General features: G+C 31.5%; 3 protein-coding genes across 3 annotated transcripts; 2 read left to right on the plus strand and 1 right to left on the minus strand.

Moving 5' to 3' along the window:
* Positions 1 to 1357: 1357 nt before the first annotated feature.
* On the minus strand, positions 1358 to 27808 carry LOC134706571 (NADH-ubiquinone oxidoreductase 75 kDa subunit, mitochondrial-like). Its single transcript, XM_063565614.1, has 20 exons — positions 27759 to 27808; positions 26102 to 26168; positions 24184 to 24272; positions 21412 to 21519; positions 20823 to 20899; positions 16569 to 16650; positions 15877 to 15941; positions 15136 to 15213; positions 14403 to 14588; positions 13621 to 13720; positions 13166 to 13315; positions 12521 to 12666; positions 11305 to 11433; positions 10039 to 10105; positions 9601 to 9663; positions 8262 to 8423; positions 7264 to 7417; positions 6566 to 6741; positions 4834 to 4968; positions 1358 to 2782 (listed from the first exon to the last, which is right to left on the minus strand). Exons 2-20 carry the CDS (start codon positions 26160 to 26162, stop codon positions 2633 to 2635), a joined length of 2178 nt encoding a protein of 725 aa, XP_063421684.1. The 5' UTR covers positions 26163 to 26168; positions 27759 to 27808; the 3' UTR covers positions 1358 to 2632.
* A 174-nt stretch (positions 27809 to 27982) lies between these two features.
* LOC134706572 (elongation factor 1-beta-like) lies at positions 27983 to 39192 on the plus strand. Its single transcript, XM_063565615.1, has 6 exons — positions 27983 to 28134; positions 29993 to 30118; positions 31687 to 31856; positions 32489 to 32614; positions 38389 to 38456; positions 39008 to 39192. Exons 1-6 carry the CDS (start codon positions 28055 to 28057, stop codon positions 39092 to 39094), a joined length of 657 nt encoding a protein of 218 aa, XP_063421685.1. The 5' UTR covers positions 27983 to 28054; the 3' UTR covers positions 39095 to 39192.
* Positions 39193 to 47369: 8177 nt separating this feature from the next.
* Positions 47370 to 51263, plus strand: LOC134704927 (uncharacterized). The gene is made up of 2 exons (XM_063563707.1): positions 47370 to 47451; positions 49714 to 51263. The coding sequence occupies exon 2, from the start codon at positions 49717 to 49719 to the stop codon at positions 51202 to 51204; it is 1488 nt and encodes a 495-aa protein (XP_063419777.1). The 5' UTR covers positions 47370 to 47451; positions 49714 to 49716; the 3' UTR covers positions 51205 to 51263.
* Positions 51264 to 72089: the final 20826 nt, after the last annotated feature.

Below are 72089 nucleotides of genomic sequence, written 5' to 3' on the forward strand. Positions count from 1 at the left end.
AGTCAGCTATAAAAGGCCTTAAATGACAAATGTAAAACAATTCAAACAAGAAAACTGATGTCCTAATTTATGTGCAAAAAATAAACTAAAAAACATCAACAAACAACAAGTCCTTATAGGAAGTATTGCCATAAAAAGATTTTTACCAAATTTAAGATTGACCTATTGTTAAAGTTTAACAGAAGCAAACCTAACCACAAAGTCTTAACATTAACCAATGAGTCATAAAAATTAGGTCAAAGTCAGATGAATCCTGCTAGAGTGACATGCACACCTTATAATAATTCCAAACACCATATAATTAGATGGCCTATTATTGCTTACAGTGTTTTGTAAATGGACTTTACATTGAAAGCTGAACATGGACTACTAGCCAAATGTGGTCAAGATCTGATTACACCTGCTATACATCTTTCAATCATTCGATGTACTTAATAAAATTAACCTTTTACTTGTAGTTTTTGAGATACTGACTTGACCTCTAATCCATAAAACAAGGTTATACAGGTAAAACTCAGGTTTTCCCTGTCCATGTTGACCTTGAAGTGATTTTATACACTAAATATAACTGTTCTATCACTCATGATAGAGAGAAAAAGAAGTGATAACTAATAATTTTTTCAAGCATTAGCTAAACTCAAGAATAATTGAAATATGCCAGAAAGAACCTCATAACATAAAGTATATGTATACAAGATATGAAGAACTCTGGTCTTCTACTTTCTAAAATGTAAAGATTTGTACAATTAGTGTGAGCTGTCAACAAATTGACATTTCTTTGTGTGGCATTCCATGTCTTTTGTTGAAGGCAAGAAATAAAGTATACGTTGCTATTTCAGCTTTGTTTAAAGGAATTCTCGAGGCAGATAATTCAATATTTTCCCATAAAGTCCCTCAAAAAATTTGTCAACTGAAAGGAACTTCAAACTTGATCTGTAATTTATTATTATTTTATAACATACCAACTATCTAATCAATTGATTCATGCATTTGTTAATGTTGTTCATAAGTGTTTCTCGTTTCTTGTTTTTTGTATAGATTAGAACCTTGGTTTTCCTGTTTGGAAGGTTTTACACAAGTCATTTTTGGGTCTTCAATAGATTGCTGTTCGGTGTGAGCCAAGGCTCTAAGTGGAAGGCCATACTTTGACCTATAATGGTTTACTTTTATAAATTGTGACTTGGATGGAGTGTTGTGTCATTGGAACTCATACCACATCTTCTTATATCCAATTAAAGAAAACAGTAGAAGAAGACAAATGGGGACTACAAAGGGCAAATCTTAGTCCTCTTTGACTTCACTGGTAAATGACTGAAAAGTATCAAAGACAAATTTTTCAAAGGAAATATACGAGTAATTCTCATTATTTCATGTTTTATTAACAAAACTGTGCAAACTGTATGTAAATAAATATTAATACACAGTATTTCATTAACAATATGCTTTTTTTTCTTGGCCCAAAATACTATTAGATCTTGATGACTGAAAAATAATGATTTAGTTGTTTAGCTCTACTGTTTTAAGTTTTGAGGTCAGAAAGTTTTCCCAAATGCCACTAAACAGATAGTGTAATCAGATGGTTAGTGATATTTTCATCTGACATTTTTTTATACAGTTTATACCATAATTCCAAAATATTTTAAAATTGAAATAAACTATGAAAGTTAATGTGTTTAACATCATTTTAAAGGCAAATATTCCTTCCACCTTTAAATTTTATTTTAAAAATAATAAGCAACTTCCAAGCCAACAAACATTGTTATATAGACCTACGAAACATTTAATTTAACATTGTTGGACTAAAACTCATGCATGAAGATCAGTTCTATCTTCAAGTTATTTTCATAACTTACTAAAATATAAACAAAACTAAATTGATTTTTTTTGTTTTTCTGACAAGTTTTTAAAAAATAACAAAAGTTTTTCTCCACAGCACTAGTTGATCACACAGAAGCTTTGTAGCTAGTATTTATGAATTCCAATAATGAGTAGACTAAATATACTCTGTTAAAATACCTTTACAAAAGGTAGAAGATTAAATCTACACCTAGTTTTGCTTTTTAGTGCATACAGCATATCATATTTTAATTTATAGTTTGAATATCCTGTCACTATATGAGTGTCCATATTTCATTGAGATTGATGTCAGAGTTAATTTTATAAATAGAAGTTTAAGTTAAATACCGCAACATAAATGACAGAAATTATGAACACCCTATAGTACAAATGCCTTTACTTAGGAAATATTTTGATTTAGAATCAAACTTGCTCACTATAAACATTTTCTTTCTAGGTTCACAAATTTGGTAGAAAAGCAAACTACTTGTTTGAAATTTCATCAAATTATTCAAATACAAATATTTTTTGAATCAATATGAGAGAATTTAGAAGATTTAGAAAACATCATCCTTAGAGTACACACATATTGTAAATGATAGACAGACAGTAAAATTAAGAAAATATCATCCACAGATAAGCTGAATATCGTTAACATTAAAGATTGAGTTAAGTAACAGCAAGGGGAGACAAATGATGTTCACACTCTGTTGTTTAATAGCACTGAATTAAAACAGACATAAACAAAGTTTTATTCTTCAAAATGTAGTAATTGTTTTTGTATTGTAGTGAGATTTCAGTATTTAGCTGTTTCTGCCTCTGTTGCGGCCTGTACACATTTGGCCATTGTTTGTGAGGCACGACTTATTGAGTCTGTCATATAAAAATCTTTTAATTGAACTTGGTTCACTGTTATAGGTTTGGAATCTAGAGATGCCTTTAAACTCTGAAATATAAAAATAATTTTCACATTAATCCCACTTGTTTGTGCATGCTTGAAATATATTTTCCATGGGTTGAAAAAGTGAAGAGATATTATTTGTATCTGCAGTGTTAAACAAAGTGATGGATATCACTCATGGAAAGATTAGAACAGTAGTTTGAATTATTTCATATTAAGGTATGGTGGGGGAAAATGAACATTTATAAAACACTATTGCCGAAAATTGTATTTACAGCAGGTCTTTAGAAGGAAATAATGTTTTTCCAGTATGAGGATAAAATGAGCTCAAATTAAATAATATAGGTCTCTAAATTTGCACAATTTTATTTACACTGCAGTTTATGTCTAATCGAAATTATGTTGCCGGTTCTGAACATGTTTCAAAAAAACAAAAAAATGCAAAAATTCTTCAAGTAAATGTTACCAAATATCCTTGTAAGACATAAATTTAGACTAGCAGCTAAAAGCTTTAAAGTGTCAACAAAAATAATCTAAAAATGTTGTTTTGGGGCATTTTGTAAGTTGAAACAGAGGCTATATGGCATTGAAAATTAAAAGTTTTAGAGTGCCTTTTGATCAAATTTAAATGTATTTTTCAACACAGGGCATTTTCAATTTTATTTTTCAACGTAAACTAATTAAAAAACTAATTTTATTGAAATGTGGATTCTTTCTTGATTGCAAAAATATATATTTTCTTCTAATAAAAATTCAAATGACTAAAATAGACATAATGATTGGGAAATAAACTAATAAACAATGGTTTGTTATAATCAAAAGTATATAAATTTTAAAACTGTTTCAAGCCAATTCCTGATAAAAAAAAAAGGTGATCTAATCTAAATTGTTGATTAATTACAGATAATTATTTGAAATTTATCAAGTAAATTATAGGCCATACTTGAATACCTTTTATATATTAATATTTCATTTTTTTGAGATCTTGTTAATCCATTAATCATTTATCTTTCAGATATAATTTACAGAATTACTTTATGTAATGTAGATCAAAAGTAATTGGCAATACATAAATCTATCATCCTTATAAATATCAAACAAATAATACACACATTTGTGTAATCAATTATGAGGTCAAATACTTGTGTATTAAATATTAGATGCATATTGGAGTGGTCTGTATAATTATGTAAGACTGAGGTTGATAGATAATGTGGTCAATTTGATTGGCAGTTTAGGAGGTGGGGCATTGTAATTAAAGGTCCACCTCGTCTCTGATTGTTTAGTGATAATGACAGTTGTCAATCATACTAGTTGAATCAATACCCACTTACCTAATCAAAATGTTTTTAAAAAAAAGCCTGCACATCAACACACCTTAATGACATACATTCTTGAATGAACTGCTCCAATAATATACCCAGTTTTTTCAGTTTATTTGTGTATTATGTGCACATACATGAGAACTATAGGGAACTATATTTTAGTGTGAATACATTTAGTAACAGTAGCTAACCTGTCCTGTTGTTAGGGAGGATGGTGTCTAAGTAAAGATTTAGAACAAGTTCTAATCTTTCCAAAAAAAAGAGATTCAAGATGATAGTAAACTGGTTTTCCATTTTGTGAGTGTCATTGTAAGATCAATCAAGGGTCACAACTCTTAAATTAAATTAAATTAAATTAAATTGTGCAATTTTATAATTCAAACTGTCATGCATTTATAATTTTTTTATATGAATATTTAACATAAAAAGAAATTCCTGAGATATTAGCATAAATAAAGAACATCATATTATGATAAAAACACTAGTCTTTAAATGCTACAAAAAGTTGAACTTCAAAATGATTTTTTAGACAAAAATGTAATAAGTTCTATGGTAAATAAAGGCAATTCATTTATTGTTTCAGAAGGAATCAATAAAAAATCCTCTTTTTACCTATTTTTTTTACTAATTTATGATGAAATATATGTGAATGAGAGTTTCTAAACTCTATCACAAAATTCTTAATAAATGTAATGAAGAAATTAATATGATTTATATGGAAACTTGTACGCTAACTTCTTTTCAGTACCGATTGCTTCATTATTAACTTACATTTGCAAGTTGTTGTGATTGGTTGAAATAATTAGCCTCCTCCACCTTCTCATATTGTGTTAAATTAGGTGACACCTCTGTTAGTCTGCCTCTAATTTCTTCTAATTTATCATAAGGAAGTGTAACTCCAATAACCTAAAAATAAAATTCATTATAAAACACCTAATAAAGTACATGAATAAGAGTTAGTTTTGCATTTTTTCATATAGGCCTCAATTTCAATAAAAGTAGTTGAGAGATTCTTATCTATTTTTTTCCTTCTGTTTATTTTCTTTTGATTTACATAGATTGATTGCTAAACATTAATAACTGCTTAACATTATGTGAAGGGATTTGACTTCAATTCTAATAAGATGTATTGCAAGCCATTGCACAATAATTGTACTCCTGCTTTTAGTTTTCCACAATAGGAAGTTGATGAGCAAAGGATGATAAAATGCATCACAAGGTATAGCATGAACCATAATACCAAATTTGAAGAAGTTGTGATTGTTAGTTTCTGAGAAAAATTACAGTAAAAATTTCATAATCTGCATTTTTTTATAAGAATATATATATATATATTGTACAAATGTAATTGGTAAAGGACTGATGAACCAACGCATATAAAGTTTCGTGTAGGTAGAGATCCCCTAAGTGGATACCCATGGTATGCAGAGTTGTCAAAGGAAATAAATTTAAATACCACTAGATTGATAACAACACTAAATGATCTGGAAATTTATTCAGTTCACGTTTTGCTGATTAGATCCATGTTATTGATGGATTTGAAAACCCATAATACCGTACATCATAACATAAAGGTGTAATCAAATTTCTGTAAGCTCTGAATGCAGTTCCTGAGAAATGCAACAAAATATATTTCATATATGGCAATTATGTGTATCAATAGGTAGGAGTTTCCTTAATTGTGAATTCATTAGCCATCTATGCAAAAAAAAACAACATCACAGGGTAAAGCATGCTCAAGTGAAGCTTGATATCAAATTGAAGTTCTAAGGATGAATGTGAACAAAATTAATTGCACAGGCATCCCATTAACCCTTTCCTCCATAATGACGCCTTTTGACGCCACCCCCCTTACTCCATAATGATGCCTTTTGACGCCTGTGTAGTACCTCAGTTGAAACACTTTGACTACAAAGTGTCTGCTGTTGACCTAATAAAATTTGTATCCAATATGAAAAGGAATATCACAGGAATGTCCGACTTAAATTTATTTGATGAAATAGTTGTTTTTCGCAATGCCTTAATACTTTAAAGCATATGTTCAGCATTTTATTAAAAAAATCCTATGCAAATCAAGTATGCAAAAAAAAAAATTCAATGGAGGAAAGGGTTAAGGACAGGGGAGGGGGTATACAAATTCCAATAGTTTTGTGTCAGCATAAAATACATTGATTTTTCAATTTCATATTAATTTGCTATTCCTAAAAATGTCTAATATCAAAACATAAAGGCTTTGTACCTAAAGCATAAATGACGAAAACTAGCTTGAGCAGAATTTTTAGAATTTTGGTATTTGGTATCTTATGCTCTTGAACTTTGCAATTGGTTTTGGCCTTTCATCTTCAAACTACTACTGATGTCTCTTTAATAGGCAAAATGCACAGCTGACATACTTAATAACAAGCCTGGAATTTTCAAGTTTAAACAAAGCAGTATTTTGTGTAGAGGATACAAATTTATAATCCTTAAATTAATGATAAATATATTTCATATTGATATTTACCTCTGATAAAGCTCTAATGATTTTCCAGTCTGACCTTGCTAGGCCAGGAGGAGAAACAGCAAGTCTAGCTTCTTGTGCTCTGCCCTCAGTATTAACATATGTTCCCTCTTTTTCTGTATATGCTGCCCCTGGGAGTATAACATCAGCCATAGCTGCTCCCTTGTCTCCATGGTGACCTAGAATATAGACTTTCTGATTGTAAAATTTATTCAGTATTTTTAAGTGTTGAAAGATATACAAAAATATTAGATATAGGCCGACTTTCTCACAATATTTTTTACAGGACGATCCCAAATGGTTTATGATGCCAATTTTAAGATATAAAAAAAATCATGAAACCTTAACTTTCAATTTCCAAAGACACATTAAATAACTAATATACACAAAAATTGAAACTGAAATTACTTTGAACAAGAATAATAAAGTACTGGCTTCATTGATCTAGCAATTAAGTTGATTTGGTTAAGAAGGTAATTTTAGTATGGCTTTTAAATGCAGTCCTTATTAGAACCATAGATCGAGTTTATCAGGCAAGAAAGTTTTGCATTTTCAAAGGATACATAAGTGCCATGTCTTTAATTCCTTCAAGTTATAAGAAATAAAGATGGATAAACAATTGAACATCGTTTGGCAAGAAGTTTGAGGCAAATCCTGTAAAACAATTATACTGAGGTTGAATTAAAAGCAATAATTCTAACCTTGGTATATAACAAAGCAGTCTTTAGGAATATCCTCTCTGGTTATGGTTCCATTATCAGCACCTAGCAAGTACAAGACTTTAGGAGGATTCTGTTTAATACAATCTACACCTGCCTTGTATCCTATATCTAATGCTGCTACCTGACTGGCAACCTACAATTATACAAATGTTATAGTAACCAGATCAAATCAAATTAGCAGAGAAAGTTAAAATGTTAATAGGTATATTCTTCTACTTTAATTGACAGAATTTGTATGAATAGAATAGAATAGAATAGAATATTTTATTTACCAAATTAGGGCCCCAGGAGGGCATATGATACAGACAAAATTATTATAAACAATAACATATGCAATACACACACAATAAAAGTGTTATAAAAATAATAAAATAAAATAATATACCACAGAAAATACACTCAACAAAATAGTAGCAATGTATTATTATTCAATGAATACTATGTTGAAATTGACTCAAGTGCACCCAGTAAGTGTATCTTCACTTTGAAAAGACAAACATGAGGCATGAGTAGTTTGTGCGGAGAAATGTCAATATAAAAAAAAAAAAAAAAAAAATACAAAATACAAAAGTATGCAAGTACATGTTTTTATCATCAAAGGAAATAAATGGAGAATGTGTCCATATGACACAGATGTGCCCCACTAGGATATTATATAAAGTTTTAAATGGACATAACTGAGGAACGGTAAAAGTGACACTACCCAAATTTGAGCTTGATCTGAATTTTGTGGTAATAACAAGTATGTCCAAGTTTCATTATATTTGGTTGAGGCAAACTAAACTTTGGAACGCACAGACTGATTGGTAAAACATAATGCTCCCTCTGCTACGGAAGAGAAATAAAAAAATCCAGTTTTTATCAGAATTTAGTTTCATGGCAGGGGTAAACACAATGGTCTTATATCAAATGTGAATTAACAAATCAAATTTTGTGAAATTATATTTTGTAAATATTGACCATTTAATAATCCTTACCCTATGTAATACATTTAAGACTTTCCACCCCTCACCACATCCACTCTGCTTACGTGCATTCTGTGCAACTTCTACAGTAGCACTGTGGATGGCACTGCCGTCCTCTCTCTGAAGTATAGAGCTACCAACAACTACCATTGGGTTCTTAGCACTGTTAAGTTTCTAAAAATAATGTTCTAAATAATGAACTTTAGTTTAAAGCATATAAACAGAAAATGATGAATTAAAAATTATAATTGTCTTGATAAACAATCAAAACGTCTTTGTGTAGCAATTTTACCTGACCATATCGTAAAATAGGTATTTAGTCTGATCTTAACACGTACTTGTGATTTGTTTAAACCGGTTTTCGATAAAAAATATACGAAGAAATGTCATAATGTTTAGGACTTAATTAAATCCGTATTTCGGTAATATTGTGCAAGCATAAAATTTTTATTGCGTCTTACACTTTGAGAAGCGAATAATCTGTAACTACTTTATTCAAATATTCTGTAAAAACGTTAATTTTGAGCTATGAAAGTCAAGTGGCTCGAGAATTTTTCTGAGGAAATTTTAAGAAAGTGCAAAATTTTTTTTTACAGTGGGTTAGCTTTCATTAGTCTTCACTATCTATAGACAACTTTTGGTTATATTTATAATTCAGAATCATCATTGAAGGTGGAGCACGATTGCGCAGTTAATTAATTATATGGATGTGCCATTTGTATGATGAGTGACATTCCTTGGTATTATGTGCCAATTCGAAAAAGTTATACGAGAATTGTCTCCCCTTAACGGGTTCATTTTTTTTATAATTATGTTTAGGTTTCTGATATAATTTTGAATAATTACAAAATGAATCAATGCAATATATTTCAGTTTTTGTTATTGATGTATCAAAACAATTGATGTACGAATATAATTTTATAAATCTGAAAAGTTAATAAATTTTACATACCAATATAAAGAATTGGGAAATGAGCCAGAGTTATCTATTAGTGATGACAGAGAGGGACTAGCAAGCAAATTTTAATTGAAGCTAATTCATTGTTAAAACAATGTTCCACTATTAACGAATGTTTTTTTATACAAATGTAAGGACTTAGTTAGCTAAATCTACAAATTTTTATTGCAATAGATTAATATGCTACTTTGTGCATTCTCTGGTCTACTATATGGAAAAAGCACTGCAACTCATGTTAAATATAAATACTTTCAAAACAGACTGTTTTAAACTTGTTTATGTGAAAATAATAATGTTATTATAAAACAGAAATGTGACTGTTTTACACCCATATTTTATTACTTATAATAAGTGTGTATGTTTATGTTCTTTCACACTAGATCATCACTTTACCTTACAGAATGGATGTGTACCATTAGCTATTTCCTGTAATACTTGAGTACTGTCACCAAGATTCTGAAATTATATAAAAGTCACTTCTTGGTTTTGGATGAAGAAAGATCATATGCTTTATATTTAAGTAGAGGAAATATCAATGACATCAAAATCATTAAATAAAAAGGTTGTTTTGACAGGCAATTTCATTTCTGGAATTTCTACACAAATATATATCAGATTGTTAATGAAACATCATATACACCCTTTGACAGACTGACAGAAATGTCTAAGGAATAGTGAAATCAAATGTTTACTTCCTCAATAATATAGATTTAAGTTTGCCAATTGAATGTGTTCCTATTAAATATTCAGAGTTGAAGACTTCCTTAATTCATTTTTTTAAATCTGATCTTGAAAGTTAAGATCCAGTGTATCCTTATAAACAACACAAACCGCATGGTCAAAAGTAAGGTCAACTTGGGGTCCAACCATGGCCACTTCTAAGTCATTATGAATCCAGCTGTAAAAAATACATTCAACATTAAACTATATAAATATGTACTTGGGCCTAAAAAGTTTGTAAATGCCTAACAATATTTCAAAGAAATGAATATTGTATTTTATATAAATTCATTCTGTGCAAAAAACAATATATAATCATGAAATACATGAAAGACTGAATAATACCCTTTAACTTTTTTTCTTTATTTCATAGCCTGTTAATTGTATACCATATTAATGTTTAAGGTAGATATACAATACAAAGGAAATATTAAAGTTTTTCTTTCTTTTTGATCTGTCCACCATTATGTATAAAAGTTTCATTAAGGGGGCTGGCGGGTCCAAATAATTTTTTTTATTCAATAAAGGATTTCGCTATATTTTTCTATAAAAGAACTTTATCTTATACTTAATAGAAAAATGAAATAAAAAAGGGGTCACCATTTATGCTCACAATCTGCCTTTGAAAGAAGGATACATTTTTTGTTAAAGTCCTTTTTTTCTGTGGAACAAATAGGAGAAATAAAGGTAATATCAAAAGAACTAAATTACAGAAATTTCTTAAATTTTCAATTATTTAGTATATGTACAGCTTATTCGAAAACAACAATAAAAAATAAAGATCACGGATGAGTTCAAAATGATATTTCAATTTTAATGCCAAAAAATGCCATTTTTGCACCAAAGGGAGATAATTTGGAGCTTTTTCAATGACATCTACATTTTAAAAGTCACCGGGGGCCAAAACAAATTGATTTTTTGGAAAGATTTTTGTACCATATGATAAAGTAACAACTTCTTAAGGTAATAAATAAAATTTGTAATAAAAAATAAATGTTTAATTTTTTTCTGAAAATTTCATATCTTAAAGTATAAAATAAAATTGAGAAAGGAAATGGGGAATGTGTCAAAGTGACAACAACTCGAGCATAGAGCAGACAACAGCGGAAGGCCACAAATGGGTCTTCAATGTAGTATATATCAAAATGTAATATCTATTTAGTGCTTTTCCAAAATCAATTGTAAGGGGGAAGGAAGGCACTTTTATTAAAATTTGATTGGTGGTGGTTATTTAAGAAAGATTGCTGGAACATTTAAACAAAATGTCCAATTTAAAATGTATGCATGGTTGGGTCAAATAAAAAGTGCCTTCCTCTCCTAACATCCATATTTTAATTTTGAAACAGCCCTTAATATGCTCATTGAATACAAACTTACCTTTTTCTCATTCTAGCATTAAACAATGGAGCTTCAAATCTGGGATTAGTACCAACCAGCAAAATCAAATCAGCTTCTTCCACACCAGATATTGTTGTATTCAGCAAGTAATTAGATCTTAAATCAGTTCTAAAATAAAAAGAATATATATTTCAGACATTAACACAGTTAGAATTAATTATGCAAAAAGGCACTTTACTATTAATATTTTTCATATCTGTTAATTTCAAAATTGCACAAGTTGAAGGTTTTTCTTGGTTTGTTTTAATATTAAAATAACAAATATTCTTAGATCTATCCAGTAATAATTTATCAACCTTTTCATGGAGACAGATATCAAATCCTATCAAACTAAATCAAACTCATTGTAATGGTCAACTAGTTCAAAAGATTTTTTTAATTTGAAAGTTTGTAAAATTCAGAATACCAATATCAAACTCATTTAAGAAATCATGGTGCCAAAGAGTAGGTTATAGAAGTGATAAAATTGTCCCTCAGATTATAATCTAAATACCAAAAACATGATAAAAATCATATAGAAATACTTGTAATATAAACATTATATTTTCAGGCACCACATAATAAAATAGGCAGTTTAGGTCCAATTTTGCCATGTTATGAGTTTTAGCATAACTTAATTTGACCAAAATCCCTAATCCAAAAAATATTTGTTTCAAGGGATTTAAATTAAAATATGTCCTTGACAATCCTGTATCTATTGTGTCAATTTATATGGTTGAACTTTTGAATATATGTATGTAGACCATCAATACTTAACTTGTTGGTATCTCTAACTCTAATACATAAATGACTGCAATATAGATTCAACAACTGCAACAAGTGTATTACGATATTTCTCCACTACAGACAGTTAAATTTTAATGATTTTATTGATTAAAATTTAACTGTTGAGAGTGGAGTATTATCGTAATACACAAGTTACAGTGGTGGAATCTGTTTCTCTCATGATTTTTAATCTTCCTTTTCAAAGATTTGAGGAAAGTTGTGTACTTTTGATGTTATGTCATCAGGCATGGTTGCCTTTTTTCATGAAGTCAAAAAAAGAAAATTCAGAAGAAAACAAAAAAATTTAACGTCACAATTAAATTTCAGTCAATCATTTGCCAAGAACAGATTTTTCACTTGTGATTGAGAAATATTTTTCTCACACAGGTCAGGAAATGTTATAATAGCACAACAATTAGAGAATACTTACCCTGCCCCATCCATTGGGAAAATCTCCTCTGTGCATAGTCCTTCACTTCCTAGCTTGTTGAGAAAATCTTTGAGGCAGACTAAAGATTCAGCATCTACAAACCCACCAACGACTGCTGCAATCTCATCACCTTTTGTTGTTCCTAACTGAAAATAATACAAAATTATTTGTTTAAGATCAATGTGTATGATTGAACTGGATAAAATCGAAATACATTTTTTTCACGCAATATGAAAATGGTATCAATGCGACAGATTTATAGATGGTGTTTTATTACAGTAGTATAACCTGATGCCAGTCTGCTGTGACAGGGGGACAACTAGCATTTTTGGGGAAACCATATGATGTTTAATGTACTGGAAAGGTACATGTAAATGTCTAGCCAAAACACCATTTGGTCATTGAATCTTCTCAAAGCTGTGTGATGTTCTTATTGGTTATTGGGTCTTACATGTATAAATGTGTTTTTTTTTAGTTTTTTTTTATTAATTTCATGTTTAGTTTTACATTTTCTTTCACAACAACATATTTTTCAAAAGGAAGGAAACAAAATAAATAAGAAATTGATTTTTTTCTAATGTAAACATTTTCCTAAAAAGCTCACTATAAAAGGTAAAAAGAAGACCCATGATTGTTAAATATAACCTTTTCAGCAGCTGCTACAAAAGCTGATTCCCAGTCTGCTTGTTTAAGGACCCCAGTACTATCTCTGACAAATGGTGTTGTCAGTCTTTGTCTCTTTAAACCATCATAAGCAAATCTGGTTTTATCTGAAATCCATTCTTCGTTGATATCCTAAAATAAAAAAAAACACTTTTATATAGATTTATGTGTTGTCTATAATTTCACAAAACTGCTCTTTATACTTTTCTTTAAAATTCTCATAAAATCATATGGGGGAGATTTTAACTTATAGACAATATGAGTAAACATCATTTGTTTACATTGTGTAATTCTTTAATTCTGAAATAATATAACATCTTCAAACCATCAAATTTAAAGACAAGAAAATAACAACTTGTAGATGACCAATTTTTTTATTCCACTAAAAAATAGAGAACATGAAATCCACATTACAATGATACCAACAGTATATATACCTCGTTCATTCTTGGTAGAATTCTCATGACTTCATTTGTTCTTGTACTGACTACAATGTTACTACCTATAGCATCCATAACATCTATACTTTCTGTTTTCCTGTTAATAACAAACTTAGAATTGTAGACAGTTTTATCTTTCCCAAAGATTATCACTCTTTTATATAAAATAAGTCTAGAACTGACTTATTTCATTTATAAACTGTAAGTTTGAACTCACACAATTATGAAGTTACGATCACAATTGGATATTAATTTATGAATGCTCATGTCTTTGCACAATCATTGGTATTGTCACAATGCTATTTTGTCTGTTCTGGATTTATTATTAGATTCCACCATAAAGAACCCAATGGATGCTGCAAGTGGAACTAAAGCTGATTTTTTAAAGCCAACCATAGGTTAATGCTTATGTCAAGTATAAAGTATGAAATCATTAACGGTTCTCTAGGAATAGAGCTGACACAATATGTTACGAAGGGACAGTCAATGGACAAACAAACTGATCACTTTAGGGACCTGGCCTAATTTATTGAGACTCAAGTCTGTTATAGAATATCAGTCTCACTAATGTCCAAGAACAAGTTTTTCTCCTTGTCATAGGTACAATTATGTACAATTATGTGCCCTTACCCTCATTTCTTTTTCTGATATATATTTTTTTTTGGTTGGTTTAGTGGTGTTCAATCTAAGTTTGGTGGAGTTTCCTCATCTTCCAAAACGAAAGCCAAAAATCAAAAATGGACAAATAGTTCAACTCTAAAATAAGATGTTTAAATTACCTAGTCTCCCAAGGTCTTGCTGTAAAAGCATATGGCTTTGATGTCAAAGCTCCAACTGGACACAGATCAATTACATTTCCTGATAGTTCTGACTTTATCATTTTCTCTACATAAGTACCAACTTGCATGTCTCCACCTCTCCCAGTAGTTCCTAAATCTTCTACACCAGCAACTTCACTAGCAAATCTGTAAATATAAATATATTTAAACGAGTTATATCTATGTATTTGCATATTTTGTGATACATAATTTCAGTCATTTAATTGAATTTTACAATAAGGTATATGGAATGATATCAAGAACTGTGTGTTCACCTTAATCAGTACAAGTATTACAATGTTATAAAGATCACTAAGTAATCATTTCTAACATGTTTTGATTTTGACTGTGATTGCAAGTAGTCACTATGTAGACATGCTTAATAACTTTCTTTCAACACAGATTATATTTGTACATCCTGCTATTCATATATATCATTCCATCTACTGATAAAATATATAAATGGATGAGGAAACAGTTTTTTGATTTGCCCCTAAACTGGGTCTCATCTGAAGACTTCCTATTTTCAATGAGAGGATAGTTGTTAATGACAGTAGTAGTGAAGTATTGAAAATCAGGCAATATAAATACTGGCAAATATTACACACTAAATCTGTATTAATAAAAAGAAAACATATCGTACAGAATTGAGAATGGAAACAGATCAACTTGATCATTTCTAAGTCATCATTACCTTATACATCTAGTACAGTGTATACATCTTGTCATTATTGTTTTAACTAATGGACCAACATTCTTGTCTTCCACTGCCCTGAAAAATAACATCAATACATTAATGAAAGTGAGCTTTATAAAATATCATCATAACATACTACATTACTGAATTCCAGAATAAGAGAGAAATGAATAATACTATATGACCATTGCATGAACATAAAGCATATTGTCTAAAGAATAGAATGTTATAGGCATTTGGCATTACAATTAGGAAGATCATATCATAATGCACATGTGTACTAAGTTTTTTGAATTACAACTTCATCAAAAACTACCTTGACCAAAAACTTTAACCTGAAGCGGGACAGACAGATGAATTAACACACACAGAAAAACATAATGTCCCTTAGTGGGTATTAAAAACATATACAAATTAATTACAAATTGTTACATCGAAAGCTGTGTTTTACATGGAAATCATTTCCAACATATTTATAATTTTGTAACATCATTGCTGCACATCATATAAGCAACAGTCCACATTTTGCATGGACTGAACTTGAAACTGCATTATAAGGAACCTAGGGTTGTTGGGCAATTAATTTAAGGACAATTTTCTGTTTTTTACATTATTCTAATCTAGAAGGCTAAACTATTTGACATGAATTACTTTCTGTTAGATAAGAAAATGTCCAAAGTAAATGACAAATTAGAATCTGATAGAGATGATATTTTCCCCATACTGAACGGTCTATACCTTTTGCCACTGAATTCAATGTCTGTAAATCTACTTCTGTCACTTCCAAATGCCATTGACTGATCCTGTCAAAACATAAGTTACAGTAAGATTAACTTATGTTCATAAGAGTATGTTTAGATCAAAATGAATTTTCAACAGTTCCTTAATCTATCAAATAAAGTTGCTTATGAATAGTTTGCTTATATGATTAGTGAGTATTTGCCTGGGTATTTCAGGATATTTCATCTGTTCATACTAAATCAAACTTTATAAGATGCAAACTTCCATACAAAATGTTTACTCTACAAATAAGAAAATCTTATGATTACTTTGTCACTAAGTACACAACAAGACCTTACACCACTGTGTTATCAGCAAAGGGGATTTTTTTGCTATTTTTAAACGTAGGAATTTTTCATCATAATTTGTTTTTAAACTAAAACTCATAATATAAAACCATATCATTACTCCTATTGTCTCAATGTTTTTTCCGGATTTACACTTCTAACGGTTACTTAGAGATGAAAAACAGCAAAAAAAGTACTGTTCTTGATCTTTTTGTTTCATTAAGTAGATGTAGAAATTTTGTGCCATGAACTAATACAACATAACCTTTCTTTCCCTTTAATGATAATAGAAAATAACAAATATTTTTATATTTAAGATAAATTACACTTCTTTAAGTCTATAATTGTCATAAGTATGCTTACCTGTAGATCACATTCTCCACCCTGATCACAGATGGGACAATCCAGTGGATGATTCATTAGTAAAAACTCCATTACACCCTCCCTGCAACAACACAATATATGTATACTATGAATGATAAACTAGAACAGTCCTTATATCAGTGTTCTCCCCAGGATTTTTAGATAGCACCAGGGTAACGCGTGACGAAATCAATTTTACAGTATTTTGTGTCGCGTTGCGTCGCTTATTTTTTTCTTGTTACTTTTTGTCATTACCTGTTTGCCTTTGTTTTGTTTACTGTGGTACTGTGTTGTAGGACTTTGGGTCAGAAAATTATTGGTAGAAAAGTAAATCAATAAACAGTTTGTATACTTTAATATCTTTGTCTTTGAAGAATAAATAAAAGAAAGCACAGTTAGTCTTTAAGCTAAAAGTCACTTCTTATATTTTGATCAAGCCATTTTGTCCCGATACTTGTAGTTACACTACACATTCCCCATGTTAGATTTCACCATAACAATGAACTTTGAACAAGATTTTGATGCGGAACCTTCAGTAAATTAAAAACTATTTTCCATAGTTTTAGACCTGATTCTTTTAAACAGCAACAAATTTATTTATATGGTTAATACTTTGTTACAGACATGAAGAGTAATTTATAAGAGTTATTTATTTACAAGGCTCAGCCCTGGCTATAGTATTGCATGGGAATGTATTAGAGTTATGGCAGTAGGCTTTTAAGACCTGTTGCACACAGATAATTTGTATTATCAAAAAAATACCCATATATTATAATATGTCTGTGCATCAATACTGGTATGATTCTCAAAAATAATTTGCAAAACATTTTTGTTGGTATGTTCTAAGAATGTTTTTATCCTTAATGTAACATTCTAATATAATTTTGCATTCAATTTGTATTTTTTTTTTATTTGCAATGGGTGCTATAAACAGTTTCGTATAAAAAACTAGGGGTTATTCCCCAACTAAAAATAACTATGGAGGGAAACCCCTGTTAATTAACTCAATTGGTGCAAAAGTATCATGTTTTTTGTGTTTGATTGTAAAAATTAGTTAATTAGCTTTCAATTAAAACAGGTTGAATGATTGAAATAATTTTAAAAATTATATTAACTTTACATGTTTTGAGGGGAGACAACTTTGTAAACATCCTGTTTTTTTGGCAGTGAAAATTGAAAACTTATTTGCAGCCACTGTAGCTCTTTTCGGAGCAGGAAACCGTACCCTGAAACAAGATTTTTTTGAAAGGCCAGGTAAAAACCTACAAATTTCATACAGTTTTGATTATGAAAAATGTGCATGGATCATGTCTTCATGGCTGTGCACATGACCTGGTTTCCAGTTTTTTCTGTCAAAATTAGACCTTTTTGCCTCCATGTTCATTGGATGGAGTGTTTTTAATATATAAAAAGCACACATTATTTTTATTTCATTATAAACTAGAGAACATTCTGATTCCAGTGATATCTAGTTTTATACAAGTATCTTTATTAATCAGTCCACCACTAAGGGTCACTTATGCATGGTCCCTCAAAATGTGACGTCATAGAAAAAAACTGTTGATTGCACCCTTAAAGGGACAAATATATATTATAGTGATGTTTAAGCATAGAAATGTGCATGCGAATGGAGTAAAATAATTCTGAAAAATATTGTACGGCATGTATACTTTAATTTAAAAGGCATCAGTTTGGTATATTTAATGCAAATATTACAGATTTGTACATAGCAACCAGAAATAAGAAAATCAGACTCTGCGCGAATATTGAAGTTTTTTGCATCTTTTTGCGACGTCATGATATTTCATTTAATCTCTCATATATTTGGAACCAAAGGTTGCACATGTAAAGTGTAGATTTTTTCTACTTTGACCTTCACTACTGATCAGTGTGAAATACATTTTAATTCATTATATTATATATTTGGTACTTTTCATAGTCATAAAGGTACATGTGCCATTCCTAAGAAAAACACTATTTCCATATTTTTCTCAACTCAGCTATAACTTAGTTCACATAATACTAGGGACAAAATATATTTCAAGTAACTTTATTCATGCTTATTTCATAGTTTTTATTCTATTTATTCAAAAGAAACCCTATTTTATGAATTATTTTCTTTGTAAAACTGATGAAAACGAGATACAGGAAATGTTTGGAATTTGCTGGTTAAACTGTTTGCCACTGGCCAATATGCCAGTTCTACGCGACATGAGAAAAGAGCTGTATTTTCACTATTCGTGGTCACAATCCTTAAAGTAAGACATCATTTTAATCGGTAAAGTGTACAGATTCAGAAAAGCTAAGAAATTTTAATATATTGAATATAAAGTTTTGCCTTAAGGGTGCTATAAACAGTTTCGTATAAAAAACTAGGGGTTATTCCCCAACTAAAAATAACTATGGAGGGAAACCCCTGTTAATTAACTCAATTGGTGCAAAAGTATCATGTTTTTTGTGTTTGATTGTAAAAATTAGTTAATTAGCTTTCAATTAAAACAGGTTGAATGATTGAAATAATTTTAAAAATTATATTAACTTTACATGTTTTGAGGGGAGACAACTTTGTAAACATCCTGTTTTTTTGGCAGTGAAAATTGAAAACTTATTTGCAGCCACTGTAGCTCTTTTCGGAGCAGGAAACCGTACCCTGAAACAAGATTTTTTTGAAAGGCCAGGTAAAAACCTACAAATTTCATACAGTTTTGATTATGAAAAATGTGCATGGATCATGTCTTCATGGCTGTGCACATGACCTGGTTTCCAGTTTTTTTCTGTCAAAATTAGACCTTTTTGCCTCCATGTTCATTGGATGGAGTGTTTTTAATATATAAAAAGCACACATTATTTTTATTTCATTATAAACTAGAGAACATTCTGATTCCAGTGATATCTAGTTTTATACAAGTATCTTTATTAATCAGTCCACCACTAAGGGTCACTTATGCATGGTCCCTCAAAATGTGACGTCATAGAAAAAAACTGTTGATTGCACCCAATGCGAAATTATTTGTGAGGAGCATTTATTTGTAATTAGCAAAATCAGGGGAAGTAACTCCACAATTAATTCCTCAAAGGCAAATTATTTTGACTTGAGACTGGCGTTATAGGGTTCATTAACAAATGTCTGCTTGTTCCTCACAAGTCTGTTATTAAAATTATGATCTCTTAATTAATTAAAATGCAAAAGAATCATGTACATCGATTAAATCCAATCATCAAGGTTAACCTCAACAGGTAAATCGATCACGTGGTGTAAACAATCTACTTGTCAATACTGGATTAAACTGGTTAGAACTGGTCAATTTTGATGTAAAGTTGAAGTGATCTGAAACTTTACCGATTTCAATACGATTTATTTACCCAAAACTTTAGCACCACGGAGAAAAATTATACATCGCGGCAAGAACGATACCACCGCGGTAGAAAATTATACATCGCGGGCCCGTGGTCCTTTAAGGGCCTGGGGAGAACACTGACTTATATTAAACTTATGTATAGCTTATGATCATAAATCACTTTTCTGCAACTGTCTAATTTTAGCAGCAGCTCAAATACTTAAAATAAACAAGATGATTGCTGAACACAGGGACTCAGATAAAGTGTTGTTTTCAAATGCAAATTGAATAAAAATCATACACATTTTTTAGCACCTGTCCTGAGTTCGGACTCTATGTCCTTTTTTAGTCTTGTATGATTTTTAATTTTAGTTTCTTGTGAATATTTTGGAGTATATTATGACGTCCATAGTCACTGAACTAGTATACATTTTTGTTTAGGGACAAGCTTAAGCTTGCCTCAGGATGCAGGAGTTTCTAGCTGCAATGAAGACCCATTGGTGACCTTCATCTGTTGTCTGCTCTTTGGTTGCTTTGTTGTCTCTATGACACATTCCCATTTCCATTCTCAATTTTACATCATAAGGATTATTATAAACTTTACTTTTATCATTATTCAGGGTGAATGCCCTCTCAGTCTCATCTGAATCCGCATCTGGAAGACATTTATTTCTAATTCAGGTTTGATTCTTTTATTTTCTAACTTCTTTTCAAGAACTCCAACTGACAAGCATTGATGCAATATATAGCAATCCACATTCAATTTGTATATATTTTTAACAAATAAAACAATAATAATATTGAGAATGGAAACAGGGAATGTGTCAAAGAGACAACAACCCAAAAACTTTATGATGTAAAGCACTGTCTGTGAGTAATGGTTTAAACAAGCCATTTACAAGAAATATTTAATTACCTGGCCTTTCTTGTAGCAGGAGAATCTGTTTTAACTCTCATCCCTTTCATCACAGGCATAGCACATGAGGCAACAGGCTGAGGAATGAAAAATATATATGTATATTGCACAACAATAAATCATCAATAGAGATTTCTGACCCACTCTTTTTTAATACAAACATTGAGTTACTTTTATGTAATGAAAGAAAATAAATGCAAACTTCTATAATAAGAAATACATAAGTATTTCCTGCATTCTTTTTACCGGATTAACAGTAATCAACAGTAATTAAAAGTGACCTTCTGCTGATGGTCCGATTGTTGTCTCGTTGACACATTCCTAATTTCCATTCTCAATTTTATGCTGATGTATTAAATATATCACATCTCTTATTCCATTTGTATAAAATTATGTGTCATCTTATAATTCTGAACCAATGTCAGCATACTGTTTGATACAAGTTCGCCTCGCTAAGGGCAGAACACTTTAGAGATTTAGGGATCCTACCAATAAATTCAAATTATTAAGCACTAAAAAAAGTGGTGTCGATGACAGATTTTATTTTGCAGAGAAAACCAATAAAACAAAACATACAGAAAGATCTTACCTTAGCCGACTTTTCTACCTCGACCAGACACATTCTACAGTTACCGGCAATTGACAATCTGTCATGATAGCAAAATCTAGGAATCTCCACTCCTGCTTCTGCACAAGCCTGCATAACAAAAGTACAGAGAATTCATGAGGAAATAAAATGTGTATCAACTATACATACAGATATTTTCAAAAGCAAGAATTTAAAGTTAAAATATCTTTTACTATATAGAATGTCAGTATAGAAGAAGATGACATCAAGTCAGATGTTTTTTTACATGCTTAGTTTAAAATAAAACTAACAAATTAAATGCCTCGTTTTTTTATATAGATTAGACAGTTGGTTTTCCCTTTTGAATGGTTTTACACTAGTAATTTTGGGGCCCTTTATAGCTTGTTGTTTGGTGTGAGCCAAGGCTCAGTGTTGAAGGCCGTACATTGACCTATAATGGTTTACTTTTTTTAAATTGTTATTTGGATGGAGAGTTGTCTCATTGGCACTCACACCACATCTTCCTATATCTACTCCCCTTCCTCAAAGGTATATATATGCAAATTCATTATTTATAAACACAGAAGGGACCATTAATTTGAGTCATTTTTGGTATAGATCGCCTACTAATATCACACACCATTCAGTGTGATACTAAAAAGATATCTTCCTGTGACAAATAAATAACAGGCCACAATCAGAAGAGAATGCCACTACCTACATTTAATTGCAATCAACCATGTTGTAATGTACCCTAAATATTTTGTATTTGGATACAAACAAAAAAACAGATGCTCCGCAGAGCGTAGCTTTATACGACCGCAGAGGTTGAACCCTGAACAGTTGGGGCAAGTATGGACACAACATTCAAGCTGGATTCAGCTCTAAATTTGGATTGTGATTAAATAGTTGACACAGCATAGGTTTCTGACACAGAATGAATGTGTTCTAATGAACTTAAAATTTTTGTATTCTCTTAGAGCAATTCACTATATATGCTGTTGAATATTAATCCTCTCAAAAAAATGTTTGAAGAAATTTTCTTTTTATTTATGAAATTTCAAATGAGAAAATTGAACCCAATTTTTTTAATCACATCCCCCTTTCCCTTATTCCAAAACTAATCTCAATTAAAATTTCTAATGGAGTTTGCAACAATAACTACTCATTTAAATACATCATAAAATATTAAGATGTAAAAAAAACTGCTTGTTATCACTGAATGGTAAAGATTATTTTAATTTATCAGTTGGTAGTAAAAAGTGAATATACATTGTATATTGTATATATAACAAAGATTTAAGTTGATTCTGGACAAAGAAAGATAACTCCAAATAAAAAAATAAATTACAATTAGATATTTCTTGCTTACTATTCTGGACAAAGAAAGATAACTCGAATTAAAAACAAAATTGCTGTTGCACAATATTTTGCAATAAGATATTTCTTGCCATTGCGCAATACTGTGCAATTGAAAAGACTTGCTATTGCACAATACTTAATATAATAATTTTAGATCCTGATTTGGACCAACTTGAAAACTGGGCCCATAATCAAAAATCTAAGTACATGTTTGGATTCAGCATATCAAAGAACCCCAAGATTTCAATTTTTGTTAAAATCAAACTAAGTTTAATTTTGGACCCTCTGGACTTTAATGTAGACCAATTTGAAAACAAGACCAAAAATGAGGAATCTACATACACAGTTAGATTTGGCATATCAAAGAACCCCATTTATTCAATTTTTGATGAAATCAAACAAAGTTTAATTTTGGACCCCGATTTGGACCAACTTGAAAACTGGGCCGATAATCAAGAATCTAAGTACATTGTTAGATTCAGTATATCAAAGAACCCAAACGATTAATTTTTTGTCAAAATCAAACGAAGTTTAATTTTGGACCCTTTGGACCTTAATGTAGACCAATTTGAAAAAGGGACAAAAGTTAAAAATCTACATACACAGTTAGATTCGGCATATCAAAGAACCCCAATTATTCAATTTTGATGAAATCAAACAAAGTTTAATTTTGGACCCTTTGGGCCCCTTATTCCTAAACTGTTGGGACCAAAACTCCCAAAATCATTACCAACCTTCCTTTTATGGTCATAAACCTTGTGTTTAAATTTCAAAAACTTTTTATTTACTTATACTAAAGTTATGGTGCGAAAACCAAGAAAAATGCTTATTTGGGTCCCTTTTTGGCCCCTAATTCCTAAACTGTTGGGACCTAAACTCCCAAAATCAATACCAACCTTCCTTTTGTGGTCATAAACATTGTGTTTAAATTTCATTATTTTCTATTTACTTAAACTAAAGTTATTGTCTGAAAACCAAGAATAATGCGTATTTGGGCTTTTTTGTGGCCCCTAATTCCTACACTGTTGAAACCATAACTCCCAAAATCAATCCCAACCTTTCTTTTGTGGTCATAAACCTTGTGTCAAAATTTCATAGATTTCTATTAACTTAAACTAAAGTTATAGTGCGAAAACCAAGAAAATGCTTATTTGGGCCATTTTTGGCCCCTAATTCCTAAAATGTTGGGACCAAAACTCCCAAAATCAATACCAACCTTTCTTTTGTGGTCATAAACCTTGTGTTAAAATTTTATAGATTTATATTCACTTTTACTTAAGTTAGAGTGCGAAAACTAAAAGTATTCGGACGACGACGACGATGACGATGACGACGCCAACGTGATAGCAATATACGACGAAAATTTTTTCAAAATTTGCGTCGTATAATTAGAAATACACATAAATGGTCATATTGTAATAATACACAAACCTGCAATACTGTAGTTCCTGGAGCCACAAATACTTGTTTATCATCAACAAACACTTCTACTTTATCTTGAGCTGTTGTGTTAGTACGTGCTAAAATTAGAAATAATTAAAGTGTCAAAAACAAATCAACGATTAACTAGAGGCTCTCAAGAGCCTGTATCGCTCACCTGATTCTACTTGTTTTTTTTTAAATAATATAAAAAAATATAAAATTTGGCTAAAAGTAACAACAAAACCTCAAAAGGAAAGGAACATTCAGGCTATGTTTGATTTCATTCAATTCAGTGGTTCTCTAGAAGAAGACTTTTGTATGCATTTCCCATAGGGTCCTATGTTAAACTAAGTCCCCCCCCCCACTAGTGGCCACCTTGGATGATGGGTCAGCTACAAAGTAACAACACTTAGTCAGCACCTCATAAGGAACATTCGTGCCATGTTTGGTTTCATTCCATTCAGTTGTTCTCTGAAAGAAGTCATTTGTATGCATTTCCCGAAGGGTCCAATGTTAAACTAAGTCTCCCGCTGGTGGCCATCTTGGATGATGGATCGGCTACAAAGTAACAACACTTGGTCAACACCTCATAAAAAACATTCATGCCATGTTTGGTTTCATTCCATTCAGTGGTTCTCTAAAAGAAGTCTTTTGTATGCATTTCCCATAGGGTCCTATGTTAAACTAAGTCCCCCACTGGCGGCCATCTTGGATAATGGATCGGCTACAAAGTAACAACACTTCGTCAGCACCTCATAAGGAACATTCGTGCCATGTTTGGTTTCATTCCATTCAGTTGTTCTCTAAAAGAAGTCATTTGTATGCATTTCCCATAGGGTCCTATGTTAAACTAAGTCCCCTGCTGGCGGCCATCTTGGATGATGGATTGGCTACAAAGTAACAAAACTTGGTCAGCACCTAATAAGGAACATTCATACCATGTTTGGTTTCATTCCATTCAGTGGTTCTCTAAAAGAAGTCTTTTGTATGCATTTCCCATAGGATCCTATGTTAAACTAAGTCCCCTGCTGGCGGCCATCTTGGATGATGGATCGGCTACAAAGTAACAACACTTGGTCAGCACCTCATAAGGAACATTCTTGTCATGTTTGGTTTCATTCCATTCAGTGGTTCTCTAAAAGAAGTCTTTTGTATGCATTTCCCATAGGGTCCTATGTTAAACTAAGTCCCCCGCTGGGGGCCATCTTGGATGATGGATCGGCTACAAAGTAACAACACTTGGTCAGCACCTCATAAGGAACATTCATGCCATGTTTGGTTTCCTTCCATTCAGTTGTTCTCTAAAAGAAGTAATTTGTATGCATTTTCCATAGGGTCCTATTTTAAACTAAGTCCCCCGCTGGCGGCCATCTTGGATGATGGAATCGGCTACAAAGTAACAACACTTGGTCAGCACCTCATAAGGAACATTCATGCAATGTTTTGTTTCATTCCATTCAGTGGTTCTCTAGAAGAAGTTCAAAATGCAAAAAGTTAACAATGACGACGACGGACGCCAAGTGGTGAGAAAAGCTCACTTGGACCTTCGGGCCAGGTGAGCTAAAACTGGAAAAAATATTGAACAGTTGTATATTTTTGTGATTTTTATTGCTTTCTTATTGATGTGTACCCAGAAAATAAAAAAAGCTTTAAGGCTCATATTCTTTAATACAGAAGTTTTTAAATCACTCTTTCCATTACTTTTTTCTCTTTTTGGGATATGTTACTTAGACAAATATTTTTTCTGAGAATGGTATACATATCCATTTAACTTTTTAAACAAGACATGTATACACTGTGTAGACAGTATGAAATTAATATAGTCCTAGCTATAGTAAAATAATAAAGTGTGCACTAGGCTTACACATAAATATGATATCAATTCAAGCCTATATCTTCTGATTCTTTCAAAACATAAAATACGTACCAAAAATGGCTCCAGATGTTCTTGTCACCAAGACCCTACTAAGGGGCCAGAGCTTCAACATGTTTACCTGCAAAAAAAAAAAAATTAAAAAAAATTAATTTATTATCAATGAAGAGGACATTTAGAAAACCAAAAAATGTTTGAAGCATGTACTGTTGACTTAAAAATGTAGCTGCACTTTTTACTGTGTAATGTATAGTCTAAGGCTGTGTTCTCATTGACCTAAACTCAATGTTGTGTTTGTGTTATTCACACGTAAACTAAACACAATTACGCTCCCATTGATAAAACTCAATGTTTACATGTAGTTTAAATTATGGTTAATCTACATGCAGTCGATAGTCAATGTAGAACATGTGTGTTCAGTGTACACAAAACAAGGTATTTAGAACATGCATTTTACCATGTATATTATAAATAGAAGAAACGCTTTTTTTTAATAAAATTTGTATCTATAACAATTATTTATTTAGTTTTTTTTCTGAATTAATGGATTTGCATCAAGAAGCGACAACAAGCGTCAACAAGAATTATTTTAGCGACAACAAGCGACAAGAAGACTATTTGGCGACAAGAAAACATGTTTTTTTTATTAGATATAAAGAAATTTGTTTTTTATTAGATATAAAGAAATTTGTATGTAATGGTTTTTTTTAAATATACGAGCAGATATGTCTAATTAAAATGTTTTATTATATAGATAGACGAAGAAATGAAACATTGGTGAGGAAGAAAGAGACTGTGAAGCGCCAGAATATACAATCATTGTAAATAGTGAACACCTGTTGAAAACTTAAGATTGTCATTAATTTCCTTTCATCTTCAATCAATATGCATAAACATATTAAATATCGTTAAATGAAACAATAAACAAATAAAAAGAAGAAAACATTTCTTTTCCTTGTTTGATTTCAGTTCTTTGTATTCCAAATATGTGTCAATATTTTCAGGACAATGATGCAAAAATAATTCATTTTGCGAGCTTAATATATATTGCACGAAAAGAGTTTTAAAAAACAAATTATAAGATAAATAATATGTTCTAAAACACAAGGAAAAGTAATCTCATAATACAATAATTAAACTTAATACTGGCTGTTATACATAATAGATGAAAAAATGTTTCATTTTTTTTCTATCAATTTTAACTTTCTTGTCGCTAAAATTATTTTCTTTTGCATATTCTTTCAATATTTATTGCAATAATTAATTTTAATAAAAAAAATATGTTTTCTTGTCGCTAAATAGTTTCCTGTCGCTTGTTGTCGCTAAAATAATTCTTGTCTCTAATTAGTGAGACCGGTTGTCACAATTGGTAATTGTTGACTGGAAGCTGTGGTATGATGCCTTGCTTCTAAAAAATTTCCAACCTCAGAGGACAAGTGTTACTTGTGACATCCTCCTGAATCCATCTCCTCTGATCATTGAAACAAATGTTTACATTTAGTTTAACGATTCAAAATTATTTTATGTTTATATAAATTTTAGAATAAAAATATGTAATGTTATTTTAAATAGCTACAAATATTGATATCGTCCTCTTTCACAGGTAGCACCTGCCTAAAAAGAATACAATCAAGCAAATAAAATATATTGTTTTGCACTCGATTTGATACATTTTAGCTTTGTTTTGGAAATTAAAACAAGCAGAATTCACCTTGGACAAGTTTACAAGAAATTCAAATCGCTTGGGATTCTGGGTAATCTTTCAATGATATTCAGTACAAATTTTAATAAACATGGTTTTGAGTAATAAAAAAAATTAAAACTATCTTAATCTCAACGAAAAATTAATTTTTTACCCTTTACAATGTCATTTTATATTTTAAATTGTTGCTAATTACTTTAATTAATTTTATTTTTTTGAAGTGCATGAAAATTTTGATATTTCCGGTCTTTTCGGCAAGACAAACCGGCGACCACGTTGTGAAAAATATTCGTGGAAAAAAAGACATGGGTTTTGGAGATTTGAAGGCCAAAGCCGGCCAACAGGCTTTAAACGCTTACTTAGCAGACAAAAGTTACATTGAAGGGTTAGTGTATTTCAAGGAAATAAAACGTTTTTTTATGTGGAGAAAACAAACAATGCAACTGTCACAGTGTCAGTCTGATTCAGTGAGTCAGAGAGACAGCAACCCAATAGACCGGTTGCTGAACAAGTGATTCGGATTTCTACTGATCCATTGTATGAGGGCCAAATAAAATCCTGAATAACTGTATTCAGACTCGGACTTCTCTTGAACTGAATTTTAATGTGCGTATTGTTATGCTTTTACTTTTCTACACTGGTTAGAGGTATAGGGGCAGGGTTGAGATCTCACAAACATGTTTAACCCCGCCGCATTTTTGCGCCTGTCCCAAGTCAGGAGCCTCTGGCCTTTGTTAGTCTTGTATTATTTAAATTTTAGTTTCTTGTGTACAATTTGGAAATTAGTATGGCGTTCATTATCACTGAACTAGTATATATTTGTTTAGGGGCCAGCTGAAGGACGCCTCCGGGTGCGGGAATTTCTCGCTACATTGAAGACCTGTTGATGACCTTCTGCTGTTGTGTTTTTTTTTGGTTTTTTTTGTTTGTTTTTTTGGTCGGGTTGTTGTCTCTTTGACACATTCCCCATTTCCATTCTCAATTTTATTTGAACTTTTGAAAATAAAATATTGTTTTAACTAAAGATCAGCCAATTTTCATGGGGGTTCTAATCCCAGATTCCGCTTACTGTTTTGTCAGATTCAGGTATCCCGTTTACCCTATATATGTAAGCGATTCTCATTTTTTTGGTAATTTCCTGTGTCCTGCTAGACTTCATTTCCCATTTTCACGGCACAATAATTTTAACTTTCACGTGTCACGCATACGAATATTTAGCAATCCTGTATCACGCTTAGACCCCAATGAGACCGACTTTCATGTGACAATTTTTTTCTAAATATTTGGTTTCATCAGACAGTAAATATAGGCCTAACTTTGACATATTTAACCATGTAAATTCGTACATAGTGTTTGAAAAGTTTTGAAACACACGTCTTAATGACGATATTAACTCGGATTGTTCGATGATATCCTTTACACCGATTTACCTAGGTTAACCAGTGTAAATCAGTCTTTAGGTTTATGACCCCTTCTGTAGCCATTTTTGTATTAACTTTTCAAACTTCATTTGTATCAAAACTTCAGATATAATGAGTAATAGAGATAGACCATTTTGTACATATACCAAGGGGAAACTTGATGCAAAGCATTATTATTTACTATTTCATTACATTTCACAGAAAAAGGGGACTTTGTGGCAAATAAAACCTTGATTTTTATAGAAAATCCACAGACTTTAATACAGACATTTTAGTTTTAAAATTTTAAACATAGATTACTCACTTGCTTTTCTATGATGTGCTAGTGTTTATTTTTTTACAAAAAGTCCTAAACAACCTTTAAATTCCAAAAAAACTCGTGCTGAGACACTAGAGTGACATTCATAATATCCAAACTAATAAAATTATGGCCTTTAAAAATTCAATTTCTTCTTCAATAGATATAGGAGTTAAAAGAAGCATGTTTACATTAATTTTTTGATAGCGGAGGTATAATTCTGATGATAGTAGGACTCAAGACACTAACTTCAAACACAAATGTTCAAGTAACGGTGCTTCCACATATGCCCTCAACAAGTACCCTGGGATAAAATTTTGCAATTATAAACATAAATTGATCATTTGTTTATTAAACAAATATACATTAACAAATTCATCAAAAGCTTGTTCGATGATATACAATGTGCATACATTTTAAGTCTCGGTGACTTTCCCTATACAACATGTATTGAACAAAATATGTATTGAGAGAAAAAAGCTAAATCAATGTCAACTTACACAGCTGTATATTTATATTTTTAGCTACCAGGCATCACAAGCTGATGCTGTTGTCTTCGCCGGTCTTACAGGAGCTCCTTCAAAAGATCTTGTAAATGCTCTGAGATGGTACAACCAAATCAACTCCTACAATAACCAAGAAAAATCAAGGTAAAGTATTAATTGAAATTACGGTACAAGTGCGAGGTACATACTGTCTGTCACTTAAAACTTTTATAAGGCAGATATAGCTTAAAAAAAGTTTTGACAAGTATTATTACTATATTTCATTTTGTGTCTTTAGTTAGTTTTTATAATACATACTTCTGTTGACTTTTCTTATATAATTATTTGTTTTGGAGAGCCATCAAACCCATGTACATGAACTCTTCTGTAAACATGTACTTACCAGTACTCATACATGCCAACTGTCATGACACTATTTGCGGGGGATTTCGCCCATGTAGGCTCCCAAATTGAAATTTTGAACGAGCAATTTTGTCCACAACTTCAAACAAAACAATGAATTTTACAGTGGCTATAGGCTTATTAAGGTATAAAGAAGCAAAAAAACAACATAAGAATACATTTGAAGGCCCCCTTGAAGGTTGTAGGACTTTAAGAGCAATCTTGCACGTAACAACCCCCATGGGCATTTTGAAAAGTTGGCAGGTATGAGTACTACATCTATACTTTTATCATAAAACAGTAAAGTTTTGTAATAACAGCAAAAGTACAATATTAAGAAGATAAAACATGTCAGATCTAGTACAATCGATAGCTATGATTCTATAATAATGTTAACGTTTAATTTATGATGCTTTACTTGAGTAGGCACTGTTTCTTCCTTCAACAGATTCATAATAAAGTTTTTAATCGTGGCAATTTTCAAGCCTTTTACTAGGACATCTTCCAATATACAGTGGAACATAAAAGTCTTTGCCAAACGTCATTGGTTTAAGGGTCAGGACACAATATTGATGTCAGACCACAAAATCATATGCTTGATTTGGTTTCGATTTTTTGGTGACATTTTACTAAGCAGTCATACAAACATTGTTTATACAAGAAGGTCTTATGAAGAATGAATTGGTATAAGTTATTGCTTATTTCATTAAAAGACTTTCTAAGATAAAGAAAGGAATTCTGGGATATTGGCTGAGGTATAGCTTATATCTTCGTTCCTCCTATGACAAATCCTTTTTTAAGTCTGTATGAAGGTAGTAAAATATAAGCAATCCAAATGTAAGGATGTTTTGAATAATATTTAGGGACTTTAGTGGTGAAATAGAGATAAATATACAATTCAATGAGTTATAGGTTCTGATCTGTCACACACACCATACTTTGATTTCAAAGTTTATATATGTCAACTTTACGGGGTGATATTTTTTTAGATTCATCACTTGACATTTTCCTGTTTACCAAACACTTTCATATTTTTACAATAATTAACATTATCCAATTGCAGCAGGGGTATAATCAGTGAGCAGTAGCTCACAGTTGCACTTGTTGTCCTGGTAGGTCCTTGAAAAAAATATAGTGACAGTAATACTGATGCTTACTTAGCAAAATTGTGTCTATCCTTTGCAAAAATGTTCAAAGCTCTGAATAAATACTGTAGTGAATAGAATGTGACATTAACTTTCTTAAAACAGTAGGTCATGCCATTGGTACAATGAAATGTAAACATTTACATGTGGTTAGGTTTTACTACATAGGGATTTTCTTTGCTTTAGTTTCCCTGGTACAAAGAAAGACATAAATTCCTATGGATCTGCAGCCCCAGCCGCATCTAATGGAGATGCTGATGAGGATGATTTTGATCTGTTTGGATCAGACGATGAAGAAGAAGTAGAAAAAGAAAAACAGAAAAGACTCCAACAATACGCAGAAAAGAAAGCTAAAAGTAGGAATATAAGTTGACTTGTCAAATGTACAATGTAGCTGGTTTAAAACACTTCAGCAGTAACACCAACTGTTTGTCAGATACAATATAGTATTTTCCAACTTTATAAATACTGTAAATTCATATTTTTTTATTCTTTAATAAATGCTCCTAACAATTTCTGAATTTATAGAATATATACTGGTTAACTTATATCAATTCCTTGATGTGGTCCTTCCATTATACATTTCTACTATTTCTTGTTATCTTTGCAACACATAAGTGTGAAATGCTTTTGATTGAACTTAGAACCTCTCACACTGGAGTATGTCATTAGAAATAAGTTATGATGCATCACATGCATTTTATCAATGTTGTCATGTATTTATTGAAATTTTAAAAGGAATTTTATGCTGTAAGATATTTTTCTTGAAAGCTTCAATTTGCTGATTTCTCTTTATAAAAAAAAAAAAATATTATATAGGATTATTTGCCATTGAAAAACAAATGAATCATAATTTTGCCATACATCTTATATTTGTACATGTATAAATGTGCGTGGAAGTAATGCCTTGTATTCTGTTTTCATTCAATATTTTAAACAATAACATATTGTATTTCTAAACTAATATGTTGTGATATTTCTTTTGTAGAACCTGCACTTATAGCCAAAAGTAGTATTGTACTAGATGTGAAACCATGGGATGATGAAACTGATATGGCAGCCATGGAAAAATTAGTACGAACTGTTGAAACTGATGGTCTTATATGGGGAGTATGTAAGTAGACATAGTATGGACTGTTGAAACAGATGGTCTTATATGGGGTACATGTAAGTAAATTAGTAAGGATGTTGAAACTGATGGTCTTATATGGGGTACATGTAAGTAGACATAGTATGGACTGTTGAAACAGATGGTCTTATATTGGGTACATGTAAGTAGACATAGTATGGACTGTTGAAACAGATGGTCTTATATGGGGTACATGTAAGTAGACATAGTACGGACTGTTGAAACAGATGGTCTTATATGGGGTACATGTAAGTAGACATAGTACGGACTGTTGAAACAGATGGTCTTATATGGGGTACATGTAAGTAGACATAGTATGGAAAAATATACAGTGACAGTAATACTGATGCTTACTTAGCAAAATTGTGTCTATCCTTTGCAAAAATGTTCAAAGCTCTGAATAAATACTGTAGTGAATAGAATGTGACATTAACTTTCTTAAAACAGTAGGTCATGCCATTGGTACAATGAAATGTAAACATTTACATGTGGTTAGGTTTTACTACATAGGGATTTTCTTTGCTTTAGTTTCCCTGGTACAAAGAAAGACATAAATTCCTATGGATCTGCAGCCCCAGCCGCATCTAATGTACAATGTAGCTGGTTTAAAACACTTCAGCAGTAACACCAACTGTTTGTCAGATACAATATAGTATTTTCCAACTTTATAAATACTGTAAATTCATATTTTTTTATTCTTTAATTAATGCTCCTAACAATTTCTGAATTTATAGAATATATACTGGTTAACTTATATCAATTCCTTGATGTGGTCCTTCCATTATACATTTCTACTATTTCTTGTTATCTTTGCAACACATTAGTGTGAAATGCTTTTGATTGAACTTAGAACCTCTCAATATGAACTGTTGAAACAGATGGTCTTATATGGGGTACATGTAAGTAGACATAGTACGAACTGTTGAAACAGATGGTCCTATATGGGGTACATGTAAGTAGACATAGTACGGACTGTTGAAACAGATGGTCCTATATCATGTATATAGGGTACATGTAAGTAAATCAGTAAGGACTGTTGAAACAGATGGTCTTATATGAGGTACATGTAAGTAGACATAGTACGAACTGTTGAAACAGATGGTCTTATATGGGGTACATGTAAGTAGACATAGTACGAACTGTTGAAACAGATGGTCTTATATTGGGTACATGTAAGTAGACATAGTATGGACTGTTGAAACAGATGGTCTTATATGGGGTACATGTAAGTAGACATAATATGAACTGTTGAAACAGATGGTCTTATATGGGGTACATGTACAGTACGGGTAGGGACTTATTTTTATGGATGTCTTAATCCGACTAGTCGGATATCAATAATCGGACATTTTTATGGTAGGTAGTATGGCCATCAATCAACAAATCCAGGTGTGATTGGCAATATATTTGTCCTTTCATCTTAATCCGTGCTGCTAGAATTACGGTTCACTGATTTCAGAATCAGGTTACCTGTAATTTTAACCTCTCAGTCACTTTATTGATTACATCGTTTTTGACATAAAATATTTTTACAGGTGAAGTACCGGAGAACACTTTGTTTTAATAAAAATAGCCTATTTTTTTAATTATGGTTTTTATATTTCAACTGCTATTTATTTTCTAATTTGTTCCTCAAAATTATTTTTGTTCTATGTTCTTTGTTGTTTATTTTTTTTTTTTGTGTATCTGTTTCTTATATGTTTGCATAAAATTTCAAACATTAATATTTTTACATGTATTCTATTTCTGGAAGCTTACGGTTATTTTTGTTTTACTCGTAATTCCATTAGCAGAATGCTGTCTCCAGGGTTAGTTTGACGCGGCCACATGCAAAATATTTCTATAATATGTATTTAATATTCAATTCAGTCTGTGTTGGGTCAGTTCCGAGATATAAAAAAATAATTACAGTAAGCAATACTTGTATATTATTTAGTAGATTGCTGATTCTTTGTAGTTTTTACTTTTTACTGTAAACAATTTATTGTCCGAAACTTCAAAGTTGGAGATGTATCAATAAAATATAACGCAAATAATAACACTAGAAGAAGATATTGATTCTTCCCGGACATAAGTTTATTTTAAGATTTCCGTGTTTGTTCATTATGTTAAATTTATATAATTGATCTGCATTTGGGGGTAGGGGGTAAATAGGGTCCGGATCTCGAAATCCTGGGCTTAAAAACACGAAGTCCCAAGGTCCCGAATTTAAATAAATCAAAATCCCGACATCGCGAAAAAAAGAATTCCCAGATCCCGAAGTGTTAATCCCGAAATCTCGAACTTAAATTAATTGCGTAATATTAATATTTACGCACAATCCATGTAAAAAGGAAACTTGTATGTTATATATTTTAAACAGCAATTTGTTAAGAAAAATTTGCCGTGAAAAGATAATTGCATGATACACATATTTGTGATCAACAGCGTGTGCACGTGGTTGAACTTTAACTTGACTCCACTCACAATATTATTGAATGCTATTAAAAGATGTTAAAGATCGATTTTGTCCACTGCACGAGATTCTTATATGGCGGGAAATGTCGTAACAGTAAACTCAGGTGACCTTACTGAACGACCGTGGGAAAATCCATTCATGATTAAATTTGATGTGGAATGATTGACAGTATTGTGCGTTAGTTTTGAGGCTCTTGATCGATTGACCAGAATAGAAATTTAATCGATTTACATACATGTAAAATCAAAACAAGATTTAGTCTTCTTTAACTATTTTTATTTTATTTTTATCAGTCATTTCCCGGATTCCCATTTAAATATTCTACTTTGGAGAACTCCTTAAAACTTCGGACAACATCGATTTAAAAATTCTTACGGACTGCGCGAGCTATAGAATGACTAGAAGTACGACGAAAAAGTAAAGACAGCTGATCATGAATAGTACGATTAACCTTTGGGGTATAAATGTGCATTTATTCAATAAACTATATAAGGTTAAATTTTGATTTTCGTGTATCGATTCGTAAAATATATTTATAATAAAAACACCGGCGATTTTCATAAAAGAGTCGACTGAGACATGAAAATAGAAAGGCAATATTTCGATTGTCAACAATTTTTTGTTAAATTAAAAATAGGAATCGAAATATGATCACGGCGTTATAAATATTGTATTTAAAGAAACCAATTGTTTGACTTTCAAAGAGATTAACGGGAAATATGTCAAAATAGAAAGCACGAGTGATCTGTCTGACCAAAATGTTTTACTTGCGAGAAATGATTGACAGGTGTGAATTGATGTAGAGGCTCCGACGGGGAAAGTTGTATCAAAAGGAAAATAACTTTATACATATTTTATAAATACGATATGTTGGCCTTATACTTAAAATTGTGTTTCTAATAATAACATATAAAGGAACAGGACCTTAAAAGGGGGAAATAATATAACCATCAATGAAAACTCGTATAATTTACGGGATTGATGTCTCAACAATTTGAGTTCAACTTCGATTGAAAACAGTCTTGGTTGTTATTAGGCTTATTATTTTGAATTAGATGAAATATTTTCGGTTTACAAATACAAATGCAAATACAAAATAGTTTATTGGCACAAAACTATTATAATAATTGGCAACACAATATATTGTTAAAAATCGTATTTATTTCATTTTCAAATTATAAAAAAAAATCCCACATTCATGATATTCAATTTTAATTTTAATTCTAAATATTCAATTTTTAATTTAAATTCTTATATTTAATTTTAATTTCAATTCTTTCTCTTTGAATACAAAACAATATTTTACATTTATCTCTTCTCCATAAATACAAATATATATGTACAGGTAAAATTTAATTCTAATCAAGCTGGTACAGATTGATTTACGACCTTCCACTTGGATATTGCACAGCAGGTGTTTATTACTCTGGGACAACTGTCCGACCAGTCTGACATCTAGACGGATTAAGGCTTCCATAAAAATAAGTCCCTACCTGTACTGTAAGTAGACATAGTACGAACTGTTGAAACTGATGGTCTTATATGGGGTACATGTAAGTAGACATAGTACGGACTGTTGAAACAGATGGTCTTATATGGGGTTCATGTAAGTAGGCATAGTACGGACTGTTGAAACTGATGGTCTTATATGGGGTACATGTAAGTGCACCTGTCCTAAGTCAGGAATCTGATGTACAGTAGTTGTCGTTTGTTTATGTAATATATACGTGTTTCTCGTTTTGTTTATATAGATTAGACCGTTGGTTTTCCCGTTTGAATGGTTTTACACTAGTAATTTTGGGGCCCTTTATAGCTTGTTGTTCGGTGTGAGCCAAGGCTCCGTGTTGAAGGCCGTACTTTAACCTATAATGGTTTAATTTTTAAATTGTTATTTGGATGGAGAGTTGTCTCATTGGCACACACACCACATCTTCCTATATCTATATAGTATGGACTGTTGAAACAGATGGTCTTATATGGGGTACATGTAAGTAGACATAGTACGGACTGTTGAAACAGATGGTCTTATATGGGGTACATGTAAGTAGACATAGTATGAACTGTTGAAACTGATGGTCTTATATGGGGTACATGTAAGTAGACATAGTATGGACTGTTGAAACAGATGGTCTTATATGGGGGTACATGTAAGTAGACATAGTATGGACTGTTGAAACAGATGGTCTTATATGGGGTACATGTAAGTAGACATAGTACGGACTGTTGAAACAGATGGTCTTATATGGGGTACATGTAAGTAGACATAGTACCGACTGTTGAAACAGATGGTCTTATATAGGGTACATGTAAGTAGACATAGTATGAACTGTTGAAACTGATGGTCTTATATGGGGTACATGTAAGTAGACATAATATGAACTGTTGAAACAGATGGTCTTATATTGGAAACTTGTAAGTAAACATAGTACGGACTGTTGAAACAGATGGTCTTATATATCATGTATATTGGGTATATGTAAGTAAATTAGTATGCACTGTTGAAACAGATGGTCTTATATGGGGTACATGTAAGTAGACATTTTACTCAGGTGTATTGTTAACATTGTTTATACAAGAAGGTCTTATGAAGAATGAATCAGTATTAGTTATTGCTTATTTCATTAAAAGACTTTCTAAGATAAAGAAAGGAATTCTGGGATATATGCTGAGGTATAGCTTATATCTTCGTTCCTCCTATAACAAATCATATAGCTAAAAACCCTGAAGAAATACTCACATATGACATCTAAATTCTGATGGGAGACGTGATAGTCCTTTATTTGTCAAGTTTAAATCTTGTTTCAGTAACACATACACAGCATCTTCTTCTATTCATATCTTTTCAATGAGATGGTTTACAGTGTTCTCCCCAAATGTTTTGCTTAGCATCTTGGTAAATAGAAATACCATCTTGTTTCTAAAATTATAGCATCACATCCATAACATAATCTATAGAAAAACCACTTCAGATAGCATCACATTACCATGATGCTAAAAGGCCCTTGGGAGAACACTGGGTTTGCAAACTTGAAACAAAATCCTTTACATAAGAACCAGATAAATTTTATGTATCTGAAATAGGAAAATTAAATAGATTTAAAACCTTTTTTTAGGAAAGTTTTCGATATAAATGATTTTGTGAAGGTCAAATACCATTGCATGATTGTGTTTTACTGTAATTATTCAGTAGGCTTTTGGGGTATTACAATAGCAGTGAACAGTGCGTTGTATTTCAGATCAAAGACATAGCTGTTGTATCTTTATATGATAATATTGGATGATGTTTTATTTTCTGTTTCAGCTAAACTGGTTCCTGTAGGATATGGAATAAAAAAATTACAGATAGGATGTGTGGTTGAAGATGACAAAGTAAGTCTCTGAGCTAAATCAGACTCTTACTTGCATTTGAAAATTATAATTTTTATCCCATGCAACCAAGTTGTGAAGATAGTTGTCAGTTAGAATGCATATGTAAAAGTCTATGAATCTACTATTATTTTGGCCCACTTATCCTGTAGAAACTTGAAATATAAAAATAAGAAGATATGATATAATTGCCAATAAGACAATTAACCTCTGAATTGCAGACATAAACACTGCTCTGCAAGAATAAAAGTTGATTTTTTTAAGGTGTTAAAATTTGGAAAAAAAACTATGTATGAAGAGAAACACAATCACCTCTAAGGAATATGATAATAGATAATTTTTCACCCTTTAAGTTTTATTTGACAAATTTTGAACACCTCAAACTGCTTGTCAACAATAACTATAGAATGTTTGGAAATGGTGGATTATGTAGCTATTGTATCAAAAGAAGTCAGTTATGACTCTTATTTATTGTCTCGAAAGAAGTCAGTTGGCTGTTTTACTTATTGTTTCACTTGATTGAGGCTCTGTAATAGTATATGTTTATTTTACAGGTTGGTACAGATTTCCTTGAAGAAGCAATAACAGCTTTTGAAGACTATGTACAATCTGTTGACATTGCAGCATTTAATAAGATTTAAACTTAATGTGAAAGGACATAACTTCATAAATTATTACCACCAGTCAGTGCTAGATCAATGTGAGGAGTGAGAAATTAAAAAAATTGTAAACACCAAAATGTTTTTATGTTTATTTTATGATTGTAAGTGTGATTTAATGTTACAACACAGCAAATCGTCTTGAAATACACCATAATGTCTCTTGTTATATCTCTTAAGTCAGTTTTATTTTAAGCATATTTACATCCCACTGTAGCCAAGAGGGCATTAAGTCTTACCCTTGTCTGTCTGAAGGTACATCTGCACATCCCAAATTTGTTTCTATTCTCTAACTTATATTTGCCTCAACCAAATAATATGAATCTTATACACAATAATGGTTTCCACAAAGTACATATCAAGTTTGAATATGGACGGCTGCACTTTTACCTTTCTAGAGGTATGCCCTTTTACATATTGAAAAATTCCTCATTTTTTTCTTTTCTGTTGGCTTACTTATGTTTGCCTCAACCAAATGTTATGAAACTTAAACAGAATGCTAATTACCACAAAACTCAGATCAAATGTGAATTTGGGAAGCTTAACTTTTATTGTTCTTGTTCTCAGCTTTGCTCCATGGACACATTTCCATTTATTTATTGTTCAAAACGGACAAACAATATCAAGTTGTTTTTTACCTCAGTAAGGTCTTATCCAAAGGGCAGTAACTACAAGACAAATTAAAGGGAAATAAATGGAAAATACCTCAAATTCTAAATAAATGATTAATTTGGTCAAAATACACAGGAAGGAATGTCCTAACATTTCTTCAAAATACATAGGAAGGCAGGTCCTAACATTTAAACAGTATACACAGAAAGGTCCTAACATTCGGTCAAAATACACAGAAAGTCAAAATACACAGAAAGGTCTTAACATTTGGTCAAAATACACAGTCAGGAAGGTCCTAACATTTGGTAAAAATACACGGGAAGGAAGGCCCTAATATTTGATAAAAATACACGGGAAGGAAGGTTCTAACATTCGGTCAAAATACACAGAAAGGTCCTAACATTAAGTCAAAATACACAGAAAGGTCCTACCATTTAGTCAAAATACACAGAAAGGTCTTAACATTTGGTCAAAATACACAGTCAGGAAGGTCCTAACATTTGGTAAAAATACACGGGAAGGAAGGCCCTAATATTTGATAAAAATACACGGGAAGGAAGGTTCTAACATTCGGTCAAAATACACAGAAAGGTCCTAACTCAAGTCAAAATACACAGAAAGGTCCTAATATTTGGTCAAAATACACAAGTTAGGAAGGTCCTAACATGTTATCAGGTTGATTTATTTTGAATATCCAAAGATTGTACATTCAAACTTTATAACCAAAGGAAATGAGATAAAGAAAAGTCAAAGTGTGTAAGGTTGCCTTTACCCTTTTTGTTAAAATTTGTGAAGTTAGAATTGAAGAAATGTAATCTGCTAGGACAGATGTATTGTGTTATCGAAAGGTCCGAAATATCATGAGCATAAATCCATCAATTGGAAATACAACTTTTAAATTTTGATGGATTCAGTCGATGATTATTCCAGGCAATGGGCTAAGCGCGAGAAGGAAGATGTAGACACTTTATCCGAATAGATTAAGGCAGTGAGGACGTTTATACAAATAGAATTAATAAACTGAATGGGTCCATCAATGCCCACCCTACGTCAATCTTTAAAGACCATAATGTTACTAAACACCTATCCGACCGCCATGATAAATATGTTTTTGTCCCCGCAGACAAAGCCCCAAATAACATCGTTCTTGTCTTTAAAAGTCATTACATTAATTGCTTGATAAACGAATTAGGTATAGACAATTCACTTGGAAACTCAACATATGCCCTCAAGACACTTACCAAAGAGGAAATCCTGGATAATCATAGGTCTGTTCTTTGTTCCTTTTGTATTTCAACCAAAGATGAAGAACTGGATCTTCCATCATTGTATTGGATACCTAAACTACATAAGTGTCCTTACACAGAACGGTATATTGCTGGGTCTTCCAAGTGCTCCACGAAACCTCTTTCTAAATTATTAACATCTATTTTATCAGCAATCAAAGACTGGCGTCAAATTTATTGTGAAACTACCTATTCTAGAGGTGGCGTGAATCGGATGTGGATACTTGAAAATTCCAAAGATCTTTTCAGAGTACATACAATCTAACTCTCTCTCATCTTGTAACAGTATTAAAACATTTGACTTATCTACTCTTTACACAAGTATTCCACATTCCAAACTAACTAAAAGACAAATTGAAAGAGTTGGTATTACTTTGCTTGATAAAAAAGAATGGCCAACGTAGATACAAGTATCTTGTCTTAGGGAGGGATAAATCCAACTCTGTAAAGAATCACTCTGATTCAAACAAAAAATTCTCTGAAACCGATATTATCAAGATGTTTGATTTCTTGATTGACAACATATTTGTTACGTTTGGAGGACGTGTTTTTCAACAGACTGTCGGCATCCCAATGGGAACAAACTGTGCCCCTCTACTTGCCGACTTGTTTCTTTATTATGAGGCTGACTTCATGCAGGAACTTCTTATGAAGAAAGATAAGAAGTTAGCAATATCCTTTAACTCTATAATTATCCCATCGAATTGGAGATAAAGGTTACTACAGATACAGTTAAGTCGGCTTCATATCTTGACTTACATCTAGAAATTGACAATGAGGGTCGGTTTAAAAACAAAACTTTACGACAAAAGAGATGATTTCAGCTTTCCAATTGTGAACTTTCCATTTCTAAGTAGCAACAGTCCAGCAGCACCTGCATACGGGTAATATATCTCCCAATTGATACGATATTCCTGTGCTTGCATTTCCTATCATGATTTTCTTGATAGAGGGTTACTGCTCACAAGGAAGCTATTAAACCAAGAGTTTCAGAAGGTGAAGTTGAAATCATCCCTTCGTAAATTTTACGGACGCCATCACGAGTTGGTTGACCGTTATGGAATAACCGTTTCACAAATGATATGTTCCTTACGTCGTAACTACAATCCCCTTCCCTTTCTTGAATGTGACCTACCGAATTAGACTATTTACCGGATTTGTAATCACATAAGGTAGCACTCCACAGTTAGGTGTGTAGTTTCGCATTTTGGCCCCTGTGGATTTTTATACGACCACAAATTTTGAAAAAAAATTCGTCGTATATTGCTATCACGTTGGCGTCGTCGTCTGCGTCGTCGTCGTCGTCCGAATACTTTTAGTTTTCGCACTCTAACTTTAGTAAAAGTGAATATAAATCTATAAAATTTTATCACAAGGTTTATGACCACAAAAGGAAGGTTGGTATTGATTTTGGGAGTTTTGGTCCCAACATTTTAGGAATTAGGGGCCAAAAATGGCCCAAATAAGCATTTTCTTGGTTTTCGCACTATAACTTTAGTTTAAGTTAATAGAAATCTATGAAATTTTGACACAAGGTTTATGACCACAAAAGAAAGGTTGGGATTGATTTTGGGAGTTTTGGTTTCAACAGTGTAGGAATAAGGGGCCAAAAAAGGGCCCAAATAAGCATTATTCTTGGTTTTCGCACAATAACTTTAGTTTCAGTAAATAGAAAATAATGAAATTTAAACACAATGTTTATGACCACAAAAGGAAGGTTGGTATTGATTTTGGGAGTTGAGGTCCCAACAGTTTAGGAATTAGGGGCCAAAAAAGGGACCCAAATCAGCATTTTTCTTGGTTTTCGCACCATAACTTTAGTATAAGTAAATAGAAATCTATGAAATTTAAACATAAGGTTTATGACCATAAAAGGAAGGTTGGTAATGATTTTGGGAGTTTTGGTCCGACCAGTTTAGGAATAAGGGGCCCAAAGGGTCCAAAATTAAACTTTGTTTGATTTCATCAAAATTGAATAATTGGGGTTCTTTGATATGCCGAATCTAACTGGGTATGTAGATTTTTAACTTTTGGTCCCGTTTTCAAATTGGTCTACATTAAAGTCCAAAGGGTCCAATATTAAACTTAGTTTGATTTTAACAAAAATTGAAATCTTGGGGTTCTTTGATATGCTGAATCCAAACATGTACTTAGATTTTTGATTATGGGCCCAGTTTTCAAGTTGGTCCAAATCAGGATCTAAAATTATATTAAGTTTTGTGCAATAGCAAGTCTTTTCAATTGCACAGTATTGCGCAATGGCAAAAAATATCTTATTGCAAAATATTGTGAAATAGCAATTTTGTTTTTAATTAGAGTTATCTTTCTTTGTCCAGAATAGTAAGCAAGAAATATCTAATTGTAAGAATTTTTTTATTTGGAGTTATCTTTCTTTGTCCAGAATCAACTTAAATCTTTGTTATATATACATTCACTTTTTACTACCAACTGATAAATTAAAATAATCTTTACCATTCAGTGATAACAAGCAGTTTTTTTACATCTTAACATTTTATGATGTATTTAAATGAGTAGTAATTGTTGCAAACTCCATTAGAAATTTTAATTGAGATTAGTTTTGAAATAAGGGAAAGGGGGATGTGATTAAAAAAATTGGGTTCAATTTTCTCATTTGAAATTTCATAAATAAAAAGAAAATTTCTTCAAACATTTTTTTGAGAGGAATAATATTCAACAGCATAGTGAATTGTTCTAAGAGAAAACAGAAATTTTAATTTCATTAGAACACATTCAATCTGTGTCAGAAACCTATGCTGTGTCAACTATTTAATCACAATCCAAATTTAGAGCTGAATCCAGCTTGAATGTTGTGTCCATACTTGCCCCAACCGTTCAGGGTTCAACCTCTGCGGTCGTATAAAGCTACGCCCTGCGGAGCATCTGGTTAAAATATGAGAGCTAGTGTGAAATAAAATTCATTTTTGGATAGCTGAGTACTAAAATAGCCTTCGTATTGGGTTTATATGAACACCAAGATTATGTAATGCATGCAATATAGGCTGTTTTCTGTATGACAGTACGTATTTGCATGCCCATACCATACATTGGTCCGGCAATTATTGTAATGTTTTTTTTAACTTTTTTACGCACGAACTTTGTGATTAGATTTTACGAAAAAATGAGGCGAAAGACACCCATTTTTTATTTGATCATTAGGAAGATCTATGCAAACAGTTTCTAAAAAGGTATCACTCAAAGGCATTGAAATTCTAGTTTGATCCAAATTTTGGGGGGATATGTGACATGTTTGCCCCTCTTTTTGTAATATTTTATTGTAAATTAATGCAGAATGTTGCCATGGATACACATAAAAGGAATTATTTTTCACCCTTTTAACTTTGAAAAATCAAATCTATGGAAGATACTGATAACATACATATGCACATGTACAACACAATCAGTACGGTCAATGTTTTAGAAATCCAGGAATAGGAGATGATAAAAGATTTTGTGGCTCATTTTTAATTTTATTTTCTAAACTGGTGTGCTACCTAAGCAACACGACGGGTGCCACATGTGGAGCAGGATCTGCTTACCCTTCCGGAGCACCTGAGATCACCCCTAGTTTTTGGTGGGGTTCGTGTTGTTTATTCTTTAGTTTTCTATGTTGTGTCATGTGTACTATTGTTTTTCTGTTTGTCTTTTTCATTTTTAGTCATGGCGTTGTCAGTTTGTTTTAGATTTATGAGTTTGACTGTCCTTTTGGTATCTTTCGTCCCTCTCTTTGACTACATGGCTGATGGTATCTTGTACTGTTAATAATGACAAATTATAATTCAAACATACAGACCTTGTGGCTTGGCATTGACTTTCATTTGGATTATACCTCTAGAAATCCAGAGGCATTTTAAAAACCAGAAGGAAAGAAGAATAGAAAAAGTCAATAACAAAGGTCTAAATGTCAATTTTCCTATATACTTCTTTAAAATCCAGTAGTTTTTGAGAAGTTACAAATTCATGTAATGTGCATTTACTAGAATGTTTATAATAGAAAATGCTCTTGTCTTACACTGTAACTCCCTGGTTGGTGAAATCTTTTAAAGTTTTCGATAGAACAACCATCTGAAATAGATATTAGAATTACTGATGCTTTATCAATTGACCGTACTGATTTATTACAACAAAACAAATCAAAAGAAAAAAAACCCAAGATGTTTTGTTAGTTTTAATAACTAAATATAATCCATAAAAGGTAAGATAAAGAAACGTATCATGAAAACATTTATTACAGTTTGACGAAGATTGTGCACAATTATTCAATGCAGCATCAATAATTACGTATAGCAAACAATAGTATTAGATATATCATTAGTTATCAAAGGTACCAGGCTTATAATTTGCTACACTTGACATGCATAGATCTACAGAAGACTCATCAGTGACGTTCAGATCAAAATAGTAAGAAAGCCAAACAAGTATTAAGTTGATGAGCATTGAGGACCCAGCATTCCAAAAAGTTGTGCCGAATTTGGCCATGTTAATTTATGCCTGTGATAATAAAAATCCTTAGTATTTCGAATAATTCATACTTTTGTAAACAGTCACTTATTATATAATACCGGGTAATAAAAATGACCATACAATTTAATTGCTATCCATGTCAACACGGAAATTCTAATTGAAAATACTTTTAGTTTAATTCACCACTTTCTACATAAGGGCCTGTACCAAGTCAGGAATATGACAGTTGTTTCCCATTCGTTAGACGTGCTTGATCTTTTGATTTTATCCTTTTATGAAGGTTTTCCCGTTTGAATTTACCTTGCAGTTATTTATTTTTTACAACACTGTGCTCTGGTCTGTGTTTGTTCAAAGCGATTGGGACGATTTTTTTAACACATGCAATTGGAATTAAAAACTGGTCAACACATACATTTGAGATGGAATAAAAGATAACCACTTTTTACATCTAACACTCCAAAATAAGTTCTCTCCTCTCAAATCCAAAAGCTATGGCTTCTCAAATTATCTTTGCCTTTTTGTGTTAATGTGGTTTTGCTCTAAACCATACGATACAACAGTAACAGTACTTTATTAGTGATTCAATTTTCCGCATTGAGGGCAGCATATATTAACTACTGATATTGCAATATGGTATGGATAGGAACAAGAAAACATTTAATAAATGAATATAAATTTAAAACAGTAAAAAAAATGTCAAAAGAATAAACATAAAAAGGGAAAAGAAAATGGGTAAGCGATAGAAATTTATGTATTACTGGAAAATTATTACACAAGGGTTTTCGATATCACAAACTGGTCAAAACATTTTCTAAATTTTATCACCGGTATACAGTAAGGAAATAATTTGTAAATATAACTCAACATGCAGACATCTTATACGTTCAGGTATTTCACATCCAATTTTTTGAGGTAATATTCTCTACAAAGCAAAAAATGTCAGTATTCACCTCAAAAGCTTACAAAACCTTTAAACAGACTTATTACAGTGCTTATCCAGTGACCTTTGGGGTATCACATTAGCAAAGACTAAAACAGTTTACCAAATTGCAGTTAGATTTCTATTCCAACTAACTCATCAACTGGTAAAATATTTTAGCAGATTGCTCAAGTGAAATGTTGTTAGTATGAAGTGAGTGCTGTAAAATATAAAGTAATACTTACCATCCCGAGCCAGTTAGTTGATACTGTTATAAACATTTTTAACAAAAAATATATCTTACTATAATATGAGTCACTGAACTAGAGGCTCTAAAGAGCCTGTGTCGCTCACCTTGGTATATGTGAATATTCAACAAAGGACACAGATGGAAGTCTCAGCTTATGAGCATCATGCAGTTAATGACCGTGTCTGCATTGAGTCAACTTTAAACTATGGTCTAATCGGTTGTCAGGTAGAATATTCGAAAATTCATAAACATTTAAAAAAACAATCTAATTGAATATTTCGTGGAAGGGCAGACTATATTTTTTAGTGGTTGAAGACTATTAACTCTTGTTATCACACACAATTATTTTTTTCTCTCACAGATATCATTTTCATCATCCAACTTAAAAGTCTTACTATCTGTCGTTAACACTTCGTAATTGAGAAGAAAGTTGTCATTTTATTTGTTTCTATTAACTTTTAAAATGTTTGTTACTGTAGTAAACATTACAGTAAGCATTTATCGCCGTCTCTAACAAAGATTCTTTTGTTCTATTTCAACTGTGTTTCCGCCTGAGTATATACTAGAATAAAGATCTAATGTTTGCTGTTATTAAGATATCTTTATAATTCAAGTACGTGAGATCCATGCCATGGCCCATTGTAGTTATCATTCGTTGACTGTCCCTCTATCTCGGCATTCAGGACTTTAACCCGAAATAATATACAATATTATCTAACCCTTGATAGTCTGCCATCGTGACAGCTTATTACCACAGCTGTACTACATTGTAGTTATAAAGTGACGTAAGGTAAGTATTTGTTTTTCAAATCAATTAAATATAAATTTTGTTTTGTTTTAAATATTTTCAATCATTGAACATACACATATATGAATATATCGCACACATAAGCCATTTTGCTAGATTCGTTGGATTAGAATATCATATTTAAAGCTTTAACAAAACTCTCCTGGTAATACACTCATCAAATAAAGGTGACAGACCACCAATTCAAAACCCCTATTTAACCATTTATTTCAATTTTCATATCTTTCTAAATATTGATATATATAAATATTTCATAACTTCATAGAAACCAGGTATACCTTGAATTGGCTTGTACATGTGTCACCTTTTATGTGCCAATTTTCAACCAGTTATAAAATCTTGAAATAAAACACGACCGTTCGGAAGTCATGGCTGACATAACTAAAAATAGAATATGGTGATAAAATGCAAGTTTTGTATATCATTTTGAAAAAATATCTTGATAAAAAGAGAATTTATAATTAGATCAGAAATTTTAGAATGTTGAGATCTACCAACTGTCCTTCAACAACAAAAATATTAGACAGCTTGTGATAGGAGTTATCGCGCCTAAATGACACAATTTAAATTTCTTTTTTCTTTTGACATTTCTTTTGAAAATATTATAGATGAAGAGAATTAGAGAATTTTCAAATAGCAAAAATGATCATCAAGTCAAGATCTAATAATAGTACAGATGTCTGAAATCCTCATTCGACTCCTTATTGAAGTTACATGAGATAAATGTTTTACCCCTTAACGACGAGTTTAAATAACTTTTAGTACATTTATCTATTATCTATAAAACCAAGAGTCTACAAATAATTTATAAATTTTGCCAATATCGTTTGTAGACACTATACTACAGGAGTGATTGCTCACACATGACGATTGTGTTTATAGGTTTTGTTTGTGCTTTTGAAAAAAACTAGGGAAGACAGATAGAGATGAATGAACATAAAAAAATATCTGCAATTCAAGATAAAAAAAAATGTATTACTGTTATATATTCCATATTAGTCTACAAAGTTTTTGAACAAGGAGGGTGGAGGTGATGGTTGTGACTTGAATATTGTATACAAATCACCTGTAACTGCAGAGACCGATTTCTATTACCAATAAAATGGTTGTTAATAATTTGGATAAAAAGGTTTTTAAGAAGTATTTGACCGACCCAGCAAAGAAAGGACAGTTTTGTGATTTGAATGTTTAGTAGAATGAAGGCAGACCTACCTTTTGAATAGGGGAACATAGGAACATAAAGCAGACATAAAAGCACTTTGTAAAGTTACTTAAAAATCTGAAATTCAGCCATTTGTTGGTGTTCTTGAATTCACTTCTACTCTATAACGATTTTGACTATTTTATCTTATTAGATGGTTTGTATATGAGTTATCTCTATCTTGTTTTGTTGTTCTATTGTTGTATAAGTTTGAACACCTCTTATCTATGAGTTTGGCTGTCCCTTTGGTATCTGTCGCCCTCTTTTATCTATCTTAGGTTGTCTTGGCTGGATGATAATCACATGTGTAGTTGACCGAATTCAACAAGATGACCTTCATATATTTCTTTTTGTTTTACATATTTATGATTCATGATTGTTAAAAATCAAATTAGAATAAAAACGTGATTACATAATTGAACTACATAATCGAACAACAAATTGAGTCATAAATGTCGTTTCTACATGACTCTTGTTTTTTTTTATTTATTACAAGCATCATGCATTTACTTTCAATTTTGTCAGAGTCTAGTTTTATTTACATATTTGAATACAGTTATTTTGTCGTTACTTCTATACAATTTATAAAGAATAATAACCAAAACCAGACAATTGCCTTTAATGACTCATTTCTGAAATATTTTTCCCAAAAGATACTTGCTTTAAAAATTTTGTTTTTCTGTACAACTTGTTAACATTTATTTTCAAATTTTAAAGATGTCATATTTAAGAATATATTTTTATAAAAAAAAGTCGAGTTTAATATCTCCCTGCCGATTTGGACAAAAATATACGAACAAATGCACACCACGCGATGTTTTTTTTTAGGCGATTGAATCATGCTTTGAATTATAAGAAATGTCAATTAACGTCAACTTATCAACAATAAAAAAGTAAACGGTAACCATCCTTGTTTTTCCAGTAGCAAGTTATACATTTTATGTACTTCCTTACGTAGGAAGTGCTGATTTTACAAAATCATTGAAAATTAACGAAATAGAATCTCCTAATGTGTTCTTTAGTTGCAAATATTTTTGTTACAGGTCATGACTATTGTAAAAATGATACTGGTATTAGTCGTCTTCGTGGGACTGGTCCAAAAGGCTTCTATGTTTTTGGTACAACCGAATACTAAAACGTCTCCACCATCATCAATTAAAGATTTCACCAGAGTTATTGGTTCCATAGACAGTAATGAAACAGTTGTGACGTATTTAAATGGAAGTATATACGGCAGATTGAACACAGGGCCGCTACAGATGTTGTTTTTATTTGAGGGATATAACATAAACAGAAAGGTACCATTACCAGACGGAAGTTATCAGTCATTATCGCGTGAATTTGTAGTATATCGTGATATACATACCAGAAAAATAAAAACAGTGTTCGAAAACCCATTCAATAACCTAACAAATGAGGTTTTTCCTGTCGCTAATGATCCCGTTAATGCAAAATTGACTAAAAATGGCGATTACTCATCTTTTTTCATTCCAAATGAATTAGCAGTGTATGATAATAATTACATCTTAGAGTATCCAAATGTACTAGATCCTAAAATATATCCAGAATATTCAGCCGGAAAGATTTATGATGCCGCAGAGCTGTTTACATATTTCGCTAACATGACCGATATCAACAATGCTTCAAAACCAAACGTTCCAAACACCGTAACATGGTCACGTCATTGTCAATTTCTTCCATGGATGGAAATGGGTCCAACAAAAGGGTCTTTATTTTATAGCGCATTATCATGGAAATGTCTGAATGGACTTTCCTGTGTGCCAAAAGACATAATTAATATTGTTTCTACAAAGTACAAAACTTTTTTAAAGGCTCCGAAAACGTTTGATGACCCTAACGAGACGTCGTGGTCCGTCTTTAAAAAGATAATTGACAATCGTCGACATAACAAATTACCGGATATAATTATACCACAAGTAAATGTTTCGGTCAATGTCTCAATTGTTGAACCATATGTAGATAACAGAATTTTAAGATGTCTATATCGGTCTAACTTTCGAGTAAATTTCAATGCCTCTATACTAACACAAATCTATGGACAACAATCAATAAATCTGCTTAATTTAAAAGGTCAGGCAAATATTACTACCAGCAGAGTAACATCCAACAGTGAAGCACAAATGCAGGTTTCCACCAACGGACTATTCATTGACAGCAAAACAAAAATGCCAATCAGTATATGGTACAATCCTTTTACAAACAAAACTGTTGATGTTCCAATCTTAAATCTGACGGAAACATGGAACTTAACAAAGGATACATCATACAGTATCAACATGAAAGACATCGATTCTATTGGCCTTTCAGTAGTGTCTGAACAATATAGCAACGCGAAAACTAACCAAAATTGGTGTGTCTCAGTGACAAATTTTATTTTTCGAGAAGTGGAATTACAGAAAACAAAATCTAAATTATTTGGATCATTTCATCGTTATTCTAATTGGTTTAAGTGGATGGAAATGGGTGAACAAGAGGGTACACTTGTTGTCAAGGCTATTTTTTCAACAGAGTGACTGAAATAGTCAAATTTATCAATTACATATAATTGAATGCATTATTTTTTTATAATTGAATCAAAAGTCATCAGGTACATGTGTTATCTTGAATTGAAGTTATCAATGTATTTGAGTCAGTACAAAGTCAATTTTCAATATGTGACTGTCACTCGGCCTGTTTATATAGATCAATTGTATGTTTTACTGCGAAAAGAGCTGTTCCAAAGTTTCTGATTTTGAACGGACTGACAGAAAAATAAGGGGTGGTTTAATGTGAAGAAATCATTGTTTACTGATTTAACAGTCATCTAAAGAAAATCGAAAATTAATTTTAACAATTTGAAAATACCTGTCGATAAGAAGAAAACGGATACACAGAATTACAATCAAAACGATAAAGATACCAAGTCGGTCATCAAAATCGACATTTAAGAAAACAAAGGATTAACCAACGCGAACCCAATCAAAAACTGGTGTTTAACGTACGATGCCCGAAAAAGGTTTGCATTCCCTGTTTTTAAATATTCAATCAACTTATTTCCTTTGCAAAGAAAAAAATCGATCAAACAGAATTTAAAAAAAAATATGAACTGAGGTGTTGAATATGACATATCATACCTAAAAAAACGCAAAAAATAATTGAACGCGAAGAATGAAATAGAAGGTACAAAATAACATTATATCGTTAAGTTTCTTTGAAAGAGTTAAACAATGCTGTCAAGTGGTACATGATGAACCGAAGAAACAAATTAAAGGAAGTAAGGTCGAACGAATATCTTATGTCAACTACTTTTACAAGAATTTGTGTATTCCTTAAACCAAAAACTTTAACATGATATAGGATATAGGACAAACGGACAGATACACATACCAGAAATCATTATGTCCTTCCTACCATAAGCGGAGCATGCACCTTTTAACCTCTCAGACATCTTATTTCATCGAATTTGCCATATACAATGGTATCTGACTGATGGATTTAATTTGATATTCAGTGTCAAAATGTTCATGCATCTTTAGGACAAAAACAAATAAACAATAATTAGTGTAAAGCTTAGCGCTTCAACGTGAGTCACCAGGCGAAAAGTAAAAAAGAATGAACTTCTATTTAAAATAGATGTAAGAAAAGGACAAACTTTTAAAGTTGCATCTTGTTACTAACAGACTCTCTCAGATTTGATGTAATAGTTCTTTTCGGCATGAGGCATCCCATTCCGAAACGGGAGTAGTCCAGGTGGACATATTTCTATACCTTACTCAATCCTTGATTTTATACAAGATATACATTACTGAATATTTCAAACCAAAACGAATTGCATTTTGAATAACATTTTAGAGTGTATCATAAGTCATTCTAGCAAATTCAATTCCATGTTTGGCAATTCTTCGTACAACTGAGGAGTACTTTGAATAACATTTTAATCGACATATTTCAATGATTGTAATTAATAAGTCTCGTGATTTTTCGACTTCACTGCTTTTTTATTTCACAGGAACTAATTTATTGGAAGTATGTCAGAGACTCTCCTATTTTAATACCCTCAGTCATGTAAATTTCGACAGAACTGTGTTTTATTATCACCAGTCCGAAGAATGATTGCAGACGAAATTATGTTTTTCTCAATCTATTTTATTTGTATTCATAAAAAGCATTGGTAAGGAAAATGACGTGTACAGCAATAGTAAAGTAATCCAAACTGTAATGCCTTAACCCGCGACAAAGCATAAATAAACCTGTGCAGCGATGGGATAATTTGCCTTGCGAACTTCATGTTCTTTTAATTTTGTCACTGATAGCTTATATGTCAGTTTGATGTCACAGTATACTACCAAAGATCTTTAAATCTTGTATTCAAACAATGACGTAGCTATGCTGTAAATAAATATAAGAGACATGAAGTTACAAGTTGTCATGGGATGGAAGCATACACAAATAAAGTAGTAGTTTAAAGGATGACCACGGAAAGTTTAAAAAGTTCTCATTACTCTATGAACAGGCAACTATATGATAAATGCATGGTCATGTTATCATTTAAACCTTAGAATTATGACTTTTTCTTTACTATATATATATATATATATATATACATTTTTTGTTGTTGTTCTTTTGTATTTCGCAGAGATATTCTTAGTAAATGTTTCATATTAACCATACAATACTAACACTACTTAATCATTTACAAGATACTACTTTGTATTTTTTTCAATTTTCCGCTAACAAATTTTAAACAGCTTGCTTGCTACCATGAAATTCTGTAAGGCCAAGTTCGGATTAAACTCGAGTTCTGACTAGAGTTCCATATGAACGGTAAATAATTTTGAAGAGTAAGGTCTCTAGATTACCGGAAGTACAAGGCCTCTACTCTCTAAATGTGAACATTCAAATTTGATTGGATTGACGTCATAACTTCCGGGATATCGTGTCGATCTCTAAGAACCCTGCCACAACCCAGGGCTCCTCGAGTGTAAATGGCGGGAAAGATATATCCAATCATAAAAGGTGTTATATATGACTATGTCAATCAAATCTACTATAGATATCCATCCGAACTTGACCCAAGGACTAAATTACGTCACAAAATATAACGTCACTCATTTGAGGTAAATTTAAAACATGAAACCCAATCCGTCACTGGCCCCAGCGATAACTGAATTTAAGTATAACAACTTAAATTCCATTATATAAAAAGCTCGGCAAGCCTCGCGCTATATGAAAATTAAACTGTCCCAAATGTAGAAATAACGTAACACACTTGTTGCAGTGGTAGAATCAACACACCCATATTTCATTTTTCAAACTTATCGTATATTTTATTGAAAATTCTAATTTGCTTTTTATTATTTACTTTAAAATATGTTAAAATCGACTTCTCCAGCGCACGTACAAAGTACAAGTCACTTCGGCCAACATTTTTTATTCATTATGCCTTATAATTTTTCAAATCAACATTTTTATTTATATCAATTGTGCTTAAATCATTTCTTTGATTCATTATGAAATCATCAATTAAGTTTCTTATCTCAAATTCGAATTACGACTAGACATCGAAATCACTGATCTGATGTCTAAGCTGAAGTACAATCAGCCAACAGTTATCACAAGAAGATGTAACGATGGATCCTAGTTATCGCAGTACACGCAAGTCTTTATACAAATGTCATTTTGCAAAACAAAAGTTTAATTTGTTTAACCGAGTTTGACTATTTGTTTAATATTCTACTCGTTCAATTTAACTGGAACTGAATGTCATTAAAAAGTACTTCTGATTTATAATAATGTCACACCACTATCAACGGAATACTCGAATGATTATGGATTTAAAAAAACGTGGTATACACTCCAATACAACAATAACCAGACAAAACCAATGAATTAACCATACAATCCCTGCATAGACAAATCTTAAACAAATGTTATACACATATAGATACAATCAATGAACAACTTTTGTCCAATATCCTGATACTTATGTGGTTTTCATTGTAAAAATAAAGGCAACAGTAGTATACCACTGTTCGAAATTCATCAATTGATTAAGAAAAAAAAACAAATCCGGATTACAAACTAAACTGAGGAAATCACATCAAATATAAGAGAAAAATGACTACAACACAACAGAAACATAACATTAAAATGTAACACACGCACAGAAACGAACTATAATATACCAATGGCCATTTTCCTGACTTGGTACAGGACATTTTAATAAAAAAAAAAAATATGGTGGGTTGAACCTGGTTTTGTGGCGTGCCAAACCTCCAGCTTTTATGGCAATGTTAAATATAACATTAAAATGACAACATTACATGATAGGACCACAATATAGATAAACGGGAGAACATATAGGACAGAGAAAAACACGAATATAAGCTAACAAAAGGTGCCAGGTTTAAAATTCAAATCGCCAGACGAGCGTTTCGTCCACAAAAGATTAACCAGTGACGCTATGATGAGACAAATTTGAAAGCCAAAACAAAAGGTAGAAAGTTGAAGAGCATTGAGGACCAAAAGTTCCAAAAAATTGTGCTCAATACGGCTAGGGTTTTCTGCCTTGGATATGAACATCCTTTTTATTTAGAATAATTCATACATTTTATAAAAAAAAATACTGTTTGTAAAGACTCGGTCGCACCTTACCGAATAGCTCGATCGGACGCCTAATGGATAACTTTTTTTCAATCCGTTAATGTCCATTAGACGTTCGTTCTTATCCGTAAGACGTCCGTCCATATCCGTTGCATGTCCGTTGAGCGTACGTTTTATCCGTCGACGTTCGTTCTGTCCGATGGAAAATTTTGAATATATTCAAAACTTTGAACGAACGTCCAACGGATAAAATGTCCGTTAGGGGTCCGTTTTGTACGGTACTTGTCCGTTTTGTTTCCATTTTGTATCCGTTACGTGTCCGTTTTGTACGGTACTTGTCCGTTTTGTTTCCAGTTTGTATCCGTTACGTTTCCGTTATACATACGTGGAGGGCTGGAAGATAAATTCACCAACGGATTTCTACCGGACGTATAACGGATAGAACGGATGAGAAACGGACTTTTACTGGACGTATAACGGATAAAACGGATGATGAACGGATCTGAAACGGATAAATGCCAATTGAAAATTTCGCGTCAGAAATGCCAATTATTGGTATGTCAGATTTCTTAAGGTTCATGAATTCTTATTATTCATAATCGATCTTAGAGTATAGGCACGTTTTCACAATCAAGCAGTTCTTTTTCAGGCCAGGCACTGCCCTTTAGCGGAATTTTGAAGAACAAACCAAAACCAGTTACACAGAAACATTTTGAATATTTATATGATTTACATGTATTATTATTGTCGCCTTTAATTTTTCGTATATCTTGTTCGTTCGTTTTATCCGGTACGTTTCGGTTAGGTGTCCGTTTTATGCGTTACTCGTCTGTTGTATGTACGTTCGACATTCGTTCTGTCCGGTACGTATCCGTTTCTTGTACGTTGCATATCCGGTGTGTGTCCGTTATGCATCCGTTACACGTCCGTTTTATTCGGTCAGTACATCAACGGACTCCAAACGGATAACAATTTTGTCAACGGACAACTTTTATTTTCATCCGTTAGTCGTCCGTTCGTGCTATCCGGTAAGGTGTGACCGAGGCGTAAAGGTATGAATTATTCTAAATAAAAAGGATAAAACCGGCGACTAACTTTAACATAAAGACGGATAGATAAATAATCTAACACAGCATATAAAAATTCACAGCCGCGTTAACCACATCGATAAACGCACAAATTTTAGTGACGTCACATTTGATTTTTTTTGAAATTTCCCAAAACTAGGATATACTTAGGATAGAATTAAAATTAGGTTTGTAATGTTGATATAACATTTATTAATAACAGTGAAATTTACCATTCTAATTAATATCAAATTGGGGTAGTAATTAGATAATTAATTTATTATCTAGCTATGTGGGTATTTCTTCTAAATCAAAACATGCTTTTTCAGACTTTTTCAGACGTCTTCTATATACATAAAATCCATTGCACCAGTACAGTTTTTGATTTATTCGTCTAAGAAAAATGATTTATAATTTGACTTGAATTGGTTTTGTACTTAATTTCAGTTACGAATCTAACTCATAAAAAAGGTACTATGTCTTTTTGTGTGTTTTGTCAGTGTTTTGAGTGTTTAGTGCCAATTTGATTATTCAAGCCTTTCCCAAGTGGTTGATAAACTGTTACACTACTATCCCAGGTTTTGGAGAGCAAATCGCGTCCACAAACATGCTTTATCCCGCCTCATTGTTTGTGTACATTGCCAAATTCTGAGCCGGTAGTTCATAGGTTTTCATTTGTTGCTGTCTGTCTTATTTTTTTATTCGTTTGTTGTTTGAAATATAAATCCTCCGGCCTGTTGTTTTTCTTGATTTTGTAATGTTTTTCCATTTTGTCATGCCGGTGCATTTTATAGCTCACTATACGATATGAAATTGACTAATCGTCGAAGGTCGTGCAATGCCCTTAAGCATTTATACTATCATGCTGTCGTCACTGGTAGATCGATGTCTCATTCCATCACCATATCTCCTTATTATATATAGAACATGGCATGATAGAAATATTTCGATTATTATTGAAAAATTAAAACTTCTGTATACTTCGAAATGTAAAAGTTCAAAATATATTTTTTTAAGCAAGAGTTTATTTGGCATCTATGCCTTGGATGTAATAAACACATACTTGTAGCTATTATGGTTAGAAAAATAATAGATACACTTTTTTCATTTACTATTCAATCTTAACTTTATCAATCAAAGTAACAGCGATATCAGTTGTATCAATATAACTAGTTATGTGCATGAATTTGATGTAAATTTACAGGAAACAAGGCAGACACATTTCAGCATATACATTTATACGGAAATTAGTTAAGATTAATCATAATTACATAAGGCTGAAGTAACTAACCCAAGGACAAACGGAAAATATAAATGATAAATGTTTGTTTTGGAAATAAGTCCACGTATCCTTATATACATTACGATGATGAAATCGAAACCTTACATCGGATTTACATAGGATTTAATTAGGACTGCAATGTATTGACATTTTATAGTTCTTATGTTGTTTTTTGTCACTAATTTAGTTTCACATAAAATTTACTAATAAATGTAAGCATATACCCAGGTATTAGTAAGCTGAAGGCAAAAACGAGAATACATACGCCAAGTTGATAAATATGTCCGCTTAATCGAGGCACATATTTCTATTGAAGTTAATACCTCCAAGATAAAGTTCACAGCTGCTGACGATAACGGAAGAACATAACTTTAAGTTGAAATCCAAATTTAGGAATTAGTGAATATTGTGTGCAACAAAGTTACAAACAGATGAATTTAGTATATTTTAAAAGTATACTGCTGTTAAAATTTATAGCGGTAAATTGAACAGGGAAATATTACTGTTGCCTTTATCGAAGAAACCTATTGAGACAACTAGACTATTGTATTTTTCATCGTAAACTGGGACTACTGTTACTATAATCGTGTAAATAAGTTTCAGTCAGAACTTCACAAAATAAAAACTTTTAACAGATAAGGGTCGCGCATAACATCTCATCTTTTTTACTGTTTTAATTGTTTTACCGATTTTCATTTACCAAGATCATTGCAGTCGGAATTATCAGTTCTTGCGAACAGAGTATACTAAGACTACTACATACTCGCCGACTATGGCATATGGTTCTTTCATTTACACTATATACCTTTTTGATCGGTTTTAGAGTAAAAAGACTGATTCTTGTGGGAGCCGTTTCAATTTGCCCAAATGTAATTGAACATTTTTCTTAAGTTAAACAAATCAGAATTAGCAAGGGTAATACTTATACATGGAGGAGACAATGTAAAGAGTATATTTGTCTCGTTTGTTAGACCATTGATATATTGAATTTTTCATTAAACTTCATTACTTTAGGAACAAAATGCGATTCTCATATGTTCTCAATTCAAATTCGACCTTCGCTGGTTGTAATTTTATCCGTATCAGAGTAACAACACGTAGTCCTGTGAGTTTAAATTATTGCGATTATATCTCTGTCGCATTTTTTTGCAATAATAAAAACATCGCAATAATTTCTGAATTTACAGTATTAAATGTCAATGTCTATGAAGATTTTTACTTAGAGGAAGCATCGAACAGCAAGCTGTTGACCTTCAAGTTTAACGCCGTACAAAACCTTCCACTTCTGTAACAGTCAGTTTCTATTCTATTATATTATTTCCATTACTCTTACACGAGTTCATTATTAATTATTCTATGTCCATTGTATGTCAACGTACCATTAGAAAGATACATAGATGGTAGCGTCAATGTCCTGTCAATGTTAATTTCGAAAATTATAGCTTTATATTGATATCATTTCATAAAAGATAATAAGTTCTCAATCCTTTACTTTTTGAAGATAATTATTTAATCACCAATGTCAACTATTGTATAAAAATGATATAATTGTAAAGAATAAATCGCCCACATTCGTGTGTAAACCTCTCAAAGCTAAAGATTGAAAGTACTTTTTATGAAACTTTCACGTATAATTACAAAAGAAGGTAAGCAGATAACCTTCTTTCATTTATCATTCTGTATGCATACACAATACTTCCTTGTTTATTTTTATCCCCCATTTATAGGTATTATGTTTTCCGGTCTGTGCGTCCGTTTGTCCGTCTGTCCCGCTTCAGGTTAATGTTTTTGGTCGTGGTAGTTTTTGATGAAGTTAAAGTCCACTCAATTTGAAAAAAGTACACATGTTTCCTATGATATGATCTTTCTAATTTTAATATCAAATTGGAAATATTCCTCCATTTTCACGGTCCACATAGAACATAGAAAATGATAGTGTGGATGGGACATCCGTTTTCTGGGGACACATTCTTATTTACTTTGCTTTAACCTTTAAGAAGAACATAGCTGTAGCTGCTGCATGCTAATTACCTAGTTAGTTAACATGGAATTTAGTACGTGTGAATGATAATAAGCTCCTTTTATAAAAGAATCAGTATGAACGAAATGCTTGTGTAAAATATAGGTTACAATATGTGATAGATAACATATGTTTTGCAACAGTTTTATTGAATTACATATGTTCGGCTGAAAGCTACAAGTCAGGAATATGACAGTTGTTATCCATTAGTTCGATGTGTTTGAGCTTTCGGTTTTGCAATTTGATCAGAGACTTTCCTTTTTAAATTTTCCACGGAATTCAATATTTATTTTATTTTATTTTCTACTAATTTTATGCAATCATTTACATTTTTAGGTGCCAAAGCACTAAGTTCGTTTCAAATTTTATGAGTAATTGTCAACACCATATATAAATACAATGATTTTGAATATGAATACATCAAACAGCCATATATATGGAAATACAAATTCAAATAACAGCCTTGTTTAACCCCGCCACATTATTTATGTATGTGCCTGTAATTCAGTTGTTGTCGTTTGTTTATGTGTTACATATTTGTTTTTCGTTCTTTTTTTTACATAAATAAGGCCGTTAGTTTTCTCGTTTGAATTGTTTTACATTGTATTATCCGGGCCTTTTATAGCTGACTATGCGGTATGGGCTTTGCTCATTGTTGAAGGCCATACGGTGACCTATAGTTGTTAATGTTTGTGTCATTTTGGTCTTTTGTGGATAGTTGTCTCATTGGCAATCAAACCACATCTTCTTTTTATATAGGTGCACACAGATTGTTAAATGTGTGTCTTGATGACATGTTAAGCTCCATAAAGCCTCGAACGTAAGAAATTTGCGAATAGATTTAATGGAGACTGTCAGTCTCTTTGGTAAAAATCAGTTCAGTAGTCGGTACATGATTGTAATATTTTTAAACATGTCCGTTTATAAATTTCAAAATTATAAAGAAACAACAGGTTGAAAGCGCGGATGTTTGGCTAGCCACACAACCAGGTTCGACCCACTATTTTTCTTAAAATGTCCTGTACCAAGTCAGGCGTATCTATTGTTATCTAATAGTTTGGTTCTTTGTATGTTGCATTGTTGTTTGTTTGATTTTAATTTTGTTTTCCATCTGTTTTGTTTGTAACCTGGAGATGTTTTCTCTAAATCCATTTATGACATTTGAACAGCAGTATACTACTGTCGCCTCTATTTGACTCTTTTAGAATTGAATTAGATTGATTTGGCTATTTTTAAGTATTGGTCATATAGCTCTTCAACTGTTTCTCTTCTCATACATCATTGGCTTTCAAATATTTCGCTATGAGAGTTCCTGATGGAGGAAAATCCAGAAAGCACTCGAATTAATCAAGCGTGTTATTTTTCTTTATCTATCATTAATATCAAATTTTATAATGCAAAATCATTGCGATAAAGATAACCGGTGACAAAGTACTTACTTGGATTGTAGACATCCTTGATAGCTTAGACCGTTGGTTTTCCTGTTTGAATGGTTTTACACTTGTAATTTATTTTATACCTTGCTGTTCGATTTTAGCAAGGCCCAATGATGAGCTATAATGGTTTACTTTTTTACAAATTGTGACTTTAATGGAGAGTTGTCTCATTGGCACTCATACAATATTTCTTATATCAATCATTGATATGCGGGCTAAACTTGTTTTTAAACTTAAACTCCCTTTCAGCCTTTTTTTCTCGATCAGTGGACTGAAGTTAAAAAAAAACGTAATTACAATCAGTACAATTAAGCATTTTGAACTTTATCACAGCTGTAATATAAAAGCAAACTAAGTAGAAAACATTTACTACAGCACAGACACTTCGATTTCTTTTTAGAGTGCTGATACCAAAGAGATGAGGAAGATATCAAAAGGGTACCTTAACTTATAAGATGAAGACAAACTTACGACATGCCAAAAAAAATAAATCGTTTTGATAGTAAGAATAATGTGCAGTAAACAATGTGTACGGCCCCTGTGTCTTGAATAAACTTCACTTTCATCGTTCGAAAACAAAGTATGCAAAAAAAAATAAAACCAGAAAGGCACAAATAGATCAGCCTAGTTATTTTGAGCCATATTTACATTGAAAAGATAAATCTTACTATAAGTAAAATCACTGGATTTAAATCGGAATAGTGAGAGTTGGTGTCATAATTGAAATATGATTAATGTTTATGGTGCATATATGATTATTTCTTAAAATAGAATTTATTTATTAATTAAAATTTTCAGATTCGCCTCCCTTTTGATAAATAGTCTTAAGTCTATCAAATCCGAAAGGTTTTACTAAAGAATCATAGAAAGAACATACTAATTGCACATTACAACAAGAACAAGGTCGCTGCATATCAGATCACTCATAGTTTGAATAATAGGTGAATTTGATCCCTGATCGTCTTAAACTTGATATATCGTTATAAACAGGGTTTAATTATTTACATAACATTAAGAATACATGTATGTGTTAATCAATGCGTATTTAAATGAAATGAGTGGGTGTAATCAACACGTGTATTTGACAAAGCCCTTGAATTGAGACGTGTAGACGGAACGCGATGAATGAGAAACCCACACTTTTCCTACAGCTAAGGAGAGGTTATAGGACAACATGTTTTAAATAAAACGCTCAATGTAAAGTTCAAATAAGAACTATCTTTCACAAATATATTGGAATAACCGATAAAATCATTTACATTATTCCCCAATGTTATATCTTAACAATGATGTTAACTGTGTCAACGAACGATTGTAGTTACACGTCCATTTACAATGATCAGAAGTCAGCTCTTTGAAAATGGAAAAAATGTATCATTTATACATGTAAAGTATTACATACATTTTGAATTTTGTTACTTTTATACGACGGGTTGCACATGTGGAGCAGGATCTGCTTACCCTTCCGGAGCACCTGAGATCACACCCAATTTTGGTGGGGTTCGTGTTGCTTACTTTTAAGTTTTCTATGTTGTGTCTTCTGTACTATTATTTGTCTGTTTGTCTTTTTATTTTTAGCCATCGCATTGTCAGTTTATTTTCAATTTATGAGTTTGAATGTCCCTCTCGTATCTTTCGTCCCTCTTTTGTTTCTTTTTCGAATCGTTGTATTCTTCTCATATTGAGATATTAAAATGCATACAACTGTTTAAATAACCATCAATCCAGGTTCAATCTACCATTGATTTTCTTTAAAAGTCATGTATCTAGTCAAGAATATGGCAGCTGTTATAAAATAGCTCGTTCCATGTATTGTGACGTTTATTTTTGTTGTACTTCAGTGTTTTTGTTGTTCCGTTGTTTTCCTGTTCTTGTTGCTGTGTTTCCCTCGGTTTAAGTCTATTGCCCGGTTTTTTTCTCAATCGATTTATGATTTTTGAACAGCAGTTTACTACTGTTGCTTTTTTGGAAAAGATTACTCTAAACTAAAAGAATTTGACTTGTAATGATAGTCGGGTTGTTGTCTCTTTACAGCATTCCCTATCTCCATTGTCAATTTTATATGACCAATTGCATCTCATTTCCTGTCAGAATATATAAATATATTTCTTAAAAATGATTATTATATTTGTCTTAGGTCTAACAAGCATCTACACTTTGCCCTTTTATAAGCATGTTATATATAATACATCGAGTTAAAACAAAATCGCTTCATTTGATCCTATCTGGTTTCTTGACATTCTTTGTTCTTTACATTTGTTTGTGTAACTGTTGAGCAGATTGTGTTTTTTTAATAACACAAATATATTCATATTTTTATTACGTAATTTAAACACTATGAGAAAACTCCGTTCTTCAACAGTTTGAGACATTTTAGTTCAATCTAAAATAAGAATTGAGGCTTATTATAGATCAGTTTTAATCCATCACGATTAATTTTTCATCAATTTGGCCACGTCAAGTCTTGACATGCAGATCGAATTTACATATATCAATATACAAAACAATGATTCCCAGTTTAAGGTGTAGTTGTATATCTCATAACATATTCTAAAAAGCTTTTGGCTTTGATGCAACATAAAAAAACATGGTTACATACACAACTAAAAGAATTAACAAAGTAGGATATGAAAATTTATTCAAAATCATTTTAATAAGGCCGTGTGCGCTATAGTTAAATTATTGTGTAAGTGAAAACTAAGTTTATAGATAATGTTATTAAGTACCGTCAACGACAGTGTATTATCGTAATTATCTTGCTCCTCTTTTTATCTGTTTGTTCTTGTTTTCACCACCTGAGATCATTCCGACTTTTGGCAAAGTACGTGTTGCTCAGTCTTTAATTTTCTATGTAGTATGTTTTAGAACTTAACGCTTGTTTCTCAATTTTCCCCGCCTTTTTTGCCCATCTCACCAAACCATTGTCTAAATCATTCGTCTTTCTTGATGTTATGAATTCCTGAGTAAATTTTCCAAACTTTTATTAGTTCTAAAACCATTAATTTTTTTGCGACAATGCTTAAAGCTTGTCAGTATAACGAATGAGGCTATTTCTTTCTAATGAGAAATTTGGTTGCCTGTATATAGATGTTTTATTGTTCAATAGAGAGTATACATTTCTCAGTTGATTCGATACACACATGTTCTTAAAAAAAATGAGTTAACGTAATATACCATGTCTTATTTCAACCTCTTTTAAAAAATCCAAAGTATTGCAAACAGCATTAGATATAACTTCATTACGAATGTAGGTAATTATTGAAAACATATATAATTCCACTTGCAGGTATTCATCTTATTTTATATAAAAATTCAAGTTAAATTGATTCTTGTTTTATCATTATTGATATCGATTCGATTCCTTAAATATTGAATCACGACCGATTTTGTGTACTGCTATGTATTGTAACCTTTTTGCACCAATATGTGTTGATGGTTAAGTTCACGTTATCCAATTATAAGTAAATGGAGTTTCCTCTTTTAAGGTAATTAAATTTTCTTTACTCACTTATTTTATTATAGCTTTTTATATTTTGTGTGTCTAATCAATCATTAGTAACTGCATTTTTTTTTATCAATGCTGACCAATTGTTGACCAAAAATTATTAGAAATACATTATGACTTAATCAAATTTTATTTATTGGACAGGAGTGCTTTTTTTCTAAACTTTCCAAGACTTTGCTATCTATAATCTGCATCAATAGGAAAAAATCGACCGATAAAAGAAGATAACAAGATTTGTACTTTTAGGAATTGAAATCATTATACACATTCATTGACCCGATGAAATCTTCTAGAGTGAAAGGGTTTTAGAACAAAAATATAGTTTACGTTCTATTCTACTGATCAACTGATCGAAATAAAAAAACAAGAAGAGTCATGTACCTTGTTTTCGTCGATTGGTGTGGGTTTTTTTGCCAGGGTAGTGCTAGTTATGTATTGGCATACGTTTTATTGCATTCAAATAATCTTAGAGAGCTATATTTTAGGGTAAACTCATGCACACAAGTAGAAAGCATGTTAAAATATGTTTCAAACTGCTTTCTGCTCGTACCAAGTCAGGAATAGTTGTTATCTATTCGTTTGACTTTGTTTGAGCGTTTGATTTTCCTATTTGATTAGGGACTTTCCGTTTTGAAATTTACCCGGAGTTCGGTTATTTACTTTTGTTCTGCTATTCTATGTATATTTATGCAGTCCATTTGTTGTATGCCTATAGTTGTTAAGACTTTGTGTACCAGTGCCACGAGACAATCATTCCGTTATAGATATGTGTACCATAGGCAATTGACTATTGGGATCTAAAGATTGTAGATTTTCAGTATCAAAATCAACGTTATGTTGTCCCCTGGGAACCAAATGTATATTTGTCAACTATGCTGAAGAAAACTGCATTAGGTTACCGATCTTCTTTGTCTCAACAGCGGATTATGTAATCCAATGGGAAATGTTTGATATATAGAGAAGTAATTACTGAAACAATTGAATTCGAGTATAGGTCTTTGTCATGTTGCAGAAGACAAACATTGTAATCGTTTTCAATAGTTATCATTAATATGATAAAAATCCTCTGAGGAAAATACTAACTTTTGCTACCACAAACAAGATGCAACATTGTTTCTTGATTTAACACAGCTGGTCTAAACAATTAATTAATGTGGCAAATGTTTGTCCTTCGTACATGGGAATCGTACATGCCTATATGATATCGTGATAACTCCGCTTTCATTTTGTCAGGAGAACTAGACGGCTTGCCAAACTGTAGGCTTTAATATACAAATAAAGCTTTTGTTAGTCTACTGATGTATTGATGCAGCCACATGCAGAGGGAATATATTGCATATAAAATGCTTACGTAAGTTTTTAAAGGTGAAAATAATAGTAAGCATGCAGTCACGTCAATATTTTATACACATTTTATATGTCTTAATATATGACAACCTTACGATTGACATATACCGCCCGAATATGTAGGATTATATATGGCTAACACCACCGATTAAATATACTTCAGTAAATATGGCCTAACAATTTCGTAATAAATTTGTTCTTTAAATATCCTGTACCAAGTCAGGAATATTGCAGTTGTGATGAAATAAACCATTTATAACTATCTGTGTATGATGGCGTTTTGTTTTGTAACAGTTCAGTGTTTCGGCTGGGTTTCTTCTTATAGTTCATGTGTTACCCTGGGGTTTGTTCTGTAACCCGGATTTGTTTTATTACTATTGAACATCGATATACTATTGTTGCCTTTATTTAGTCCATATATTAGCAGGTTTTGTATTCGTTCTTCTGACACATCGTGGCAAAATCAACTGCATAGTGTCCAGTGATCTACGCCACTAGTATATTTCATGAAAGTACGATCTTTGTATGTTGACACATGCGTTTTCTCTTTGGCTTCAGATATTGTAATATCAAATGAAAGTGAAAGTTATATAAATCAGTTTTATACATTTTTCGAAAAATATTTCAGAAATACTTTTGCCGAATTAGGCATTTTGTGTTAGCAAAAGGGAGGAAAGATGCATAAACTTTTAAAAACTACTTTTTTCTTTGGTAATTATCTCTTTATTGATGAATGTGTGGCTTTGAATACAATTAATTCATGAATCTAAATAAAACACAAAGAAATAAGGCTGAACTAACAAATCAATGAGATGGACAAACTGAATATGAAAACTTCAAGAAGAACGCAAAGATATAGAAAACATCTCGACAAAGAGTCCTCTTCCAATACCATATTTGGGTTGTTTTATCTAATACCAGCAAGATTTCAATTTTGGGCGAAATGTTCGTTTATCTATGATAAGAAGGTGAGTAATATTTCCGATGCATATCTGTCAGCTAATTGTCCATTTCAAAACCTTACATTGTCACGTCTTGATATACGACGTAACAAACAATACCGCTTTTAAACAATGGTAAGTTTTTTGTAGACGAAAAGCAAATCTAGCACACAATTTTAAGCCTTGTATCTATGACGAGTTCATTAATATACAGAGGAACTTCATCTGCCTGCTGTTGACTTACCAGGCTGGTCATATGCATATATTGGACCGAATAGGAAAACGTGGATATTAAAAGGTTTTACGTTTTTTTTGTATCAAAGAGGGACGGAAGATACCAGAGGTACAGCCAAACTCATAGACTGAAAATAAGCTGATAACGCCATGGCTAAAAGTAAAAAGACAAACGGCCAAATAAAAGTACAGAAGACAAAACAAAGAAAACTAAAGACTAAGCAACACGAACCCCACTAAAACTGGTTACTGTAAATGATTACTGTAACTTTCTTTTATAGTGTTTTTAGCACTTTACTTCAAAAAGGATATATAAAACAAATTCAAATAATTTAGTGAAAGCCGAAAATAACCCCCAATTATTGTTTACAATATAGTAGTAAGATGTTGATTTTGTTAAAAAAAAAACAGTTTAAAAAATAAGAATGTTGATTCCGATCAATATGACTTTTTCATTTAGAAAAGTTTATATTTCTGTTTGCAGCTATTTTTGAAGACAGTTTATGTTTATAACTTTTAATGTTCTCTCATTTTAAATCACTTCAGTCCGTCAATCTGGTTTATCTTTTGAACAGAGATATACTACTATTGCCTTTATTCAAATAATACATTTGTATAATATTATAGCTTGCTTGTCTATATATCCATAACAATAAATCAGATGACGACCTTCTTTATTCTCCCATAATATTTTTGAAGTGTGATATATTTTTTTTAAATTAATTAATTCATAACGACAAAAGTTATTAATATAATAAAGAGAGTTTCTAACAAAATTATTATTATTGTTTTTTTTTAGCAACAATAAAAATCAATTGTGCAGCATCTTGTATTCATAGAAATAAATTAATCAGTATGATATTTTTGTAAAATATGCATATGGTAATACTACAAAAATACAATATAATAGAAATATTCACACTATAGAAAATGGCCGTAACATTGAAATATGTAGTGGAATAAAACATTATTTTACTTTAGAAATTTTAAAATTGTCAAACAAGTGAGTTCAAGCATATGATTTTTTTTTGTAGTCGAAAACTCATTATGTACACATCATCCTTTAACACTCCAAATGAAGTGTAGATTTTTTTGGTTATATTACTTAATATAGATAAAGGGATTATAAAACGAATATAGAACAACTACTAGTGCATGAGTAAAGTCGTGTCTAAACCCTGCATCTATAAAGACGTTTATCGTTGATAGTATAATTTGTGCAGATCGATGTCGTCTGAAGATTTGCATGTCTTCAATTGTGAAATATTTCAAATGGCATGGCAATAATTTAAATAATTAACCCGATGAATTATACTGGTAATAACGAAATTCAAATTTATCATTAACTGGCAGTAAAATGTTGAACAAAAATACTAACATTTAATTACAAGAAATTGAAGTGTTACGATGGCTGTCAAATATTCTTATGAAGATTGATTATTCTTCTAGTGAATTAGAATGAAATGAACTGCTATAAAGTTCTGTCCTAATCAACAACAACTTTTTAATTCGATTAGACACATGTCAGCCAAAAAAATTGAATTAAATTTCCACTTCGATAAATTTTGGTAAATTTGTTTGAAATGGAATTTCCCTTACATATACGGTACTTTATAAATGAACCTCAAATTAGTCAAAGAAATTAAGATAAAGCGAAACCCAACATCCACGGCTTCCCTCTTCATCTTCACACAATTACTATCATTGTTTTCATAGAACATTGCAAGGTTCATGTTGGGAACCATATCGAAATATATTGGTTTTACTAATGTCCTGCAATAATTATATCACATAATCTATAATTATGTTTATAAAGAGATAGATTCCTTCTGATAAGAAATTATTAAGTTTGTACTATATATGCTATTTATAAATTTTATATGTTTGCAATCAATCCTACACTAATATAGCGTTTCGGCGGTATTTTTTATGATAAATAAAATATTGTTTTATAGGTCCGCCATCATCAGGGATTGTCCTATATATTTAAAAAAATATGATTTCTTTACCTTGGTCGATGTCAGAATATCTGATAAATTTCTGTGCCTTTTATAAGCAATTATCGGTGTTTTTGTGAATACTTCATTGCAAACCACATTATCTCTTATGAGATGCCAATGTTTTAAAAGGTGTTTTCGTAATTTGCTTATGCAAGTATTATATTTAGTAGCCATTACAAGAGGAATTTCCTCTTTACGTTTCCCTTCCTTAGTTGAAAACAAATGTTTCTATCTTTGGTTAAGGCCTCATTGAAGCTAGACATGATTTCAGTGTCAGTGTAACCCCTATTTATTAAATTATGTTTGAACTTTAAGAGAATTTCTCTAAGGTCATTATCATTGTTTGTTAATCTTCTGTAACGAATTACTTCTCCCCGGATAAATGCTTTAAACACGTGCTCCTTATGACAGCTATTTCTGTGCAAATATAGAAAAGAATTCGTAGGTTTGAAGTGGGTTTTCATGTCTAATATATTATCTGCTAGAAATCTTCTGCCTTTGAATAAATGAACGTCTAGAAATGTTGTGTTAGATTCTGAAATGTCATATGTGAATTTGAGAAATTTGTGATGGATATTAGCCAATTTAAAAAATTCATGTCTTTTACCGTGGTGTATTATCATTCCATCATCCATGTATCTGGCATAATAAAATATGTTTGTCTTGTAAGGAAATGACGAAATAATTTCTTTCATTATTTGATATAATAAAATATTACAACATTCTGGTGCACAGCAGGCCCCAATTGCAGAACCTAGACATTGTTGATATAATCGATCATTAAATTCAAAGATATTATATTGCAGAACATATCCCAAGAGGGAAACTAAATCATCTGTAGAAGGATATTTTATAGTGTAATGCGATTTATCAAATGCATCATATGCTGCTCTTACTGCTAAAAGAATTTCTTCAATTGGACAGTTGGTAAACATCTGACTTATGTCAAAACTACATAATAGGCAATTGTCTAATGGTTTGATTGTTATAAACAAAAACAAAATATATCCGGATTGAATTAGTTTCGTTTCAAGAAGTAACAAAGAAAACAATATTATTTTTATTTAAATTTTATTCTCAGAAACATATATTTACATTCTTTGTATTATTGATAAGCAGACCTGACCACTAAGTTGAAAAGAAGGACGAAAGATACCAGTCGAATTAATAAATCGAAAATAAACTGACAACGCCATGAATTAAAATGAAAAAGACATCAATGAAAACAGACAAACTGTAGTTCACATAACACAACATAGAAAATCAAGGAATAAGCAACGAGAACCCCACCAAATACTTGGGTGATCTCAGGTGCTCCGAAAGGTAGGCAGATACTGCTCAACATGTGGCATCCAGATGGAGAATAAATTAAACCTGATTGTTCGAAGTAGAGTTACTGTCAAATTTTGGATTTTGATAGTCATCTCTTTAGATTTTAATGCCTTGCAGTTACTTTATAACTAGTAATGTTAGTTCTGTATAAACGAATGTATTTGGTTTTTATTTTAGAAAAGAACATAAACAAACTTTGTATGTAAACTATTTTTTTGTCATAATAGTCGATCTTTTGTCAAACATATATACTTTTAAAAGTGTTACCTTATCATAAACTATTTTCCATCAATAAAAAAAGACATTTGTCATTTTTCGAAATCAAGAAATCTGTCTGCTGGTAAAACCCTTTGATATTATTGAATCTGCTTGCTTGGTGAAGGGTCTTCACAATTATGCAATTTGTCTAATTGGTGGAGGCGTAGTTCTCTTACGTTGTAATATAATAATCATGTAATGAGTTTCGAAAGATCTTTTCATTAAGTCGTGTAAAACAGTTAGTTAAACTTAATTAAGACTTTATTGAAGAACCACTTGATAGATATCTTTAAAATACCTAGTTATATTAAGACGACATTCTCCGTGTAAAGGTTCCAAATTTATCGAAACCTCAGTATACATGATTTATTCACCTTAACTTACTCTTTTTGAATCGAAAGTTACTTTATTGGAAATGCTCATTGCAATCTTCAAACAAAAATGTATAACACACATAACGATGTTTTCGTTTTTGTTTCTTATTTTTCGTGGACCTATATACAATGGCTATTGTTATATTATGGGTCGTTTCTGTGTGTGTTACATTTTAATGTTGTGTTTCTGTTGTGTTGTAGTCCCTCCTCTTATATTTCATGCGTTTCCCTCAGTTTTCGTTTTAGTTAGTAACCCAGATTTTGTTTTCTCAATCGATTTATGAATTTCGAACATAGATATACTTCTGTTGTCTTTGTTTATACTTCGTGAATGGTCAGATATGCTCTTCTGTATTTTGTACAAATCAAGGAACTACGAATAAACAAATCGTGTCTTCGTGTGCATTATACAACAAAGCTACTGAAATTAACTGCGAAGCACTGTCACCATTATAAAGGTGTATGACAATTTCTTTTTGTGTATATTGATTTCAATTGCGTGTTACAATTTATTATCTTAAATAGGTACTGTTATCGATCTTCAACAAGAAGTTTATTATTATGCTTGTCTCAGTTCAGGAACTTGGAAGTACTTTTCTTTTCCTAAATAAATGTTATTTATGAAATAGTTTGATGACAGTACTGTGATATTTTCCCCCTTAAATATAGGTAACTCGAAGTTGTTTTTTTGTAAAGACACTCGTATGGACGATAAAACACTTTATTTTGGCCTCGAAATGTCTTGTTTCCTCAGTCCATAGTTTGTTGTTTTATTGAGGTCTACTACGTAAAATTTTATTCGAATTAAGAGTTTATTAAAAATTACAGAAACTTTTGAAATTAAAGTTATCAATGGATTATTCTTTTCAAGTTGGTCAGGATTACAAGATAGATCAAGATGATTGATGTTGGGAGAAATAATGTACTGGACTGAAGAAAACCATGTCATTGTTTAATGTACTGGACTGAAGAAAACCATGTCATTTAAGGAATAACAGTACTGTAGTTGAAGAGTTGCCA

This window comes from Mytilus trossulus, chromosome 2 (genome assembly GCF_036588685.1).
Source record: "Mytilus trossulus isolate FHL-02 chromosome 2, PNRI_Mtr1.1.1.hap1, whole genome shotgun sequence".
Lineage (NCBI taxonomy): Eukaryota > Metazoa > Mollusca > Bivalvia > Mytilida > Mytilidae > Mytilus > Mytilus trossulus.

Excerpts from the sequence above, each read along its gene's own strand:
- LOC134706571 (XM_063565614.1), bottom strand. The coding sequence starts at position 26,162 with ATGTTGAAGCTCTGGCCCCTTAGTAGGGTCTTGGTGACAAGAACATCT. Across the intron at positions 12,667-13,165 it reads TTGTAGCAGCTGCTGAAAAG|TTAGGAACAACAAAAGGTGA; the intron begins GTTATATTTAAC and ends TATTATTTTCAG. Across the intron at positions 4,969-6,565 it reads TCATTAGAGCTTTATCAGAG|GTTATTGGAGTTACACTTCC; the intron begins GTAAATATCAAT and ends TTTTATTTTTAG.
- LOC134704927 (XM_063563707.1), top strand. The coding sequence starts at position 49,717 with ATGACTATTGTAAAAATGATACTGGTATTAGTCGTCTTCGTGGGACTG.
- LOC134706572 (XM_063565615.1), top strand. The coding sequence starts at position 28,055 with ATGGGTTTTGGAGATTTGAAGGCCAAAGCCGGCCAACAGGCTTTAAAC. Across the intron at positions 31,857-32,488 it reads CGCAGAAAAGAAAGCTAAAA|AACCTGCACTTATAGCCAAA; the intron begins GTAGGAATATAA and ends TTTCTTTTGTAG. Across the intron at positions 32,615-38,388 it reads TGGTCTTATATGGGGAGTAT|CTAAACTGGTTCCTGTAGGA; the intron begins GTAAGTAGACAT and ends TTTCTGTTTCAG.